A 72,089-nucleotide genomic window follows, 5' to 3' on the forward strand; every position below is an offset into this window, starting at 1 on the left:
AGAATACTGGAGTGGGTGGCCATGCCCTCCTCCAGGGGATCTTCCCAACCCAGGGACCGAACCCGGGTCTCCCACATTGCAGGCGGATTGTTTATCAAATGAGCTCCCAGGGAAGCCCCTGTGGTCTTCACATGACATTAAAAAAATCAAATATGTCCCTGTTATGTCTATTTTCTTCTACTCTTTGGGAAAAGAGTAGAAGTGGGAGCTTGAGTCTTCGCCACTGGAGACAACTGGTTTATATTCCCCAGGAGCCTAGTGACATGTCATGAGTGAGGGTGCTATTGCCTCCTAACCACAGAGCACAGTATGTATAAAATGCACGGACAAACTTCCTGTATATTTGTCCCCTCCATTCCAGGCATGCTTCTTATTACCACAGAATGTTATGCATATCCAGGAATTAATGAGTCTACAGAAGGGAATTCCCCCTCCCCCAATATAATATAAGCTTCAAACCTAATCAACCACAAGGCACGGTTAACATTTTTCTGCTCACAAACATGACGGAGCCACCAGGAAAAGGAGCACCACAGTGCTGGGCCCATCCTCAGCCCTGCCCTGGGAGAGGTCTTCCTTCCAGAACTGGTTCCTCCACTCATGGAGCTCAGAGCTATCCTTTCCTCCTTTCCCTGGGATTCTTGCCTTAAAACTCGCTGAGAAGTCTATGGAACTTAGGTAACAGCTCAGTATGAGGCCTGGAGATTTTAGGACCCAGCCTTTAAGGTCCTAAGTGGAGGGCCTGAACTTCTTTTTCCAGAATTGCCATTCCAAAAGTAGATGTCTCAGTTAATTATCTCTGTCTTAATTTTGGAAATACTATTGATCTTTTATTTTTAAACACATTTTTTTTTTTTTAATTTTATTTTATTTTTAAACTTTACATAACTGTATTAGATTTGCCAAATATCAAAATGAATCCGCCACAGGTATACATGTGTTCCCCATCCTGAACCCTCCTCCCTCCTCCCTCCCCATTCCATCCCTCTGGGTCATCCCAGTGCACCAGCCTCAAGCATCCAGTATCATGCATCGAACCTGGACTGGCAACTCATTTCATACATGATATTTTACATGTTTCAATGCCATTCTCCCCAATCTTCCCACCCTCTCCCTCTCCCACAGAGTCCATAAGACTGTTCTATACATCAGCGTCTCTTTTGCTTTCTCGTACACAGGGTTATTGTTACCATCTTTCTAAATTCCATATATATGCGTTAGTATACTGTATTGGTGTTTTTCTTTCTGGCTTACTTCACTCTGTATAATAGGCTCCAGTTTCATCCACCTCATTAGAACTGATTCAAATGTATTCTTTTTAATGGCTGAATAATACTCCATTGTGTATATGTACATTTTTGAAGTATACAACCTAAGAGTCAGATAATCAGTATCTGTGAAAGCCAGCATTAGGCAGGTGACTTTGATGTGGATACAGACTACGTAAGACTCTGCCGTGTACAATCGGACTGTGTTTACCTACTGCTAACTGCTACTGCTAAGTCGCTAAGTCGCTTCAGACGTGTCCGACTCTGTGGGACCCCATAGATGGCAGCCCACCAGGCTCCCCTGTCCCTGGGATTCTCCAGGCAAGAACACTGGAGTGGGTTGCCATTTCCTTCTCCAATGCATGAAAGTGAAAAGTGAAAGTGAAGTCACTCAGTCATGTCCAACTCCTAGCGACCCCATGGACTGCAGCCCACCAGGCTCCTCCATCCATGGGATTTTCCAGGCAAGAGTACTGGAGTGGGGTGCCATCGCCTTCTCCGTGTTTACCTAAACACACCCCAAATGATCACTTTTGAAATAACATAACTTCATTTCTTATTCTACTTGTCCTTTACATTCTTGTCATTAGTTTCACTGACAATAAATAGAATTTGCATGTCAAAATCAAGTTGAATGTGACCTTTGGCCTCAGACACCAAAGTTTCCCAGAGCTCCTAGGCTGAAGGGCAATCCCACTTTGGACATTCTTTAGTGCTGCAAAGATGGATCCACAAGACCAAAGCTGTAAACCAGAGGCAGCCAGGGCAGAACCCTGCAGAGGCCTGGCAAGTAATATAAACGTGGATGCCATGTGCACATCGGGAGCAGTGCTGACCAGGAGAGATACGAAGGTCTGTCAACAAGGGCTGATGTGTCGGTGCCACAAGCAGGACCAGCTACATGATATGAAGGGCCCAGGGGCTGATGGAAAGGCAGGGCCTTTGTCAAGAAAGCACCAATGGAGCACGGAACCAAGCACGGGGCCCTTCTGAGCGTGCAAAGGTGTATGGCCATATAGGTCAGGGGCCCATGAAACCAGCCCCGGGCAGGAGAGGATGTCAGGCCAAGCTGACAACAGCAGCACAGAGGCCTGAGCGCGCTCACTCTTGAGGCCTTTAAACGAGAGCAAGGCCCAGCAGGGATGTTGTGGGAGGTGGCCTGTCCTGATGAGGGGTTAAGGTTCAAGGACCCCACTTTCTACTTCCTTTCCTGGGGTCCACCCCTCTACCATCTCCACCTGCTTCCAGACTTACAGATTCAAACCTGTTCAGAGCTCCTGAGCTCAGCTGCACCTGAGTCCTTGATAACCTGGCCCAGAGCTTTTCCAAAAGCTGCAAGCTCATGGGTCGACTCAGGGTAGACACCTAACACATCTTCCTTTCTCGCCCTTGCATTCTTTTTTTTTTTTAATATAAATTTTTTTATTTTAATTGGAGGCTAATTACTTTACAAGAAACAGAATGGATATCTTCCTTCCAACTATATTATTAAATGTTGTCACCTTCTTACTAATTTTATTTAATTTTTTCTTTATGTTATAATTTGTTACTTATTTTTCATTTTTCATTTTTTGTACCCTGATTCTATTTTAAACATGCGAAGTAATTAATTACATTTCAAGTAGATTGCACAGACATCCAAGTATACCTAAGATTTAATGAATGTTAGCATTTAACATTGGCTTCCCCAGTGGCTCAGCAGTGAAGAATCCACCTGCAATGCAGGAGCCGCAGGAGACATGGTTTTGATTTCTGGGTGTAGAAGATCCCCTGGAGCAGGGCATGGCAACCCATTCCAGTATTCTTACCTGGAGAATCCCATGGACAGAGGAGCCTGGTGGGTTACGGTCCATAGGGTCAAAAAGAGTCAGACACGACTGAAGCAATTTAGCAAGCACACATGCAGTATTTAACATATTTCTTTCAGATCCATTTTTTCATTTACAGAAAGAAATCTGGCAGATATATTTGAAATGCTGCATATACTTCTTTCTCTTTTACGCAGAATTCACCAGTCTTAAAGTTTGTATAATTTCCTCATCCATTATTTTATGTTGTGACACTTAAGTAAATATGTAGTATTATTTGTTTTTTTTAATTTACCAAAATTATATAATACACTTGCAACTTGTTTTTTTATGCCCTCAACATAGATCTATGTTGATATCATTGACCAAGGAATATTCACTTTAACGCTGTTTAGTAAGCTACTATATTCAGTTTAGTTAGGAGCTTCCCCAGTGGTTCTGCCTGCAATGCAGGAGACGCAGGAGATACAGGTTTGATCTCTGGATCCCTGGAGGCAAAGGCAACCCACTCCAGTATTCTTGCCAGGAAAATCCCATGGACAGAAGAGCCCGGCCAGCTACAGTCCATGGGGTTACAAGAATCAGACAAGACTGAGCAACTAAACCGGCACGCACACAAGCCCCTATAAGAAGCATAATTTGTTCATGCCTCATGTATGAGCCTTTCTGTTTCTTTCTGATCTTTTGTTGTTGTAAACAGGGTGAAGTGAAGGTCTTGCTCTCTGGGTCCTGTGGAAGCAAGTACATTTCTCAAGAATCTGTACCTGGTTGTAGAGTCTGAGCTTGTGCAAGTTGGGATCAGCTTGGTGATATCCAACCCGGGGCTGTTTCAATTTACACCCCACAGTAGATCTGAGAGTCCCCAAACCCCACATCCTCATCTGCGCTTATTATGATGAGACTATTTTTGCCCAACTGGTGGGTGTGAAGAGACTTTTCATTGCTGACTGAATCTCCATTTCCCTGTCACTGTTGGGATCAATGTGTATTTCCATATGTTTATTGGTCACTAGGGTTTGCTCTTCTGTTCACCACTTATTTATATCCTTTGTCATTTTTTTTAAGTACATTGTTTTTTTCTTATATTACTGTGAGGAAGTTCTTTATGTATTCTGAATATGGATTCTTTGTTGGTTGCAAGTATAAGCAAATATCTTTTCCTGGTCTGTAGTTTGCTTTTTCACTTTGAATTGCCTTGTGTTATACAAAAGATTTTAATTTTAATGTCACTAAATTTATCGTTCTTTGTTTTTACCATTTGTGGTTTATGTGTCTTGTTTAAGGAATTCTTTTCTAATTCAAATTTATAAAGATAAAGAATATTTATAAAGAAATTAATGTATTCCTTTTTAAAATTTAACTTTATAATTTTATATGGATTATTAGGTCTTTATCTATAAGCATGTATTTTTTCAAAACTTGTGGTAAAGTTCACACAATAGAAAATTTAACATCTCTCCAATATATTCTTTGAAACATTTAAAAATTTTGCTCTCCATATTTATATCTTTAAAAATCCTTCTGGAATGTAATTTTCTGTATTGCAATTAGATAACATTTCTACTAGGTAAAATGTAATATTTCCGAGGTAGTATTTTTAACATTTATTTTTCAAAATGGAGTTATCTCAGGATTATCTGTTTAACAGCCATTCTGTCTTCACTTACTTGTAAGGCTACTTCTGTCATATATCAAGTGCACACATCTGTATGTTGTCTTTCATCGGTCAACTTGTGTTTCTTCAGTAACACCTTGTTGTTTTAATTGTCATAACTTGATCATAATTATTGATAGCAAATAAGGCAAGTTCATCTTTGTATTGTTAGGATGCTTTGGGCTGCACCGACACTGGCCAAAGAAATGGAGTTTCATAAAATACCATGTAATAATGGGGCTTCCCTGAGAGCTCAGTTAATAAAGAATCTGCCTGCAATGCAGGAGACCCCAGTTCAATTCCTGGGTCAGGAAGATCCGCTGGAGAAGGGATAGGCTACCCACCAATATTCTTGGGCTTCCCTTGTGGCTCAGCTGGTAAAGAATCCACCTGCAATGTGGGAAACCTGGATTCCATCCCTGGGCTGGGACGATCCCCTGGAGAAGGGAACGGCTACCCACTCCAGTATTCTGGCCTGGAGAATTCCATGGACTGTTTAGTCCATGGGGTCACAAAGAATCAGACACCACTGAGCAAGTTTCATTTGAGGAGGTTTCTCAGGTGGCTCAGTGGTAAAGAATCCACCTGCCAACAAGAAAACGCGGATCCAACCCCTGAATCAGGAAGATCCCCTGGAGAAGGAAATGGCAACTCACTCTAGTATTCTTGCCTGGGAAATCCCATGGACAGAGGAGCCTAGTGGACTAGAGTCCATGGGATCACAAAGAGTCAGAAACGACTTAGTGACTAAACAAGAGCAACAAATATAATTAATGAGCCTGAAGGCTAGTGCTACTTCCAACCATGACTTTCTCATGTAGTCCTGTTCAAAGACAGAATAGGGGGTGGAGGCTTAAAAGGCATCCCTTGATTTTCATTAGAAAAAAAATTATCCTTTCCCCAGAGCCCTAATAAGGATTGCTTTTTACATGCCATTGCTCAGTTCTAGGTGATGTTGGGAGCCATCCACCGTTGCCTGGCAAAGAGAAACAGGACTGCAAGAATTGGCATATTACTGTGGACTTATCCATCTCTCCTTATAATTCTGTTGCCCTTTTTGACTTCATATATCTTGAGGCTATGGCATTAGATGTTTAAAGATTCAGGATAGTTATCTTCCTGGCAGATTTTTCCTTTTATTCTGATACAACAATATATTTTATATTTTCTCTTTATTTATTTTCCCTTAATAATTCATTGTTGTCTTAAAGAATATTTTACCTAACATTAATATTAATATGCTGGTTTCTTTTGATTGATGTTTTCCTATATCTCTTTTCTCATCTCTCTACTTTCATCTCTTTTACTTTACATTTCATATATTTCTCTCATATATATCAGAGAGGATGAGCTATGTCATGCTGTGATAATAAATAGTTCTAACATTTCAATAGCTTAAAACAAGGAAGATTTCTCTCTCTCAAGCTGCAAGTCTCTCAAGGCAGCATGGGGAGCTCTGTTCCAGCTTGTCCCTACCCTGTGGTTTAGAGCAATCACTCTCTGCAGCAGAAGGGGGAAAGTTGATACATCTTGCCCTGAATGTGAAGGTTTCCAACCCTGTGTGGCACACATGACTCCAGCTTATGAGTTACCAGTCATAACCAACTGCTGCCTCTCATTCCTAGGTGACAGGCAGGTGAAATCCACTTTTAGATTTATATTATATCTGGAATTCTGGAATCAATCTCTCTATATTTACATATGTATGTACATAATGTATATGTTTCTATTGGGTTGGCCAAAAAGTTCATTTGGGTTTTTCCATAAGATGTTATGGAAAAATTAGAATGAATTTTATGTCCAATCCAATGTAAATCAATAAAAAATAAAAAAGAAATATTTAGTGAACAGCATTAATAACTATCATAACTAGTATTAGAATCATTAAAATAAAATTCAGTGTGAGAGGCTGTATGCATTGATAAGTTTATTTATATGGATACTATGAATGCTAGTATATGGGCTAATTTGTGTTTTCTATTTATTTCCCTTGCCTTTATCTTTTTCTTGTACATTTCCTTTCCTCTAATCTTTTGAAATAAAAAAAAAACTACATATTCTATTTCATTTTCACAAATTTATCTTAAAATTTTAGTAAGTATATTTAATGCAGCAAATTCATATTTTTACTTTTGTCCCAAACATTATAAGGAACTCAAAATACAGTAGTTGTATGGAGCATCTCCCATCCTCTATGGTGTCATTTTCTAGCATTTTAGTTCTATCTGGCTTTTAAATCTCTCTCAAAATAGTTTAAAAAATATTTTTAATAGTCAATACTCTTTTGATTTTCCTCTTGTATTAACAATCATTGCTCACCACAGCTTTTTGTATCTACTCCTCCCTCCAAGGTTAATTTCTTCTAATTTGACCACACACTTAGGTGGTTACCTCATCAAACACTTTAAAGAAATAACTCCCACTCATTATTCGTCTTAAAATGTCATTTTTGTTTATTAGGGTATAGCTGCCTTACAATACTGTTTTAGTTTCAAAGAAACCATAAACAAGACAAAAGACAACCCTCAGAATGGGAGAAAATATTTGGGAATGAAGCAATTGGCAAGGGATTAACTTCCAAAATATGTTAATAGCTCATGTAGTACAATATATAAAAAAAATTGAAACCTAATCAAAAAAAGAAAAAATGGGTGGAAGACCTAAACAGTCATTTCTCCAAGGAAGACATACAGATAGCCAAGAGGCATATTAAAAGATGCTCAACATCACTAGCTATTAGAAAAATAAAAATATCTTTGCTTTGCCTTTTCTCTTGAACAGAAGTTTAGTGACTTGTAGAATCCCACCCTAATAACTGTTTGCAACAAAAAGTGATCCAGCACTTTGAAGATATATTATCCCATGGTCTTCAGATCTTTATTTTTGGTAAGAAGAAGTTCATTTTCAGTCAAATTATCATTATTTTATTTAAAATATCTTTTTTTATTTCCTAGCTAATATTAATAATACCTTCTCCTTGTCTTTGGTGTCCCATAACTCCACTGTCTTATCTCTAAGTGAGGATTCTGTTTTAATCTATGGGCTTCCCTGTTAGCTCAGATGATAAAGAACCTGCCTGCAGTGAGGGAGACCTGGGTTCAATCCCTGGGTAGGCAAGATCCCCTGGAGAAGGGAATTGCAACCCATTCCACTATTCTTGCCTGGAGAATCCCATGCACAGAGGAGCCCAGCAGGCTACCATGTCCATGGGGTCTTACCATGCCCATGGTGTCTCAAAGAGTTGAACACGACTAAGTGACAAACATATACGTAGGCTCACTGGGATTCCTACATCTGAGAACTGACATGCATAACCAATTCTGGAAAATCCTCTGCCGTTATCCTTTTAATATTGCCTCTTTTCACTCTACTTTTCCTTTCTGAAATTTTACTTTGATGCATTTTAGACTGCCTAAATCTATCATGCTTCTTGATTAAATTCTCTTTTACCATTCAGGTAATTCCAAGTGCTACACTGCAGGTAATTCCCCAGCTGTTATATTTTTGTTTATTGATTCTCCCTTCTACCATGTTTTAGTTCAGTTCAGTTGCTCAGTTGTGTCTGACTCTTTGCGACCCCATGAATCGCAGCATGCCAGGCCTCCCTGTCCATCACCAACTCCCGGAGTTCACTCACACTCACATACATCGACTCGGTGATGCCATCCAGCCATCTCATCCTCTGTCGTCCCCTTCTCCTCCTGCCCTCAATCCCTCCCAGGATCGGAGTGTTTTCCAATGAGTCAACTCTTCACAAGAGTTGTCTAGTGTGATTTTATCCTTTGAATTTTTAATTACAATTTTTTCATTTGTAAAAAGAAACTAACTTTAGTTATTTTGTTTAATTAGATTATTCTATTACACAGCATCATGTCTTCCATCATGTTTTACATTTCTTTTAAATAAAATACCTAATAATCATGGATAATCTTGCTTTCTAGCATCTTTCAGATTGCTCTATCACTTCTAGTTCCTGGAGGGAGTGGAGACATTGAGGGTGCATTATTAACTGTTCCTGTTGACTTTCCTGTGGTGAATAATTATTTATCATATGTGCAATGCTTTTCTTGCAAGTACATCTTAACATTTTTCAGATAGGCTTTTTTTTTTTTCTTTTTTTTTTGCCAAATGGTGATTTCTCACATAGAAAGTTACTCATTGTTCGATTCTAGCTGTATGTAGACCAAAACTATCACAGATTCATCGTCAAATACAAACAAATGAATATGTTGGATAAACTATAACAACATCACAGTTTTAAAAACCTATCTGAAAGGAAAGAATAAAGGGTCTCTCTTTTATTCTCTGTAAGTCCCTTTAGCTCTGAATCCTTAATGGTTTTGTTTTTCCAAAATACCCAAGCATTTCACCTGTGTGAGAGCCGTGTTCGTCTTAATTTCTGAGCTGAGATTCTGTACCAGCTAGAAGTGTTAATTTGACAATTTGATTGTCACTGCCCATGTGGCAGGCTGGAAACTTGTTTCTTTTTCTGCTCTTCCCTGAGCCCTGGGCAGAGAAAGCGTGGTGCCGCTTTTCAACTTGGTCCTGGTGGCTTATCTATGAAGGTCTTTCACAGAGTGAGTAACCTTCTAGGGTTCAATGCTAGTCTCAATTCAAGCACCATGCCTCATGGGGTCAAAGTCCACATTTCCTCTCTACATGTGAGCATCAGTACTTCTTCCCAAGAATTGTAGGAAACCTTTCTAAATCTAATTACCACCTTCAGATCAGGCTGCCTCTATGGTAACTCTGGGATTTCTCTTTTCAGTTTTGGCAACTAGAGATTCCTTTTATTTATTTATTCCCTTTGGAAGGTTTTAGACAGAGAAGGCGATGGCACCCCACTCCAGTACTCTTGCTTGGAAAATCCCATGGACGGAGGAGCCTGGTAGGCTGCAGTCCATGGGGTCGCGAAGAGTTGGACATGACTGAGCAACTTCACTTTCACTTTTCACTTTCATGCATTGGAGAAGGAAATGGCAACCCACTCCAGTGTTCTTGCCTGGAGAATCCCAGGGACGGGGGAGCCTGGTTGGCTGCCGTCTATGGGGTCACACAGAGTCGGACACGACTGAAGTGACTTAGCAGCACTAGCAGCAGGTTTTAGAAACTGCTGTGTTGTTATAAACAGTAATAGTGTTAGTCGCTCAGTTGTGTCTGATTCTTTGCAACCCCATGGACTGTAGCCTACCAGGCTCCTCTATCCATGGAATTCTCCAGGCAAGAATACTGGAATGGGTTGCCATTCCCTTCTCCAGGGGATCTTTCTGACCCAGGGATCCAATCTGAGTCTCCTGCATTGCAGGCAGATTCTTTATCTTCTGAGCCACCAGGATTATCTGGAATTCTTATGTTGCGGCAAAACGTGCAATAGTTAAGTGCTCCACATTGCTAGAACCGCTTGGTGTTCTATTTTCTGTGTAAGATATCACCATTCAGGAAAAAAAAAATCATCCTATCATTACATATATAGAAGTTTATTAAAACATTAGATTTTTGTAATGAGTAAAACCTGGAAATACATATGTGAGTGTGTCAGATGGCGTCTACACCTCTAGGTAAGAGAAGTGTTCTCCATCACATCAATCACTATTTACTTTTTTGTGTGTCTTAGTCCATGGCCACATTGTTTTAAATCTGTGTTTCGATAACGAAACTCTTCAAAATTAACATATGGAACCACACTTTCACTAAACTATTTACTTCTCATTTCTTGTTTCCAGGTTTAGTTGAATATTATCCTCCACTTCAGCTACCATACTTTGTAGAAAACGCGTTCTCTTGCAGAGCCAAAGAAATGTAAAACAAAAATGACACACACACATGTCCCCAAAGTATCCATCTGTTCATTCACCCTTCTGGAATTTAGGAATTTTTTCATATACTAGTATGGAGACTTTTCCCCTTTAAGACTCATATCTTTGATATCTTGTGGGACCTGGTAAATCCATAACATAGCCTGAGATAAGTTCCAGGGAGTAAGATAACATTTGTTATTTACAATTCATTCAATCCCCTTGACAATTGAGTGTTATTTTCCCTCTACGAGAAACGTAAAATGAATGAGAATGAAAATTAAGTGCTGGGAGTTGGCAAAATAGGACCTTTATGTTGGTGAATATTGAACACAGGGAGAATGACAAGTGACAGCCAGCTAGGAATTATATTTCATGGGAAGGTACTTTATAGCCAAATATAGACAGAGGGGATTGCTGCTCATTGAAATCCTATTTTCAAATATTTCTTAAGATGGTTAAGAAATATGTTTGTTTTCCTATAGCCAAAGGCCCCCAAAACCCCATAGCACTTGTATTTCTTGCACAGTTCAAGACCAGAACATTTCCCAACCAATACCCCCTCAGCCGGAAGCTATATTTACTGAATCAACCCTAATTACAGCATTAGCTGAGGCTGTGAGGTCAAGAGAAGCAGTCACATCTTTCTCAGAAGAAAAATATGACAGAATAGCATTGAAAGGTGTACATTACCGTATGTAAAATAGATGACCAGTGCAAGTTTGATGCACGAAGCAGGGCATCCAAAGCCAGTGTTCTGGGACAAGGGAGGTGGGTTCAGGATGGGGGGACACATATATATTCCTGTGGCCAATTCATGTTGATGTATGGCAAAAACCAACACAATATTGTAAAGTAATTATCCTCCAATTAAAATAAATAAATTCACCTTTTAAAAATATAAAGAAAGTAAACTATGAGGCTAGAAATTTTGATCTGCTGAATTTGTTTCCCCACCCTAAGTATAGGTGATTTATCCAAGACATACAAATAACGGTGCATTTTTGGTTCTCTATTGTAATCCTAAGAACTACAAAAACAACATTAAGGCAGCTTCTAATATATGAACAGGTTGTATTTCTAAAATGCGTTCATAAATATAGAAGCGAGAATGAAGGAAAACACCAGCTCAAAAACTAAGCAACAATTTAGTCCTTTGACAGTCACATGATAAATCAACCCACAAGGGATCAGAGTCAGCAGAGCAAAGTCACCTTAAGATGGCAGAACTTAGAACTTCCCTGGTGGCCCAATAGCTAACACTCTGTGCTCCCAGTACACAGGGTCTAAGTTCAATCCCTGGTCAAGGAAATAGATCCCACATGCCACAACTAACAGATCCTGCGTTCTACAACTAACTAATAAATAAAATTTTTTTTAAAGATGGCAAAACTTGAAGGTTCTAATGTTCTGTGCCAAGTGTATGCATGAATGAAATGTAAATTGTTGTGATTTGACAATTTATTGACTGTTTTCATCATAATCTAAGCCGTGATCCAGCAACCTTACAAGTTGTTCTAAATAGATTCTTAACTTACACAAAGGGATCATATTATTGTTGCTGATAGAGAAAAGTAAGAAATAACCAATGTTTTGAGGGTTTTTTTGGGGGCGGGGGGCATGCAGCGAAGCATGTAGGATTTTAGTTCCTTGACCAGGCATTGAACCCACAACCCCTGCATTGGAAGCATTGCAAGGAAGAATCTTAACCACTGAATAACCAGGGAAGTTCCCCAAAACAACCAAAATTCTTCAGTTACAGAATTGTTAATACTTGCTTACAATTATTTGTAATTGTTAATAATTTCAAAATCATGTTATGATATAGTTCACACAATCCAGGGAAATTCATCAGTTAACATCTTTATTTTTCACCACTTCTTCCAACTTTATTAGGCAGGGTGAATTCTCCAGATGGAAACTTAGGGAGCCCCATGTTTTGCTTTGCTTTAACCATTTTAGCAGGCTTCCCAGGTGGCACTAAGGGTAAAGAACCCACCTGCAAATGCAGGAAGCATATAAGGGATGTGAGTTCAGCCCTGAGTTGAGCAAATCCCCCGGAGGAGGGTGTGGTAACCCTTTCCAGTATTCTTGCCTAGAGAATCTCATGGACAGAGGAGCTTGGCAGGCTACAGTCCATGGGGTTGCAAAGAGTCAGACATGACTGAAGCAACTTAGCACACACACAAACATTCATTTTAGCAGTTAATTCTCAAATTTTAGAACCTGGTTTTAAGATAAAACTTCTCTAACTCAGACCCTTTGCAGGCACAATGTCTGGAAGGGTTACTGATTCCTCCTCATTAATGCTCTACTCTGTTCCCTCACTGTTCCCCCATTGTCTTGCTTTGTGAACTGTGGTTTCTGACCTGATCAGGGTTCTTGCGGGTGAGGTAGAAGGGACGGGGGCAGGAAAAGTTTTGACTGGTTCTGTAATGAGAGGAGTCTTGATCTTGAAGTTTGTTTGGAGGCCGAAGCTCTCTTTCTCTGGTTAGCCCTCTGCTGACCTCTCCCAAGCCCCCTACTCCACTGGACTCATTTGAATGCATCTCCCAGGACTTTGTCATGTGTTCCTGCCACCCAGTCACCCTCCTCACAGCAGCCCATCGGACAGGAACTCTGTAAGTCCCTGGGCCCCCAGGAAATCCTCTCAGGCTGCATTTAAGATGGTCTGACCAGCTCTCCCTAACTGTGAGGCCACCTCTGGTCCATAAGAAATATGTACCTTCTTTTGCTCTGAGGGCAGGTAGTCTCAGCCTAGTGCATCTAGCCCAGCTCCACTTTGAAGTTTTATAAGCACAAGTCAGACATCAGCCTATTGTATCTCCCTGATGGAGGAGAACACATATCAGATCAATTCTGAGTGGTCCTTGAAGCTTTGCTCTTTTAACCAAGCCCTTGATGTGGAATGGAAAGCATCCAGTCCCCATGCTGAGATGGGAATTCTCACAGCTCACTAACTGCTCTATTCAGTAAAGTTTTTCTTTCTTTCTTTCTTTCTTTTTAATCTTTATTTATTTCTTTGGCTGCATCAGTCTTAGTTGTGGCACATGTGATCTTCATTGCAGCATGTGGGATCTTTCACTGTGGCACATGGGCTTCTCTAGCTGAGGCATGTGGACTCAGGATTCTAGTTGTGACTCTCAGGCTTAGTTGCCCTGCAGTGCGTGGCCTCTTAGTTCCCTGACCGGGGATCAAATCCTGGTCCCCTGCATTGGAAGGTGGATTCTTAACCACTGGACCCCCAGGGAAGTTCCAGTGAAGTTTTTCTCAGTCTTAACTCTTGTCTATTTATGATGTGAGGGAGGGGCCTCAGAACTATGAAACTCAGTTTTGTAGCATTTCCTTTAAAATCCCCACCATGTGGAATGCCTTAGTTTCCCTTCCCTTGACTTCACCACGCACTGCATCTCTGTATCTCAGTGGAAACTTCACGCCACACCTAGGGATGTGAACGGTCCTTATCCAATAACCCCAGCCCTCTTGATAATGTTGGTATAGAAGTTTTGGGGAAGACTTTTGTGTATAGAAAAGGAATTCCTGAAGTTAAGTTTGTGAACGAGGTCTTTAGACAACTGAATGCTTTGTCGGGGGGTGGGGTGGTGGTGGGGAGCGAAGAATATGATTTCTGCTTGCGAGAGCGAGAAAGCAGACACAGATTGGAAATAGGGGCGAAAGTGCATGGCTGACTAACATACTTAAAGACCAAGATCTCTAAGGAAAAATATGTCTAATATTCAAGTGTAATGGCCTTCACATCCTGAACTTGAAGTCGGCTATGCATCAAAAACTCCTTGTTTGGATGATTTGTTGTTACTATCCAATCAAGGAAAGAGCCTTATTTCCACATTTGGCTCTATGGCCAAAGCAAAATAAAGGAACAGCTGTAAGCTGAAGAGTAGCGAATGGAATTCAGAAGAAGCAGGAAGTTAGAGTCACAGGTGATCATTAGAATGTGAGATCCTGGGAAGTTGCCAAAATCCCAAGAAAAGCAATGAAATGAAGGACCAAGGCATCTTATCTAGATAATAAAGAGCAGAGAGACCCAGTTGACATCTGGCTTATGCATGCAAGTATACATATTAAAATGTCTGGAAGATGTTAACCGTGGTTATTGCAGAATGGTGGGATTATAAAAGATCATTATTTTCTTCTTCATTTTCCCCCACTAATATATGTTTTTTAGATTCTTCTACCATGTTTTTGTAATTAGAAAAAAAAAGCAAATTGGAGTTTAAAGGGCAAAGAAAAGAAAAGAAAAAATAAGAATCAGAACCAGGTGAGTCAAGGTGATAGGAATCCATGGGCTCTACATTGGCGAGTCCAACCTCAATGTAATGACCTGTAGGCCATTACACTTTTAAATGGAAAACAGTATATTTCTATTTTGTTTGATACATGCATTGCTCTCTGAGATTAGGTAACAAGCATCCACCCTGATCAAATAATAAAAAATGAAAATAATAATTTTCAAAAATGTATTTCCCTTAAGAGCCAAGAAAGCCAAGGAACAAACATCAAACTGTAGTGACTTCAATAAGGAAAATGTTCCCTTATGGGGCCCCTGGATAGCAAAACACCACCTTTCCTAAGACATATCTTGGTGGGTGTTGGGAATATTTTGGCCCCTAAGAACAATACTAGGCATCGTGGTGGGGCTTATCCTTAGGTTCCATCCTGTCAACTGTTCTTTGATTTTCACAGAATCTTCCTCAAGTGTCTAGCATTTCCTCAGTGGTAAGTGGCAGTAGGGGAGGGTGGTTGCTTAGAGGGCGGGTCTTCCAATGATCATGGCAGCTGAAAGCCAAGGCTGTAGGTGCTAATGGATGGAGTTGTTTGCAAAGCTAGTCTTGCTTGTCAACAAGAGTGATTACCAGGTAACCACACTTGGAGAGAAGAGGTACATCTTGCCCAGTGTGAGGAAAGGCCATACCCTCCACCTCTATCAGAAATATAGACTTTGGAGGGGACATACCAGTGCCCTGACTCCTTCCAGAAGAGGGTTGTGGGTCAGACAAGTAGGGCATACTAACATGGAGAGCAAAAGAAAGGGAAGAGAGCGAGTGCAGGAGGAGAATAGTGAAGAGCTGTCACCAGTTCAGTCTAATAATTAAAAAAAAAAAGTTGATAGAAGTGACACCAGATAACACAGTGGTACAAGCTTGGGCTCTACAGCCTGATTGTTTGAATCTGAGTCATGACCTCACAACTTACTGACCAAGAACATGTTTCTTCAGTTCAGTTCAGTCGCTCAGTCGTGTCCGACTCTTTGCGACCCCATGAATCGCAGCACGCCAGGCCTCCCTGTCCATCACCAACTCCTAGAGTTCACTCAGACTCACGTCCATCAAGTCAGTGATGCCATCCAGCCATCTCATCCTCTGTCGTCCCCTTCTCCTCCTGCCCCCAATCCCTCCCAGCATCAGAGTCTTTTCCAATGAGTCAACTCTTCGCATGAGGTGGCCAAAGCACTGGAGTTTCAGCTTTAGCATCATTCCTTCCAAAGAAATCCAACCATCCTTATATGTAAAGTAAGGATCATTGGGAGCCTGTCTCAGAGGTTATTGTGAACATTAAATAAGCTTTCTTGGGTAAAGTGCTTACCACACAATAAATGATTGATAGATGTCAGCTCTAAGGACATGTATTAAGGCTTGTGGCTGGGCTGTCAATGCCCCCTTTCCTTCCTAGGGCCCCCCTTGTTAACAACCAGGCACCAGTCTTCCTACTTCTTGTCTGAGATTGGAGTTCTTGATTTAATGAAAGTCATCAGATTTTGCCTGTTTCATCAACACTAAGCTGCCAGATCACCCATACACTTTGCACTGGTCTTCACCAGCCAAGAAGAAGGATAATTATGTAGGCTAAGTTTGTCCTTTAATCCACCCAATAAGCTCCCCAAACACGGTTTAGTATTAGCTTATGACTGGAAAAAGACAGCTTCTTTTCCCTTCTTTCTGAATGTGTGAAAGAAGTCAAAGATTATTTAACATCACTTTTGAATGTAACATTATCTAAATGCAGTTAAAGAATCACTAGTTCCATAAGAGGTTAGTGCATAATAGATAACACAGGGAAAAAGAAAAATGAAAACAAAACAAATTTCCAGGTCAAAACAGTTCGAGAAATGTTGGATTAAACCAAACGAGATAAATCTATTTATCGTGGGAGTTCTCAGACTTTTCTACATACCTGTGTAGATATCCAGGATTGTATTGTGGAATACTGTATTTTCCAAATTAATCTGGGAGAACTTTTAAATAGGAAATCTTTTTTTAATGAGAAATATTTCTGTATTAATATTATTCTGAAGTTCTACTCTACTAACTTTTGATAACATTTTAAAATATATTTGATAAACTCTGTACAAAACATTTTGAGATGACATGGAAAAGGGGCAAAATATGATGAAAACAAGTTTCTGTGTAAGTTATTACTAATAACAGAGTTTGTAATAGGAAAAGTCTAAAAGTAGTGATCCCAGTGAAAATCAGGTGAGAGGTTTCCTGAATCGTGTGTGTGTATGTGTGTGTGTACACGTGTGTCTAAGGACATATCTGTGTGTTTTAAAACAGAAATATAAGAGCTTTTAATTTTTTACATTATTTATTGTTTCGGTCCATGGTCTTAGAGGAGCATGAAGCATGGTATTAAGAATTGTTCTTGAGAAATGACCACGTGGAGGTAAGGAAAGGCAAAAGGAACAGGTATAAGTTAAATAAACGAGTTTAATGGGGAGACCAGAGTAATCATTTCTCAGTAGACACAGTGGTTTTTCATGGCTCTAGAAGGAAAACAGCTATAGTAGGGTTTCAGGGCACCTCACTTTAAAAAAATTTTAACCTTTCAAAAAGTTTGAAACAGTTTTAGTTTTATAGAAAAGTTGTGGAAGTGGTACAGAGAGTCCCCACGTGCCCCAAGCCCAGATTCCACTATTATTATCATCTTTCACTACTATGACACACTTTTCACAACTAATAAACAAGTATTGATACCTTGTTATTAATCAGAGTCCCTAGTGTACTCAAATTCCCTTCCTTTCTATTTAAAACCCTTTTTCCTTTCCCAGGACACCACATTATATTTACTTATAGGTTTCTTTGGGCTCTTCTTGGTCATGACACTTCCTCAGACTTTGTGTCTGATGACTGACTCTGGCAGCTTTAAGGAGTGTACTCAGGCATTCTGTAGACTATTCCTCAGTGGGGATTGGTGTGATGTTTTTCTCATGAGTAGCTGGGGGTTATGGGTGTGGGGGGGGGGAAGCCACACAGATAAATATATTATCACATCATATTTTCAAAGCTGTCAAAGAGATGGTGGCAAAGACTGTGTGTTCATCAAAGCCTGTTTCTAAGAATATAGCTGGCCTACATTTTGTAGTCTCCCTTGCATTTAGTGAGGCCATTAACCTGAGTTCTAGCTCCCAAAATCCCTATTCTCTAACCACAACAAACCTCCCTTGGATTTTCCATATTATTTCCTCATTCCTTGCATGCTGGCCTAATGCAAAGACTTGAGTGGAGTAGTCTGAGACCCTGGAAAGTGGCAAAACAAGAAGAAAGGATGCTGGGTCTCTGAGTAACCCTGTAGAACACAAACCCAAGTGGCTTCCAGTGCATTGAGATGGGAATAAAAATTTAACCTTGTCAAGCCATTCAGGTTTGGGGCTTATAAGGAATAGAAGTTAACCCTCCCTGAATGAGATGGAGACAATCAAGATAAAACTCTGCTGATCACAAGACTGAGAAGAATCCATTTTTGAGTAAAGCCCTTTTCCCTTTGTCAATCTGGCCAGACAGGCTGTTTTCATAAAGAACCAATTTTATGAGCACCCATTCCTTTTAAAAACAAGTGCTCACAGTCTGGAGGAATCCCTAAAATACCAGATCTTTGAAGCCAATCTAATTGAATGCAGACGTACGGCTGAGAAGGAGGTCTTTCCTGAGGGTGTCCCTCCTGGCACACCCCAACTCCTACTGCTACACAAAGCCTGGGGACCTTTTCTGTCAAGGGAGGAAGCAGGAAAGAGATTTAGGGGGATATGTGTAAGTGGATTCTTGGGTTAAAATAGACAAATCTGGTAATAAAGTCTCTGTAACTACGTTTCCCACACGGTGGAGAGTTCACACCGGGTCTGCTGTTGTCTCCGGGGTTGATTGTCTGGAAGGCTCCATCAGGATCTGCCCATGGACAGTCTTGTTAGCTTAGCGTGGTTGAATAGAAATGGCTAAATGCCAGTGTCACCTGAAGGATGGGAAACTGAAACATCCATTCATTCCTACCTAGTTCTCCAAAGCTGAGTGATATAAAGAATCACCTGGGGAGAACTTAAAAATCTAGAATTTAGGGCTCTGCTTTCAAAGATTCTGACTCATGAGGTCTGGAGTCAGGCCTGGGAATCTACACTTTAAAAACACTACAGGCTCTAATGATCAGCCAAATTTGAAAGTGTCTGGTCACAACCATTTCCAGCAATCTACACTAATTTATTTTACTGCATCAATTGCTTAAAATCAGCATGTACACCCCCACACACACACACCCATCCACACACACACACACACATCAACCCATGCAAACTAAAAAACCTCCATTCACGCCACTATCAATTAATCGGTCTTCTTTCTGAGACAAGAGCCTATTATTTGAGCTCAATCTCGAATTTATAGTCCATCTTTTCACTCCTGACTCCTTCAATGACCATCAGACTGTTGCGGATAAAGTCTTCTCAATGTTTAGGATCCACAGCAGTATCTCCTGCATGTAATTCTCTCTCCTTCATTTAAAAGGCTCTGCCTACAATGATACCTTTTTGGTTTTTTTGCAACAATTCTGGGAATTCCCTGACAGTCCAGTGGTTAGGACTCCATGCTTCTACTGCATCAGGCACTGGTTCAATCCCTGGTGGGGCAACAAAGATCCTGCAAACTGTGAGGCCAAAAATGAAAACAATTTTTTTTTAATTTTATAAAAGCACAATTCTTAGGTATGTTATTGGGAAATGAATAGATTTCCAGTACACTCCATACAGTGACTAATTGTATGTTTTACACTTTCATTTGGTCTTTCCCAATTTCTCCCACCTGCTCTACGGGTCCTGTGAATTCTGTGTTAGACCTCTAATACATTATGTCTGCCACCTTCCTCCAACTGCCAGTAAAATCAACCTAATAATTAAACCAGAAAGGGAATTCAGAAAGTTGAGGAACAATTTTCTTAGGGAGGCTGTGTAACTCTGCCTTATTTCCTTTTCCCTTGTTGAAAAAATCATCTCCTTAGTCATCCGTTCAAACTGATTCCTGGGATGAAGGCCAACTTCGGTAGCTTTTCTCTTCAGAGATTATCACCTCCAGCCTGGCAGTCACATCTCCAAGTCCTCTCAGTAGCCTGGAAGAACCTGGAACCCACCCAGAGAGGTGAGGATTCTTTTACAGTCTTCAGATACATTTTATTAATACATTTAATGGTTTTCCAGTGTGGACATCACGTGAGTTGACTGAAAAGTAAAAACCCTTTCTCACTTCTTAAATTTGACATGAGACTGAGGGGATGGTGATGAATGAATTAATAAAAATATCTAAATTTGATGTTTGTTTTTTGTTTTCAAGTAGCTACTATACATGATGATCAAACTTTTATTGAGTCACCAGAAGTTCCACCAGAATGTTTACCATTCCAAATCAATCCATTCACCACATCCTCCAGCCCACCCCAACACACACACACAAATGTACTCATATTTACCACTTACAATTTTTTAAAAAATAATTAGGTTCACATGTAGTTGGAAAAATTCACAGAGTGATCCCATGTACTCTTCATCCAGTTTGCCTCAATGTCTTCATTTTATGTAACTCTATTTCAGTATTAAAACCAGGAAACTGCATTAGCACAATGTTATTATGCACACTTTAAAAAAAAAATCTGCTTCTCTAGGCAAAGCCTCCTTCTCAGAAGCCACTGACTTTCACCAAATCAACATCAAGTCACAACAGCCCTCCTGTGTGAGCCCAGGTTAGTGGATTCAGTCAAATGTTTTGGTTTGTCTTTGAGTTGAATTATTTAAAATTTGGTTCCACAAATTTTACAGATCAGCGATTTGGATATGGTTTGAGGGGACAGTTTATTACTGCCCATCTGGATCACTCCATCTCAGCTGTGGGGGCTCAAACCTGGCTGTACTTGGCTCAGGCGAGGGCAGCATGAGGGTAGGGTGTGGGGTCTTCTGAAAGCTCCCTTGGCCCCACGCAAGTTCACTGCCTCAACCAAGAAGACTCAGAGAACCGGGAGTTGGACCCCTGAGCTTCTCAGGCACAACTCCCTCTGTGATGTGCTGTCTCCTCAGGTTGCCTCCATCATGGCTGCTTCAAGGAGCACATACTTCTTACCTATCAGTTCAGAGCTCCCTACACATGTGGGAGAGACTAAGGGAGAGAGAAAGAGACACTACAAGCTCTTTATGGCCCAGCCTCAGAAGGCACGTAGCCTCAAGTCCACAATATTTTATTTATCAGGGTAGTTACCAAAAGGCACAGTTTCAAAGACAGTGGATTTAAACCCCACCTTTTGTGGAAAAATTGCAAAGTTTGGGAAGAGTGTGTGAGACAAGAAATATTGCTGTGAGAGATTAGGAAGATAAACCAGTGGGAAAAAACTGAAGGAATGGTTCTCTTTTTTTTCAAAGCTGCTAAAATACATCATGATCAAAATTTTAGTAAGCAGCCCTTTGAAATTCTGTCAGAATATTTGCCCTCCTACATTAGCACACCACCACAGCCACACACACATACACTCGTGAAGTCACACATCTGCACATGTGTACAGACAGACAAAGTTCGATGATTTCAGAGCAGATGGAGACCAAGAAGCCACAGCGTTGAGTGTGCTCAGTCCAGACAAATGATATTTATATACACATCCAAATTTGAAGAGAAAATTCATTTCTTTAAGTTTCAAACACTGTGATAGATATACAGCAAAAATAAAAACTGTGATCACCTAGAGGGTTGAGATGGGGGAGATGGGAGGGAGGTTCAAGAGGGAGGAGGCATGTGTATACTCACAGCTGATTCATGCTGTTGTACAACAGAAACAAACACAATATTGTAAAGCAATTATACTACAATTAAAAATAAATTAAAAAAATAAAAACTTGTCTCAAAGTTCTAAAATAATACATGCATGTGTACACCTATGCACACATAGACATCACTTTTTTCTTTATAAATTACTGTTTTTTATCTCTGTCCTCAGCCAAAGCGTCCTCTCAGAAGTCAAAGTTGAGTAACTGACTGTCCGTGAATCCAGCATCGAGACACTATCATCCCCTGATGGAAGCCCAGACTGGTAGGTTCAGCCAAATTGTTTTTGGTTTGTCTATGAACGGGATTGTGGATCCCAAGAGGAGGAACTGAAATCATCAAACTAATTTCACATCATGTACTAAGAAGAACACAGTACCACATGAAGGAGCTGAGTGATTAGTTTACCAAGCCGTCCGGCCCTATGTAAATGACCTGTGATAAATGGCTGGTCAGCCAAAGGAGCAGAAATCATGCAATATTTCCGCAGTTTGAAGTGAAATGCCATTTGTGTTTATCATTGTTCTAAAACAGCACAGTCAATTGCGTGGGACAAAACTTTCTGCAATCACAGAAGTGACTTTTTAGTTAAAAAAAAAAAAAAAATCCCAGTATAAGATGTTATCAGACATTCTTTACTTGGACTACCAATGGTGGCTTGCAGATGGTCTTAGTGTGCTGGCAGCCACGTAATTCACACAGATACGTACACGCTTTCTGAATGTGGAAATACTTAAACAAGGTCACGTTCTTTTGCCTTTTATTTAGAATTTTTGTCATAGATCCTGAGAGTCCAAAAGTACACCTATAGCTTGATCAGGATACATTTCCTGATTTTGAATACTTTTGCCTTATTTCATTTTTATTTTAATTTCTCTGGGTATAAGATTAGTGTAATTGAATAGACAATCTTCTTACCTAAAACCTGCATAAATCTTAGCATAACCCTGCCTAGAGAGAATTGAAGTAATCACAATGTAAATGAGGCATTTGGATAGACTCATGCTTCTTACAAGTCATGATTATCTAATGAATTTATCATCAAAGTCCCTGGATTGATGTCATTTATCATTTTTTAAGTACTTGCTACGTGCAGGTGCCATGCTGAGAACATTAGGTTACACTGCCTCTTTGATAATGATAATTTTCAAATAATAATAGCAGCTGTGCATATATTATTATTCCCATTCTACAGGTAAGGAATTCGCAGATCCTGAAGACTGAAGAGCTTGACCAGGGCCACAGAGTCATGGAACGGGGTCAAACCGCTGCCCTAAGTCAGGCTAATGCCGTCCCCTTTACAGAGACTAAAAAACAACACAGAAAGGCAATAAGGAACTTTTGAGGTGATGGGAAGAAACACGGTGGAGTGTGAGCTCAGCAAGTCTGGACCCTCAAGAGGAGTGTAAGTAAACACTTACGAGTGAGGGAAAGTTCACTGGAGCTAATGCGGGAGGGTCCCTAGGCCCTGGAAAGAGGCTGGTTCCGGGAAATTTCCACACTTGAGAAGCTGGGGAATCATTATTTTTCCAGCTGAATGGCAAATAACTACGGTTCTAACTGTCTTGATTTGGCCTCGCCGGTTATTGGTTGACCTGGGGCTGCACTCAAGAAGGAGACCAGAGTGAAGTATGAAGGAAAACAGGGAAAGAACATAAAACATAATTGATGAAAGGAACTGGGTGTAATGCAGGGAAGAGACAGTAGCCCTGAAGTCACGTTGTAAAGAACAAAACTAGCTGATTTGAGGTTGGAAAGAGCAGAAATTCTCCCACCGATGCAATTCCCAGCGACTTGCATTTGTGTACACAAGTGTACGTCTGTGAGTCCGAGTCTCCGTGGTTGGATATATGTGGGTGGGTCTGGAGCAGTTCCCGTAACCTGTCCAAGTTTAATTGGGACCGGGGGGTGGGACCACTTACTCTGCTTCCTGTCCCACGGGGTTACAATTCATTTACTTTCCTCACCTCTCATTTTATCTTATCTAGTTTGCTCCAGATCCTCTAACACAGTGCTTTTCAAACTTTAACATGGTTATGAATCACATAGAGAAGATTGTGAAAGTGCAGATTCTTCTTTAGTAACCCCAGGGTGAGGTCTAAGTCTCCGTATTTCTCACAAGACTCTGGAGGTTGTGGGAGCCCCCACGGGGGAACCACACTTTGAGTCATGGGGTTCTAAACCATAAAGTTGTCTTAGCACAGGAAAATGAGGATGGTAACTGTCTCAAGAAAACAGCCTTCTCTCTGTCTTCCCACTCTTGCTGGGTCATTACACACTGTTTTCTGTAGGTTCTAATTTGTGGTGAAGGCAGAGGAAAGGATGGACAGTAGGTACCACAGTCCTAGGCTCTTCCCAAGGCTGCTTTCTCTCCATTCTTCTCTCTCTGTCTGAGCCCATCTGGATGGCTGGATTTCCTTAATCTCCAGAGGGAATTCCTCCCCAACAGCTGCTTCCTCCTCCTGCATCTCAACCAGTGCTCTTACAGAACAGTTAGACTCTAGAGCTTGGAATGGAGCATGAGAAATCAGCTGAGCCCAACCTTCCACCCTCAGCTGGGGGATGTCTAAACCATCCAAAGAGAGAGAGATGCCTATTTTTCACCCCAAACCACCATCTTTTTTTCTTTTTCCTCTTCTTCTTATCCATTCATATTTTCAAACATCAGCATGCACCTGGTTCAGTTGGAGACTCAGTCATCAAGATCACATTTGGATTAATTTGGTTCCAGGTCAAACACTCCAACTTCGCACTTTTGTCCCATGATTTCCTAATGCTCATGAATGACACATCGTTTTATTTTTCCCTTTGTTTTTCTCTTTCAACTAATTTATTTAATGGGTCCAAAATGGGTGATTAGACCATAAAAACATGTGGTATCCTAATTGGATTTTGAAAATGTGTAAACATGGGCCTCCAGTGGCCTTCTATTACCATCTGGACTAAATAGAAACTTCTGACCATTGATTCCAACTCCCCTCCACCTGCCCCACCTCAGTGCCCCTCTCACGTGTTCTTTCTCTCCAGGGTTTCTCTGCTCCAGTGAAGCTGGGCTTCTGATTTTTCAGAACCCATTTCTCAATTTCTGCCTCAAGGCCTCTACCTGAACACAGATGAGGAGATAGTTTCTACTTTCCATTCTTGACACTTTTCAGAAGTGTTTTCAGATTTCAGCTCAAGCTCTAGAAATATTCCCAAAATTAACTCCATCCACTCATTAGTCCTCTGTGATCTCCTAGTTCACTTCAGTGCATTCTGATTATTTTAGCAAAATTTGTGTTTTCAGTCAGTTCAGTCACTCAGTTGTGTCCGACTCTCTGCGACCACATAAACCGCAGCATGCCAGGCCTCCCTGTCCATCACCAAGTCCTGGAGTTCACCCAAACTCATGTCCATTGAGTTGGTGATACCATCCAACCATCTCATCCTCTGTCATCCCCTTCTCCTCCTGCCCTCAATCTTTCCCAGCATCAGGGTCTTTTCAAATGAGTCAGCCAAAGTATTGGAGTTTCAGCTTCAGCATCAGTCCTAACAATGAACACCCAGGACTGATCTCCTTTAGGATGGATTCGTTGGATCTCCATGCAGTTCAAGGGACTCTCAAGAGTCTTCTCCAACACCACAGTTCAAAAGCATCAATTCTTTGGTGCTCAGCTTTCTTTATAGTCCATCTCTCACATCCATACATGACTACTGGAAAAACCATAGCCTTGACTAGATAAACCTTTGTTGACAAAGCAATGTCTCTGTTTTTAATATGTTGTCTAGGTTGGTCATAACTTTCCTTCCAAGGAGTTAGAGTCTTTTAATTTCATGGGGGCAATCACCATCTGCAGTGATTTTGGAGCCCCCAAAAATAAAGTCATCCACTGTTTCCACTTTTACTCATGTATATTTACGTAGCTTGTTGAGTCAGTAACAAAAGCTAACTGCAGGCCTCTTATATGCTGGGTTCTCATCCAGGTACTGGGATCATAGTGAACAAACAGGCAAGATTCTTAATATCAAGGAATTTACTTTCAAATTTGCAAAGATGGAGAATGAACTGAAAACAAATAAGTAAACAATAATTTCAGAAGGTGAAAAGTCCTTGCTATTAGGCGCTATAAAGAGATCAGACAGGAAGTCAGCTTACTTTTGATTTGAACTCTCTGAATTAAAAAAAAAAAAAAAAGCCTTTCACATACTGAGCAAACACTTGCAGACAATTTGTATGTGAATAAAGCACGTTGGACTAGGTCTCAAGGGAAGGTTCTTCATGAGGTTATTCAGGCCTGGGGAATGTCGCTAAGAAGACTAACCACTGATTTCATTGGTGAGAATACCATAGTTTTCAGTGTAGCCCAGAGTTTCACAAACTTGAATTTCTCATTAGTTTCCCAAACTTTAATTGGATTTATCTGGGGTACTTGTTAATACTCCAGATGATTCTGCTGCAACTGGCTTTTTAGGACCACATAATTAAACACTGTGCTATAACAGTTTAATTGATAACTATCAAGACACGGTCTTGCCTGGAGAATCCCAGGGACGGGAGAACCTGGTGGGCTGCCATCTATGAGAGTTGGACACGACTGAAGCGACTTAGCAGCAGCAGCATCAAGACACTGAGATGGACCGATGGATGGGCAGAAGGATGGAGGAAGAATGGATACACAGATGGCCCAGAGGTCTTTAGGCTTTAAGTTAGTAGCTGAATTCACCGACTTCCCTGGTGGCTCAGACGGTAAAGCATCTGTCTACAATGCGGGAGACCTGGGTTTGATCCCTGGGTTGGGAAGATCCCCTGGAGAAGGAAATGGCAATCCAGTCTAGTACTATTGTGCTATAACAGTTTAATTGATAACTATCAAGACACTGTCTTGCCTGGAAAATCCCATGGACAGAGGAGCCTAGTAGGCTACAGTCTATGAGGTCGCAAAGAGTCAGACACAACTGAACGACTTCACTTACACTTTCACAAGAGAATTCTAAACAAGTGGTATGTGATACAATATATACTCCATGACTTGATCTTGATCTGTCCTGTGGCTCATTGCCTGTGATCTGGGAAACTGAGCTCAACTCGGTCTCCTTCCTCTAATTTTCATGAAGAAAAAGCTCATTCTTTAAGCCCTACATATAAAAGTTATTTCAAGACTGGTGAAAACAGGCTGTATGAAATATAATCTTGCATTCAATTGTCCCTCACTTACCACAGAACTTGCATTTTTTGGAACCGCATTTCCTCTCATAAAAGTCACTTGTAAGTCATGTCCAATTTTGCCAGTATAACAAGATATTTAATACTATTGGAATCAGAGGTATCTTTCTATTCTGACAAGACCCATAAGACGTCATCATACATGAGGACCAGACACTACCCTTTAGGGTGTCTGAGAAGCAGCAGGATGGTCCCACTGCCATCAAGCACTATCCTACCAGGCCCTCCCTCCCCTGCTAGAGAAGAGAGCTTAGTCAGGGCCATGTGGGAAATTCAGTACCCTGGTACCAGTCTACTCTCAAGGAGCCAAGAAGAGTGTGTTTCCTCTTCCAAAACACAGTGAGGGGGCTCCAGAAGAATCATTTGTAATGACTGGGATACTTGCATTAAAGGGAAGTTGGCATCTCATTCTTTAATTGGAGGTCTTCTGAACTCCCAAAGTTGTCAGACCCTCCCTAGGATGTTTCCCTAGAGGGGTGAATGCCAGAGTTCTTAGAAGAGCTTGATGCGTTAGCCCTGAGGTGTGGCAAAGCTTGTAGGAATATGCAGCCTGTGACCTTCATTCAGTCTAGAAATTTCTGAAGGTATGAGTATCAGAACTTGGAGGGACTATGATAGAAATATCTGGGAAGGGCAGGACGATCTCTAGCCTACCTAGTTTTCTTCCATGCTTGAATGATGTGAAAGAGGACTCCAGCCTTTCACTAGCTCCACCTATGGGAGCCAGATATTAGTGGAGGAGCTGGATGCTGGAGCCAGGGGATTACTTCAGGAGCCACCAAGTCAGGGTCTGGGATGTACACAGAGAACTAATGGCAGATGAGGCTGAATTGGGGAGGGTGGGGAAACTTAAAAATCCCCATAGAACACCTATGGGGAAACACCAAGTAGTAGGTGGAATCAGGAAAAATCAGAACAAAGTCCAAAGGTACTTCCCTTCCAGAAGCAAGTAGACAGTTAAGGAAGGCTTCTTAAGTCCCCTAGCTCTCCTCCAGGCTCCCAAGTAGTGAGGTCTAGAGGAGGAACAGGACAGCATTGATCCAGAGCCAGATCTTGGCCCCAATCCTCTTTCTAAACAGTCAGAGTCACAGCACTAGCTGTAAATTGGATATGCAATTAAGGGTTTAAATTAAGCCACACTAAGTTTTAATTACCAAATGTGACCAGGAAGTTATGGAATACACCCAAGATTTTGTTAAGGGAGGAGAAAATAGTGGCTTCTACATAGCACAATTGAACACAGAGATTTTAAAAAAAAAAAAAATACATACAGCTATTTCAGTTTTCTTTGGCTTTTCAGTTGTAGTTCCTTCAAGACCCCATTGTCATAGAGGTTTTTACTGAAAGCAATTTTCATGCTCTCTTGGTCAAATAATCCAAGAATGTTAATTTCCCTTTTCTTTTCCTTACTTTTTGCATAGTTCTGGGATTGCATAATGTAGTTTCACTCATTGATCACCCCATATTAAATCTTTCCCTAAAAGTTCAAAGTCAAGTATTTGGTCATTTGCAAGAGAATCTATCTGGCATTGAAGGCTAGGTCTCCAGAGTGAAGACTTTAGATGACATGCCAAAGCATTGCATCTGGTTCCCTGGGTGACAGCCTAAGGCGTGCACACAGCAGGAAGGATGCTTCAGCCAGACTTAAAGCAGCGCATGAGCCTCCATTCTGAGCACATGCTTGAGTTGACCTCTGTTTATATTTAGTCACTCTTGTATATACTCAGCTTTATTCTGGATTAAGGAGGCCTTCACTTGATGTAAAATACTTTTAGAAAACCCTTTTTCAATGAGGGCAATCTCTAGTGATCAGACCAGATTGCATAGACCAATCGGTAGAATAACAGTAAGTCTGGTTAGTGCACAACTCGAGACAGGAGCCTCCCCACCTTTATTTTTATGTGATGGCTCTTGCACCAAAATCTATTTTTTTGTCACTAAAGTTAAAATGGAAAAGTAAATACATTTGAAAATGAAATAGTATTTGTTTTTCTGCTCTTTAAGCCTAAATTATGAATCTCTAAGCCTAATATTTTTCCAGATCAGTAAAATAATTTTTTTTTCCAGGAGCCTTCCTAAGGCCCCTCTTCTTTAAATTTATGGCAACGGTCTAACAAATTAATAATGATTCATGTTAGAATGGATCCCTTCATTTCAGTGGATGACTATGTAACTTTCAGAAATCATTCCACAATCTTAAAATAGTCATTCTTCAAACAGCCAAGATAATCAATAAATGCCATTCCATGTGATCATTCCTATGACTGCCAAACTATTAAATCTTAAAATTTAGGGGAGAAAAAAAATTAAAGAGGAAGAAACGTAAATACCCAGGATAAGACCAGAAATTTGGAAGCAGGAGATTTTCAGTAGGCTGGTCAGATTCTACCTCAGTCAGTTCAGTTCAGTCTCTCAGTCGTGTCCGACTTTTTGCGATCCCATGAATCACAGCACGCCAGGCCTCCCTGTCCATCATCGACTCCCGGAGTTCACTCAAACTCATGTGCATCAAGTCGGTGATGCCATCCAGCCATCTCATCCTCTGTCATCCCCTTCTCCTCCTGCCCCCAATCCCTCCCAGGATCAGGGTCTTTTACAATGAGTCAACTCTTCACATGAGGTGGCCAAAGTATTGGAGTTTCAGCTTCAGCATCAGTCTAAGTCCATTCATATCTGGAAGTCTATTTCATTGACTTAAGCCTGGAATCAAAGACCCACCATCATCCCCTTGAGAATCTGAAACCTGAAACAGGTATATTTCTTTAAGTATGTTTGCAAAACTGCTTAATTTTCCATGAGAACTCACTGCCTTGACCTGGCTCCTGGAATTCAAGAAAACGGTGGAAAGTCCAGTCCAATAAGTGAATGACTTTTAGGAACTTCAAACTTTATTGTTTCTAATGGCAACCCAATGCATTTTCCATTGTAAAAAAAAAGTGGGCAAGGTGGAAAGAGTATTTTGCGCTCAAGTAGCTCTTTCTAAGCAGAGAATGAGAGCGTGCAGCCCTCTTTACCCTGGTGAGAGCCTCACATTCTGTATCTTGTTGGTTCAGAGTGTCTTTGTTTCGAGTCCAGCCCCTGGTTGAGGGTCAGCTAACGAAAGACAGAATGAGGTTCAAATTCTTTAATTAGTTTTGTCAGTGATTCTCTGTGGTTGGCAATAAAAGAAATACTTTCTGGGAGATCAAGTTCTCACACTGGAACTTTGGATAGAATAAAGCACTTTGAAAGGCCAAGATCATTTTCAGCCCATTGTTCTAGCCTGTCTCTGAACTGGGATTTTTGCTAAAGAGCTTTGCAGCCAAAATTTTTATGTCATCCCCACAATCATGATACCAATAAGAATCTCTCTTTCAGACATTAATGCACAGAGACCTGCCATCTTAGAAGGACTTCATGAAACATTGAGCCAGTTGAGAGAAAAACAATTTTTTGTTTGGGAATGTTGTGAATGAGCACAGTCTGGGATACAGATTCCCTAAAATGCTCAGAAGTCAAATCCTCCAAAGCAAGAGCGCTTACAGCAAGATGAGAGCGGCTCATTGAGGATGCTGATACTCATTTAGAAGTCAGTGTTGGAAGAGGAGGAAAAAAGAAAAAAAAAAAAACTTTCAAAGAAGCATCTTTGGAATGACCATGCCCTTTCATAGCAGAAATTTCTATTCTCTAAACTCCATGTAGGTCCTCTACAACTGACCACATACTTTGATACAAAGGCAATAAATAACCTTAAAACTATGTAACTTCATTGATATGGCCATGTCCTGAGATGGAAATTCTTCATATGGCATAGGATAAAAACAGGATTCCAGTTTTATCTCAAAAATGGGACATTGCAAATTCGGGCAAAACCCACAGAGGAGAAGTGACCATGTCTTTCCGGCTTATGGAGCAGCTGGAGCTTGTCTGGAAGGAACCACACCCGCTGCCTCCTCACTGAGTCATCGCCCGCCTCCCTCCTTAGGGAATACCCACTTCACTTCCTGACCGGGAGAAGGTTTCATACAGAGGCACCTCTTCTCTGCCCTCTGCTCTACCCTCTACGTGGAGGTATGGGGCAGGGAAAAGGTGTCCAATTTTAGGGTGATAATTAATTTCATTAATGTCTCTCTTGGGTAGTCTGACTTTCCTCTAGAGGCCTCTAGCTAACATTCACATTACACATTCACTTAAGGGGGAAGTGTTTACTTTCTAAAGGTTACCTCCTTTGAACTTGACTGTCCAGGGGGTAAAAGGTAATTCCTGGACTGAAAAAAAAAAAAAAAAAAAAGGGTACAAATGAACTTTGAAAAGAAGTAGAGTCAATAGAGTTACAGATGTAGAAATAAACTTACAGTTACCAGGGGATATAGAGTGGGAGGAATAAGTTGGGAGATAGGACTGACATATACACCCTTCAGTATATAAAATAAATAAAATGATAAAAAAAAAAACTACTGTATATCACAGGGAACTCTACTCAATATTCTGTAATGACCTATATGGGAAAAGAATCTAAAAAAAGAGTGGATATGTATACGTATAAGTGATTTACTTTGCTGTACAGCAGAAACTAACACAACATTGTAAATCAACTATACTCCAATAGAAAAAAAAAAATTCCTTAGGAATATCATTTCTCTGATTTGAGGTGCCAGATGACTCAAAACCATCTTGGGACCATATCATGCTCACCAAATGAGAAATTCAAACATCAAGACAGAAAACAAGATCAGAGAGAACACAGAGAACAAACGCATTTGTTTACCACTTTTGGAGAAAATGTTCATCAATTTCTGTTTCTCCCACTGGAGATATGTGTTTTATGGGACCATCAAGGCCAAGTCCGCTGATGTCACACACGTCTTGTCATGTGTAAGTTGTATTCCCAGCCTGCCATATCTTGGGAGCTTTCTTTCCAGTGGAAGATAGCTCAGCCTCTGTACACTGTTGCCAAATCGAATCTTGGAGACAGAGTTTTGGGTGAAGTAGAAAAGAATTATTATTCATTTTATTATTGAAGTGAAGTGAAAGTCACTCATTCGTGTCAGACTTTGCGGCTCCATGGACTATAGCACTCCAGGCTCCTCTGTCAGTAGAATTTTTCCAGGCAAGAATACTGGAGTGGGTTGCCATTTCCTCCTCCAGGGAATCTTCCAGACCCAGGGATTGAACCCGGGTCTCCTGAATTGCAGGCAGATTCTTTACCATCTGAGCCACCAGGGAACTCCAATAACATTAACTCTATTTTATTATTAGTTAATATTATTCTTTATAAAATAATAATTATTATTGCTTTGCCAGGCAAAGAGGGACACAGTGGTCTCCCACTCCCAAAAACTCTGTGTCCCAACCCAGTGGAGTCTGGGGAGGAGTTTTATGGCAAGGTTCAAGGTGGGGTTGCTGATAAGACAAGGCCTGCCCTCCTTTAATCTCACCTTCTGTAATCTTCCTAATGAGCTTCTCTAGTTCCTTTAGTCTGGCCTCAGGAGTTCTCTGGTGTGGAGAATGCTGACATCTTCCATTTATTCGATTTTTTTCCTTAGTTCCCTAACTAGGGATTGAACCTGTGTCCCCTGCACTGGAAGACAGATTCTTTTTTTTTTCTGGCTGAGTCTTCGTTGCTTTTTCAAGAGCTTTCTCTAGTTAAGGTGAGCAGGGGCTACGCTTTGTGGTGGTGCACAGGCTCTAGGCACCCGTACAGGCATCAGGAGTTGCAGCTCTCGGCCTTAGTTACTCCGCAGCATGTGGAATCTTCCTGGACCAGGAATTGAACCCATATCTCCTGCCTTGGCAGGCGGATTCTTAACCACTGTGCCACTGGGGAAGTCCCATTTGTTGGGTTTTTAATTCTATAAAAGGGCTTAAAGGTCTTGTTATGAGTAATCCTTGAGGTGGAACCAGGACCCTGCCCCAGGGCTGTACTATTGTTTCTTTGCTACTCCTCCCAGGACTCTGCATGATCTTCCCTTCCTGGATTAGCAACTGTTCTAATCCTCCTTTTGGAACTCGGGGAAGGTCATGGAGGCTGAGCAGAAATGTTCCCCAAGTCCAGGAGCCCCTACTGGGTCCTGCTCAGTTTCAAGATCAAGCACTTGATTTATACTCAGAAGCGCATTGAGATGCAAGTGATTTCTTTTCACAAGGGCCATGCACTACACATATAACTTGTGAAATACTCAACTGCGTGGTGACTTTCTATGTTATTATCCGGCTCTTAATTCAACACAATGGGCAAACATCCCCAGAGGGCAGGGAAGACTAACTTGCAGCTCACTGATGTGCTCTGACAGCTACCCTCTTCCACAGCCTGCCCACTGGGCATCTCGTTATATCCGCAATGGTTACTTTCTGAACCCAGCAGTATTTGTGACTTTGCCCATGATGCCACCCGTTACTGATGTCTGCACATCAGGCCAGCCTCTTGGCTGCAAGAATTACCTCCCTGTGCCCCAGTTCTGCAGCAGGGTTTGAAGTTTTCGTGCTGGGTCTTTTAAATTATTTCTTCTGCCCACCCTGCTTCAGATTGCTCAAAAAAAAAAGAAAAAAAAAATAGCAAAGAACAGTAAGCCTGTCTTAAATTTGCCAAAAGACATTGTCTGGGACTTTTCAGAAGCCACATTCAATTTATGAATAAATGAAATGGATCTTCTCGACCAACCATGACAATAAGCACTGGCCTACATATTCAGAGCCTGAAAGAAGTTGAGGCAATGGGCCTAATGAGAAGCAGTCAGCGAATCTAATGAGAATCAGACAGAAGGCCTAATGAGACATTTAACATGCTCTGCCTCTCCCTCCTCTTTTGTTCAGTTTTCATGGGAATCTGTGTTTGGGGAGTTCAGTTGCACTGGCTACAAGCAGATACATATGGCCCTAGTGGGGTGATCCAGGAAACAATAGAAAGGCATGAAGATGGCCAGGGCTGGGGGGAGGGTGAACTTGGAAAATGTACCCACAGACCATGATAATGTGGTAAGGTGGGAGTTTTGGGGTTTAAAAAAAATTTTTTTTTTTACTTATATTTTAATTGTATGTATACCTTTTCCAGAACATCATAGAGTCATTGAGCTATTGGTGATGATACAGTAAACAGGCAGAGATTTTAATCTCATTACATCACTGTTTGGAGGGAAATAGAGATAAGAAAAGCATGCAGGGCTGTTTCTGTAGCTGGCTGTCGCCATTCAGAGAGAAATGACTGGAATGCAGGTACTGCACAAAGGAAGATGCCCAGAATAATCTCCTGATGAGGCAACACTCCTTGGAACACTAGATGTTTTCATTTGTTGACCTTGGATGGAATTGGCAGCCCCAGAGATGGCTATCAAATGAGAGGCTGGGCGGGACTGAAGGTGGGGGCGGGAGTGCGGGACTTCCTGAGTTACAACTCTGCGGGTCAGTTACCTGTGCTGGCGGCACGTGAAGGAAATAAGGACGCATCCATGCCACTGTTTGAAATTTTGTCTGACCTGTGGATTAAACAGTTTTGGAGTGCAGCTTGGCTTTGAAAGAATAGGCAAGATTTCTGTCTCATTATTTAGCTTGCAAGCCCAAGAAATTTGCATTGGCCCTGTTGCCTGTCTATCCCATAACAGTCTCTGTGGATACACACTGTTTTATTTGCTGGCCCAAATATATGCAACTCCATCCCTCTCTCTATCTATTCCTTTACTTACAACAACACTTCTTTTGGTTATCAAGGTGCATCTGGGCCCACCTGCATCTGAAGGTAAGTCAAAGACTTGTTCTTCGGTGGCGCCACCTGGTGACCTCCCATGGAGACACAGTCTCAGCAATCAAATGACAGAATTTAGAGTCAGATTAGCCGGGGGGGGAGGGGGCAGAGCAGATGGACACCAGCATTTATATACTTCAGGTGCTAGGCTCAGAATTCACATATTTCAGCTTTTTTAAAACTACCAAAATTCTATGGAATAGATCATATTCTCTAAACGCTGTTTTTCCTATAGGCAGCAGACTGTGCTAGATGCTTTATACACCATACCTTGTTTTTCCTAGTAACAACTTCATGATATGTGAATTATGTGGTCTTTTGAGTCTAATTCCTTGGCTCTGTAATGGACTCCAGCCCCTACTTGCTGTGTGACTTTGAAGAATTTACTTAACCTCTCTGTGCCTATAGTAATAGTACATACATCATGAAGGAAGCACTTGTAAAGTGTTTTTAAAAGTGTCTGACACATATTAAGCACTCAATATATATTAACTAGTACTGTTATTAATAATAGCAGCCACAGCTACTGTTTCAGTGCAACGAAACATTGCTAGACAAAACTCCAGCATCATGACTAATCTCGTATATTTCACGTCGATAAATCAGATGGACACTCAATAGTGCCAGGCCACCCTACATGTATTTCTTTTTCATGTTCACTTTTAAATTTGCCGAAACAACTCCTTCCTACCCCTCATACATTGACATCATGATCATGCCCACCCTTGGTTGATGAGCTTGCCTCATTATTGAGAAAACAATTAGCCAGGAGCTTTTTCATCCCTTCCCAACTGTATCTGCTGACCTACCTATTCTCCACCCTCTGTCTCTGATAAGGGTGAAGTTCCCTTTCCCATTAAATGGTAATTGTTTGGATAACACATTTGAATCTCCTGCCCTCTAGTCTCTTCAAAGACTTGGTTCCAGTCTTGCTAAATCGTCACAATTTCCCTTTGTCCTGGATCACTGCCATCAGCATACAAACACCCCTCCAGTTAACACCCATTCTCTGCTCCCCATTGTTCTAGGTAGAATGAAGAAAGAAACAACTCATTCTAGTAAGATCTCTATTTCCACCATACTCTTCAGTCTGCCTTGGTCAAGGTCACCCAAATGAGGCTGTGGGCAGCCTTGCTCTCTCCTGGCTTTACTTCTCTGCAGGTTTGATGCATTTTCCCTGAGTTGCTGGGACACCAAGCCTGCTATCTTGTTTCAACTTTCCCTCTACCCTCCTCTCTTGAGGAAACTTTACATGTGAATGGGCTCACCTGAGAGTGCCTTCTTGGCCTACTACTATCTATATCTTTAACTTAGAAAATTCATTCAGATCCATCACCTTAAATATCATCTGCATAAAAGTTGAAAAGAGACCTCCCTGGACTTTTCCTGAAACTCCAGATTCAGATACCTCCTCTTGACTTGTCACTCCCATATGGGAATATACTGGTACCTCAAATTGCCACCACAATAATTTTGATACCATTCTCAAACATGGTTCTTGTCCAGTTGTTGTTGTTGTTTTAAACTGTTTTTTGGTCTTTTTTATTGGTAGGTAGCATAACTGTTGACCAGTTTGTCATGTCAAAAGCATAGGAACCTCTAGGAGGAATTTGGATACCTCTTTTCCTTTCTCAGTCTTGAAAATCTGCTCTGCCTCCATGCTTAGCTCTCTGCATGGACATTTCCCACTGATGATTGCACAACCCCATCATTCCTTATGTGGCCACCAAAATGTGTCTCCTAAACTTTCCTAATCTCACACCACACGTCTACAATCCACTGGCCGCACAGCAGCTGCAGGCGTGCATGCAAATGTAACTCAGAGCACTTTCACCACTTCCCTCCTCAAATCCATCCAATAGCTTCCTTTCACATTTTAACTTAGCCCAGTTTGCTCACCCTGGCTTTTGAAACACCACGTAGCATAACATCTTTAAGAAAAATGATATGAAGTTTTTCCTTAATTCTGAGAATTCTCCAGTAACTTTCCAATAAACTCGTTTTTTTTAAAGCCTAAGTTAAGCAGAGTTTAAGGTAGTTGCTTACAGTCAAAGGACCATAATTATATAGCATAGGGCTAGAATGGCATTTACTGTCTGGATCTTCATAGGAAAATGTTTGGGATGTGGATAAGTTAAGGACCTATCAACCAGATTGCAAACTCCTTCCATCAGAGACCAATTGTGTGTGTATATGTGAAGTATAATGAGAAATTCATAGGCACACACAGACATAATGATACTTAAGAATTTGAGCTGCTTTGAATTTGACTTATAATTTTTCCATGAAATCTGACTTCTTCCAAAATTCAAAAACAAAACACTCCCATATTGTCCTAGAGAGGAAAAGAACTGTCAAAGTAAAGGCCTTTACTATGAGACCAGAGGACAAGTTCAACTTATCTACAAGGTACAGTGCTTAGGGCTCTTGATACTTTTAGGAGCCACAAAAGTATTTTACATTTTTTTTTTAATCAGAAGAAAAACATAATATAATGATAATGAATACAACTTGTATTATATCCATCTTTATACAAAAGCTTCCCTGACGGCTTCCCTGGTGGCTCAGCTGGTAAAGAATCCACCTGCAATGTGGGAGACCTGAGTTCGATCCCTGGATTGAGAAGATCCCCTGGAGAAGGGAATGGCTACCCACTCCAGTATTCTGGCTTGGAAAACTCCATGGACTGTATAGTCGATGGGGTCACAAAGAGTCAGACACAACTGAGAAACTTTCACTTCACTTATATGAAAGCAGTCATAAGCTGTAATTTTTATCATTTTCTGTGGAGGAAGGGGTCACTGAGAACAAAAATGCTGAAAAGGCCCCCATAAAGGTCTTACTACAGCCCTGTTCCTGGAAGCCTTGCTCTCTGCAGGAAAGACTGGAGAAGGAGGCTTTGGGATTTCTGGTCCCACTTGAATTTCACTGATTGGGGAAGGAAGGCCAAATGAAACCCAAATGCAGTGACATAGGGAAGCAAAAATAGCAGCTTTCCACTACATTTATTCTGTTTCTGTTTAACAGACACTTACCTAAAGCTCACTGGATTCAAGGCAGTATTCTAATTGCTTTGCAATCAGTAAGTCATGTAATCTACTGTCTCCTAGGTGAATACCAAGTGAGTATCAAACACCTTCACTTAACCTCTGCTAGGCTACTTCCTTCTCAGGGTGGATGTTCTTCTAGGACCCAAAGGAATGCAGCACAGAATTCTGAACTTGTAACTGCAATTTAGCAGGCTTGAAATAGCTGAAAAACAACAAGGAAAAAGAATTTTTAAGTTTAAGTTATAGTGCCAGGGGTTGATACACATGATGTTCATCTTGCTTCACATAAATGAAAGAAAGAAAGGGAAAAAGAGAGAAAGAAGGAGAAAGAGAAAGAAAGATAGGAGAAAGGAGGGAGGGGCAGAGGGAGAAAGAAGGGTGAGCTGTTAGCAATGACAGAGTGTCCTGTGTCTTTCAGACAGCCCCCTCACCCTTGAAGATGTCTTCCAACCTAACTTAATGAAGGCCAGTCTCCAGGCTTTCCCCAAATATGCAATCAAGTTAAAGGGATGTTGCTTCAGCAAGTCACAGGCAAAAATGCCTATCACCCTGCATTCTGTGGAGGTATGCGCATACGTGTTATAGTTGCTTTGGGTCTATATTTACATGTGCCAGTGCCCATCAGTGCTTAAATTAACTGTTACAAAAACATAAATATGATCCTTTCGCAATGTTTTCCTCTCAATGAATTCCTCACATAGTGAAATCTCAAGTTGAAGCATCAGTTGAAGTTGTGCTAAAGAGAGATCACCTGAACTTTTGCGAAATCTGCAATAGACCAGTTTTGCTCTGGCCAAAGAACCTGATGGGAAGAAACTCTCTGTAAACCATCCCATCTCAACTCTGGATACTCAAAAACCCAGGGGGCTTTCTAGAAGATTCTACCCAGATGAACTAAATCAGAATCTTCGGAATTGTACCTGGGTATCTGTTTTTTTAAAAGTTCCATAGGTTATGCTGATACGCAGCCAGAATTTAGAAAAATACAACACTGATTCCTATTTTGTAAATAAGTTCATTTGTACTTTTTTTTTTTTGTATTCCATATATAAGTGATATCATATGATACTTTTCTTCCTCTGATTTGCTTCACTCAGTATGGTGATCTCTAAGTCCAACCATATTGCTGCAAATGGTATTATTTAATTTTTTGTGGCTAACTAATATTCCCTTGTGTATGTGTGTGTGTGTATGTATACCACATCTTCTTTGTCCATTCATCTGTCAGTGGGAATTTAGGTTGCTTCCATGTCCTGGCTTTTGTAAACAGTGTTGCAATGAATATTGGGGTGCATGTATATTTTTGAATTATGGCTTTTTCCAGGTATATGCCCCCAAACAGAAATAGAGTCATAGACATAGAAAACAAACCTATGGTTACCAAGGGGGAAAAGGGGGAAGAAATAAATTTGGAGGTTGCATTGACATACACTGCTATATACAAAACAGATAGCTAATAAGGACCTACTGTAGGGGCTTCCCTGGTGGCTCAGAGGATAAAGCATCTGCCTGCAATGCAGGAGACCCGGGTTCGATCCCTGGGTTGGGAAGATCCCCTGGAGAAGGAAATGGCAACCCACTCCAGTATTCTTGCCTAGAGAATCCCACGGACATAGGAGCCTGGCAGGCTACAGTCCATGGGGTCGCAAAGAGTCAGACACGACTGAGCGGTCAATGGTAATGGTAATGGTATAGCACAGGGGAAAAAAACAAGCAAGAATAAAAAACCCACTGGTTTCATACCAAGTGAGTACTAGGACTACTAACATTTCCAGATTAGAGTCCCAGCCCTTTGAATCTATGGAGCTGTGACCTCTTCCATGTAGCTCTACATTTCTCCATCTTTATTCTGATATGATTTTTTAATTTAAGGTGATTATATACTCAGCTCACTAGTCCTAGTTTCAAAGTCTTTTGGGAATTAATTCCTCAATGAAAATCTTTCTTAGAACTGCAGAAAGGCAACTGTGAGGTCAGGGCTGGATCTCAGGGCAACTAGAAGTCCCCTTGGAGTCAGAATTGAAGGGGTCACACACCAAACACCAGTGACAGAATCACCAGAAGACAGTCTGCACCCTTGTCAGGGCAGGAAATAAAACAAGTCGTGGGATCAGTGCCAAGAAAATGGGCCTGAGCAGAAAGTGAGGATGATCATTTCAGCCCAATAAAGAATTCTTGAGGACCTGCTGTATTTTAGATATTGGGCCAGGCGTTGTAGGTACCATCCTACTGTCTAGGAGCTGAGAGTGTAAGGAGGAGATGTCATCAAACAATTTCAAAATTACACGGGAAGTTATGAGCAGAGTGAGAAAGGATATTTGGCCCAAGGTGATGCCTGTGAGTAGACTTCTAGAACATGCAACCTTGTGTAATCATTGAGAAGTAAATGATGGTGAAGCAAGTTAGGGATGTTCAGGAAGTGGACAAAGCAAGGATCAAGGCAGATCATGATCCAGCAGAGTCAATAAACAGTATACTCTCTGGTGTGATCAAAAATTAGAAAGTTAGGCTGAAAAGGGCAAGGCCAGATGCACATGGTAGATCCACAGTGCAACGTGGAGAATGGGGTTGAGTGGGGCTGGGGTTGAGAACATGATCGTAAGCGGATGAGCACAAGACCATGCAATGGGCCAGGTAAGAGATGGTGAGAGCAGGACTGGACCAGGGCTTTAGCAGTGAAGGTTGGTGTGAATGAACAGTTAAGTCCAATCAGCAGGACTGGTCAGATGTGTGGGCTGAGGGGAAAAGTGGGAGAGAGTAAATAACAAGAGTCAGACACTGGGAGAACGTTGCCTTGAGGACATGGATTTTGAAATGGGTGGAGATGGGCAGTCTAAGATAAAGGCTCTGAACCACATGAGGGTTAGGGGTGCCAGATTTTAGTGGGGTACCAGCTTTGCCGCTCAGGCTGGTGCAGCCGTGAGTGGTTCCGCTGAATCGGGCATCTGCACTGAGCAAGGCGGAAAGATTGCGCTTGTCTCCTTCACTTTGGTTTGTAGTTTACTCATCGCCCTGACAGTTGGGATTAGTCTTTTCCTAATTCAATTGTTTTTGTAAATCCCCATTCATCTGATGATTGATTACAGGTGGCTGTAAACTAAGAAATGATGGAGCATCGCTTAGCCTCCCTTTGCTCCTTCCCTCAGCAAACCAGAGGCCTGGAAAATCTTGGGGTTGCCTCAGGAAACGTAACGCACTTTAAAAGAGGAGCTGGAGGAAGGTAGAACATTTAAATTAACCTCCAGTGGAAACCCCAACCCACTTGTTATGGTCATTCTTGGCACCAGAGGCCTCCCTTTTGGCTCAAATCCAGAAATACAAAAATGGTATAAAGTTGCAGGACAGAAAGTTGGCATGGACCCTGTGGTGATTTCCTTGTCCACTGACTCCCCTGCCTTGGAATTCTGTCTAGACTTGGCTTCAAGGCACATTCCTTCAGCTTTCAGTAGGCAGAGGTGTCTGACTCTTGCAATGTGTACATGATTTAAAAAGAACGAAGGACAGGCTCTCAACAAACCACTGCTTTCTAAAGGTCAAATCTCACTGCTCCAAGTGTGACCGGGAAACGCAAATATATTCCAGATCACACAGCTCACAGGTGCAGCCATGTAGCACTGCAAATTTCATGTGCAGACTGGCGGGGTCCTTTTTTGGAGTCTCCAGATGCACAAGGAATGCTTTATGTACAGGAAGACAGAGGCTATATGGGGACAGCTGGGCTTTGGAGAAAAAAAGTATGGACATGTAGTTAACTCTACCACAAATCCCCATGTTCAAGCCACCAACATAGGAGGGAAAAAAGAAGCAGGCAGGGGATTTCATCCACACATTCATTCCAAAAATGTGCAGTGTTTACTATATGTCAGACATTTTCCAAAGATACTTTCCTGCCTGTGACGAAACTGCTTATACTAGAGAAATTTGTTTCTTGCCACTTAGAAATCACTATGTAATTCAGGGAGTTAGAAGATCAGCATACCATTTGCTTCTGATTTATGCCATCACCAGGAAAGTGATTTTATGACTTTTACTTGTACCTAACTAACCTAGTCACTTCTCCTAAATGCCCTGGAGAGAAACATGCCCTGAAAAGTGGATGTCGCAAAGGAAGCAGCCTGCCTGAAGGAGGCTGGGAAATGTTCAACTTGAAGTGTAAGTTCAACTCCCTGTGCCCGATGAATAATTGCCAGGAGGCTTAGCCATGGAGAGCCACAGGTCTTCAAATTTTTCACAAACAGAAATACAATTTTAAGTGATGCTTACTGTGATGGTGATGATGATGATGATTGAACAGGCTAAAGAAAATATTGAAGGAGGCAAGAAGAATGAGGAAAAAGCACAAGACTAAAATGATAAAGTGAAGGCAGTCTTCATGGACATTGGTACCAGGGTATCATTCATTCAGGGATATTTATTGGGTATCTATTATTTTCAGGCCATGCTAGGTGGAGGGAATATAATAGGAAACAAAGAAAGCAGACTTTCATGAAACTTTCACTACGATGATGAAAAAGAGAAAACTGAAGAAAACAAAATAAAATGTAGAATGGCGAGTGCTGTGATGGAGGAGGAGGTAAGAGAAAGGCAATATGTGTACAAGGTGTTAATTTGCTTATTGGGTGTTGAAGAAAGAAACACCAAAAGATAACATTTTGGCAGATTCCAATGGCTAAAGGGAAGAGTCTTTCTTTGAGCAAACAGAGCTAATTCTTTGGCTTTCTCATCGTTTCTTTTCCCAGCTGATTGGGTGTACCCTTCACTTTCAGGATACTCAGTTTCATAGGAACATCTTCTGATGGAGGGACCTGGTGGACTGAAGCACGGGGAACATTTACAACCACTGCCTACTTCTGCGCCCTCCTCCGGGCACCTCCCTGATCTGCTCTGTATGGTCCACAGTTTCTGAGCTATTTCTGCTTCTTCCTAATACATCAAGAAACCTATACAGGGCTTGTGCACCAATCTCTTCTAAACAAGGGCATGGGGTTTGTTCATTCAAGTCAAGGAGCTGAAAAGAATAATGGTAGGAAGCTGGCAGGTTTCCAGAGTGGGTGTAACTCTTCAGGAGAATTGGGCCGTGAATACTTTCTTTGTTCTTTTCCCTCCTTACATCGGATTTGGGAGGAGGGGCTGTTTTTATTTTAGTATCAACGATGTGGAGGAAATAGGACTCCATTCTCTTATTCGAATGTGCCTTGTAGATGTCTTTACCTTTAAGCTAAATGCATACTCACACCATTTGGAGTCTGGCCTTAGCTGTCCCTGACTAGCAACCCAACCTTGGCAGCAGGAGTGACTACACCATGTGAAAGACTTAGGCACAGGACAGATTTCCTGAGCACTTATGCATCTTTCTCTCTGCTTTGTCCTTCCTTGGGTTTACTTAGGTCCCACCTAATAGGATTTTAGAGTCTAGGACATAATTCTATAGTCTGGCAATTGGGTAGCTAAGCTGCCTTAGAACCCTTGTCTCTATAATCCTTTATAATTTCATAATGTTTTGTTTTTCTAAGTTCTCCCTTATATTTTTTTCACTTCTTCTTCATAGTGAGGTTGTTAGAAAGCTTGTGCTATTTGATAATCTCTTTTTTATAGATGAAAACTCTGGTCTCAGGAAGGCTAGGTTGCTAGTTCAAGGACATGAACAGGTCATTTGGAAACTCTGTGTGACATTTAGCTCTTCTGACTCCAAATCTGTTGCTATTCAATTGCATCTCAAATGTGTGGAATCCTGCGATTGGATTCGGGCCACAGGTGAAATTCTTGCCAATGGGAAACAAGTCCCCTTCTTACCTGCCTTCTACAGAGGAGTGATTTGATCTCCCTGAACTCATGAGGGAAACTGCAGATGAAGCTGTTTCCCGTGCAGTGAGACGTGAACATCCAATAATGATGAGAAGTGGTGACACCAAGAGCCTTTCACTCCCCACCTCCCCTCGCCAGAAGCCCTCCACCCAGGCCTTGGCCCTGATTCCACCAGTGCTCTCTGATCCAGGAGCTCAGCTCCAGTGGCAAGGGAGTTTCCAATTAAGCTACAAAGGATAAGGAGAGGTGACGGGCCATCTCCTTGGCCTATCATGGATCAGCTTTGTTGTCTATGGTGTGAGCAAGCAGAGCACATAGAATACTGAACACATCCAGGATTGCCATGTCATGGGTGGTAAGGAGGGCTTCTAGGCAGTGAAAGTAAGGGTGATGAGATCCGGCTTCAATTGTGACCTAAAACCTGGCTATCCAAGTGGCCCACAAACCAGCAGATCAACATCACCAGGAGGTAGGGGCTAGGAAGGCCAAAACACAGGCCTCATCTGAGACCCCTGGAATTAGAATCTGCATTTTAACAATATCCCCAAACTCTGACTCCTCTTTCTGTCCCCTGTGTCCCTCACTTTCTCTCTGTCCCCCTGACTCCTCTTTATTCTTGCTGTCTGTTTGTCTCACAGCACCCGCATCTCACAACACTCTTGCTTTGGAATACACTTGTGGAATTCTTACAACTTGCAGGTACTGTCTTCCCCCTCTTATAGGTAGACAGCACTTTGCTAAGTAAAACTGCCAATAAGTGTGACTAAGCCTGTGCGGCTGGCTCCAGAGCCAAAGCCCTTCCCACGATAACCAGAACTCTTCCATACAAGGCCTCTCTGGTCCACTCTTTCCTGGGATGCCTCTTCAGAACAGACGAAAAGCCGCTGTTGCCCATCCCATCAGCGCATAGGAGGAAGCCTTTCTCCAGCAGGTCAGGGCTTTCCCACCATGGTCCAGAATGACTGAGGGAGCTTCACGCTTCACTTTACTCCCCATCCCCTTTTGATATCTGCTTGTCTTGGTATCCATTATTGCTTATCGGCCCAAATTGTTTCATTCCCATTATTATACTGATCATGTGGCTGAAGGTAGAAACATAGACAGATTTAAACCAATTAAGGGTAAGTGGCTCTTTCCACCCAATCTCAGGACTCAAGAAGTGGAAGGAAACCCTCCAACCTCAGTCCACACTCCAAACCAATCAGATACAGAAGGTGAAGTGAGAATGTATACTGAGGAGGAAACTTAAAATCTAAAAAAATTAAAACTGTGCTAAACAGTTTTATGGACGAGGCCACATATCAACTGGAAAAAAAATTCAGTTGTAAAACAGGATATTCACATTCTTCTGCTTTTTAAAACTATCTATAAAATAAGGGCATATAAAATAATGCTAAGAATGATAGACTTACAGGAGATTTTTATTTTATTCTTGAGAAATAGAGAAATTCTTTTATAGAGAAAATCTCAGTCTTTCACTTTTATCTATAAAAAGCATATGAAATACATATTTAAAGCATATTTTTAAATACATATTTATTTCTTTAGCATCATTATTATCCTCAATGTCAGTATCTATATTTTTGGACCTATCTAGTTATATCAGTTCAGTTCAGTTCAGTCACTCAGTCGTGTCTGACTCTGAAACCCCATGAACTGCAGCACACCAGGCCTCCCTGTCCATCACCAACTCCTGGAGTCCACTTAAACCCATGTCCATTGAGTCGGTGATGCCATCCAACCATCTCATCCTCTGTCGTCCCCTTCTCTTCCTGCCCTCAATCCTTCCCAGCATCAGGGTCTTTTCAAATGAATCAGGTCTTTGCATCAAGTGGCCAAAGTATTGGAGTTTCAGCTTCAACATCAGTCCTTTCAATAAACACCCAAGACTGATCTCCTTTAGGATGGACTGGTTGAATCTCCTTGTAGTCCAAGGGACTCTCAAGAGTCTTCTCCAACACCACGGTTCAAAAGCATCAATTCTTCAGGGCTCAGCTTTCTTTATAGTCCAACTCTCACATCCACACATGACTACTGGAAAAACCATAGGCTTGACTAGACAGACCTTTGTTGACAAAGTAATGTCTCTGCTTTTTAATATGCTGTCTAGGTTGGTCATAACTTTCCTTCCAAGGAGTAAGCGTTTTTTAATTTCATGGCTGCAGTCATCATCTGCAGTGATTTTGAAGCCCAGAAAAATAAAGTCAGCCACTATTTCCACTGTTTCCCTGTCTATTTCCCATGAAGTGATGGGACATGACTGAGCGACTGAACTGACTGACTGACTGATGGGACCACATGCCATGATCTTAGTTTTCTGAATGTTGAGCTTGAAGCCAACTTTTTCACTCTCTTCTTTCACTTTCATCAAGAGACTCTTCTTCTCTTTCTGCCATAAGGGTGGTGTCATATGCATATCTGAGGTTATTGATATTTCTTCCAGCAACCTTGATTCCAGCTTGTGCTTCTTCCAGCCCAGCGTTTCTCATGATGTACTCTGCATATAAGTTAAATAAGCAGGGGGACAATATACAGCCTTGACGTACTCCTTTACCTATTTGGAACCAGTCTGTTGTTCCATGTCCAATTCTAACTGTTGCTTCCTGACCTGCATACAAGTTTCTCAAGAGGCAGGTCATGTGGTCTGGCAGTTATATAGTATAGTATAAAATTAGTTTGGGGGGTTACATAATTTTATTTATTATTTTGAGTTTTTAAAAAAATATTTATTGGAATATAGTTGACTTACAAAGTTGCAGTTGTACAGTAAAGTGAATCAGTTATACATACACATACATGCACCCTTTTTTAGATTCTTTTCTGATATAGACCATTGCAGAGTAGAGTTCCCTGTGCTATACAGTAGGTCCTTAGTAGTTATCTACTTTGTATATAGCAGTGTGTATATGTCAATCCTAATCTCCCAATTTATCCCTCCCATGGTTACCATAAGTTTGTTTTCTACATCTGTGACTCTATGTCTGTTTTGAGACATACATTCAGAGAAAATCATAATTCAAACGGATACATGCACCGCAATGTTCATTGAAGCACAATTTACCATAGCCAGGACATGGACGCAACCTAAAGGTCCATCAACAGAGGAATGAATAAAGAAGATGCAGTACATATATATAATGGAATCTTACACAGTCATAAAAAAGAACAAAATTATTGCTGCTAGGTCCATTTGCAGCAATGTGGATGGACCTAGAGAGTCCATCTGAGTGAAGTATGTTAGACAAAGACAAATATCATATCACTTACACGTGGAATATGAAAAACAGGGTGCTGTACAAATAAAATCAGTTTTGTTGAAACACCTTTTTGTGATATTATTATCTCAGTAGCTTATTCCCTTCTACAAAAGATCCCCTCAAGGAAAGCACACTTCTTTTAGCAAAATGAACCCCTAAACCTGGTAACCCTAAAAGGAGAATCTCCTCAGGGGAAAGGATAATGAGGCAGTAAGTCTCCCTTCCCTTCCCTGGGACTTGCTCTCACTCTAAGCCCAACCATGTGATCCATGGTGCTCTTGGGCTTTTAATACTTCTGATCATGTTCAAACTAAACAACTTCATAAGGTTGCCTCTTTGCATAGCTGAAAACATGTTGGAAATTTTACAAATAAAATAATTTACCAATGAATGAGAAATTACAAAAAAATGAACAAACCCAAAGCACCGTGATTCTATTACACGTACCACGCTCTTCAGGGAGTAGAGATGGAGCTCACACAAATTAAACCATCTAGAAAAACAGGGCTACATCCTGCTCCCTGGATCCACCCCAGCTTTCACCAAGCTTTCTTTTCTGTTTTTTAAGTGTATGATTAAGCTTTCAGTTATAAGAATGGCTTCCACATAAGCCCAGGTGATCAACAAAAGTTTTCATTCTATTTTTATTGGCTTCTCTGTGGGGATAAGTAAATATCATTGTTCCTGCTCTAAGAAGCTTACCATTTCCGGTAGAATATCCAACAAATGCCTGGAATTCATATTGGAGTCCCAAGGAAAAGGTGCAGAGATGTTCTCCATTTGTCATTGGGGTCACAGTTGGATGGTCTGTCTCCTGGATCACTGCTTCCTCAAATCATACCTGACTCTTACAAACCAGCTGAAGCGGCCTTTCTTCCACGAAGCCTTCTCTGATCTCTTCCTCACAAATCATAGAGTTTCTTTTCTTCTGAATCCCACCAACTCCCCCACCCCTGTTTCATATACAGCATTTGTCTTGGGAGACATTTCATAATTTATTGCTGTGATTCCTCACTGGGTGAAGAATAAGGGAAACACACTCTCTGAGGAGCATAAAATTATAGCAATGAGGATAATAAATGCCCTTTATTGAGAACTTATAGCATGAGTAATATAATAAGTCTTTTCACAGTATCTTATTTAGTTATAACATCTTCTATGCTTCAAAGTGATTATGTAACTTATCAAAAACGTGCAGAGAGAACGTCCCCTCTGTTTTAACTATGTTTTAACTCATATCTGTTTGATTTATTCCAAAGGCCCTGCTTTGAATCACCAATGCCTCTGGCTAGTTTCCAAACCCCTCCCAAGCCTCCTCTGCTTCCACCCCACGAGCCTGGACTGTGGCCACCACACCGTGTTCACACAATCTTGTCAACCAGTGAGTACCAGGGCTTGGTGTCAGGGGGCTACCTCCTTCTTAGACACTGAGCTGAAACAACACTGAAGACTACTTTTTGATCCTATTCATCTGCCTCATCCCTCCTGCTGGGTCTGTACCCCTGCAGGAAAGAAACTTTTTCATCTGTCTGCCACCTCCCACATACACACCCCTGTGGCGTCTAGAATAATGTCTCATTCCTATTATTTCTGTATGAGTTTTTTGAATAACATTTTTGAGTTAGGGAAAGAACATAGAATAAACAGATTATGTAAGTGAAAATAATGTAAAGTACAAGTGATAACGTTTACCAAGGAAAGAAAGTCTTCCTGGAGGAGGTGATGTTTTTCATTTCTTTTGGCTGGGAGGACCTTGGCTTAGCATAGATGAAGGTGAAAGGCAGTCTAGTTGGGGAAGATTGCATAATGGTCTGATGTAAAACACTTCTCATTGTTGATGAGAAATGACGGTGCTGATAGATTTCCTGTGATCATAGAACAGATGAGCAAGAACGTTTAATTCTGGGAATTTCTGTTTTCCATCCCAAGGATTATTCCGTGGGCCATTATTGTTTCAGTGGATGAAGGTACTTGCTAAAAATAGGTTACTAATGTTTTCCTTAGAGTTACAGCACACGTCAGAAGAGACTAATGACCCAACGCTGTACTGTTTTCTTTTCATTTCAGTCAGCCTCAACAAATAAACTCGATAAATATTATCAGAGTCACATATGCTCATTAAGGGTTATAGTCAGTGGCTATGTTTGTTTTACTGTGTAATAGATGATGAAACCATGGTGATGAGTGGAGTAAGCTGGGATGGTTTTCATATTTTCCCATCTTAACACTGGAGACTAGCTCATTGTTTTTTTCACTGGCTTCTATTAGAAATAGAACAGCTTACTAAAACACTTATTCATTTTGACGTGTCTTAAAGCAGTCCACATCTTCCCATTTCATTCAATGATACATGATAGATGTTTCAAAGTGGTCCTTAAGTATAGCAATGAATGGGAAATAAGTACTTCCAGGGGGTGAACAGCTAGTGTAAAAGTTTCAATTAACAAATAGCATTCTTTCATATCTTATTAATTATCCATAACTGAGGATTCTGTTGCTAACCATTTTATGGATCAGAGGATAAAATTTGACACATGTTATATACAATTTATGTTCTAAAAAGTCAAGATATACTATACTGACCTACTGTCTTTTTTTTTTTTTTTAAGATTTCAGACCTGTAGAAGAAAATAAGCACACTTATTTCCTACTGAAAATGCTACACATTTTCTTATCAGATCCTTTTGGCTGTTATACTTTAAGAGAAACTATGAAAGACAATGAGTCTTCTCATTCTTCCATAAACCCTTACCAAATGGTAAAATCATACCTGTAATCTGGCTTGTAAAGTGTCCTAATCCCCATCTTGTTCTATTTCATTCTGTCAACAGAATGGTCTTTCTAAAATACAATCAGCAGTGGGGTGGGGGAGGAGGGAGGTCCAAGGGAGTAGATATATGTATAGTATACGTATAGTCATGAAATTAAAAGATGCTTGCTCCTTGGAAGAAAAGCTATGACAAACTTAGACAGCATATTAAAAAGCAGAGAGATTACTTTGCCAACAAAGGTCCATATGGTCAAAGCTATGGTTTTTCCAGTAGTCATGTATGGATGTGAGAGTTGGACCATAAAGAAAGCTGAGTGTCAAAGAATTGATGCTTTTGAACTGTGGTATTGGGAAAGACTCTTGAGAGTCCCTTGGACAGCAAAGAGATCAAACCAGTCAATCTTAAAGAAAATCAGTCCTGAATATTCATCGGAAGGACTGATGCTGAAGCTGAGGCTCCAATACTTTGGCCACCTGATGCTAAGAACAGACTCACTGGAAAAGACCCTGATGCTGGGAAAGATTGAAGACAGGAGGAGAAGGGACTGGCAGAGGACCAGATGGTTACTTGGCATCACCAACTCAATAGACATGAGTTTGAGCAAGCTCTGGAAGATGGTGAAGGACAGAGAAGCCTGGCATGCTGCAGTCCATGGAGTCGCAAAGAGTCAGACATGACTGAGTGACTGAACAATGACATAACTGATTCACTCCATTGTACAGTAAAAAATAATACAACATTGTAAAGCAATTACACTCCAAAAAACACAAATACAATCTAATCATATCCCTCTCTGGGTGAAAACATTCAATAGTTTCCTATTAACATAATTCAAGCCCCTTTGCAGGACATATATGACTATACGTGTCATGGCCTCTTTTAGCTCCTTTTAAAATTCTCCTTTCATTCTGTTATTACTCCCCTCGTATATAATTCACAGTCATCCTGTACTTTGTATGTTCTAAAACTTGCAGACTTTTGCCCTTCAGCCTACAAATAACCTCTCACTTAATATTCAGGGTTCAGTTCAGTTCAGTTCAGTCACTCAGTCTTGTCCGACTGTGACCCCATGAATCACAGCACACAAGGCCTCCCTGTCCATCGCCAACTCCCGGAGTTCACCAGACTCACGTCCATCAAGTCAGTGATGCCATCCAGCCATCTCATCCTCTGTCGTCCCTTTCTCCTCCCGCCCCCAATCCCTCCCAGCATCAGAGTCTTTTCCAATGAGTCAACTCTTCGCATGAGGTGGCCAAAGTACTGGAGTTTCAGCTTTAGCATCATTCCTTCCAAAGAAATCCCAGGACTGATCTCCTTCAGAATGGATGGGTTGGATCTCCTTGCAGTCCAAGGGACTCTCAAGAATCATCTCCAACACCACAGTTTAGAAGCATCAGTTCTTTGGCACTCAGCTTTCTTCACAGTCCAACTCTCGCATCCATACATGACCACTGGAAAAACCATAGCCTTGACTAAACGGACCTTTGTTGGCAAAGTAATGTCTCTGCTTTTCAATATGCTATCTAGGTTGGTCATAACTTTCCTTCCAAGGAGGAAGCGTCTTTTAATTTCATGTCTGCAATCACCATTTGCAGTGATTTTGGAGCCCAAAAAGATAAAGTCTGACACTGTTTCCCCATCTGTTTCCCATGAAGTGATGGGACCAGATGCCATGATCTTAGTTTTCTGGATGTTGAGCTTGAAGCCGACTTTTTCACTCTCTTCTTTCACTTTCATCAAGAAGATTTTCAGTTCCTCTTCACTTTCTGCCATAAGGGTGGTGTCATCTGCATATCTGAGGTTATTGGTATTTCTCCTGGCAATCTTGATTCCACCTTGTGTTTCTTCCAGCCCAGCATTTCTCATGATGTACTCTGCATATAAGTTCAGGGTTAAATTGTTTTAATTACAACCTCACTCAAATGCAACTTCTATGATTTTTTTTTTAAGATTTACCCCCAAACATCTAGTGACTCCCTTCTCTGTGTTCCTCTACTATACTCTCTAGGCATTCAAAACATGACATTTATATCAGCCTGGGCTTCCCTGGTGGCTCCAGTGGTAAAGAACCTGCCTGCCAATGCAGGAGACATAAGAGACATAGGTTCAATCCCTGGGTTAGGAAGATCCCCTGGAGGAGGGCATGGCAACCCACTCCAGTATTCTTGCCTGGAGAATCCCCATGGACAGAGGAGCCTGGTGGGCTATGGTCCATAGGGTTGCAAAGCATCAGACACGGCTGAAGCAACTTAGCAAGCAGGCATCTTCATTATGTTTTAATGTCTACCTGCTCTCACTCACACCTCCACACCCCTTGCTGAGGAGTTTTTCTGTTTTGTAAGTAAGGGCTCAATACAGATATAATTCCTATCCCCAAGCAGGTGCTTCATAAATGTCCTTTTACAGCACAATTGAATGAATCAGAAACAACCCCTCATAAAGGAGGAACACACCCAAAGTGGATGCCTTTTAATGCCCTGATGCTAGTTGTAATTTCAAATGGGAGTTCCAAATGAAATCAGGAATATGGCTCTGAACAGTATCCAAGGAGCTTTAGTGTCTAGATAAAACCACATATGCCTGAGATAGCTTCAGGAGTGGTTACTTAAATAAGAACCCCCCCTCACTTTGTCCACATTAAAGTTGTGTGAACAAATACACTTTCTCCTCTGAAAAAGTCCTTTTGCTTCTCTACTGAGACATATTCATTCAGAAGAATAAAAGGTGATTGGCATATCTCCAACCCTACGGCAGAGATTGTATGTTCCACAGCCACTTCCACAAGGATTCAGGCCTGTGGTTAATTTCCAGACAGATTCCAGGGATCTGATTTGGGAGGGGATGTACAATCATCCAGGGATGGCTACATAAGGCCAAAGAACATGGTGTCATACTTGATGCTGGTTTCGCCAACATCATCCTAATCTGTTCTTCAGTTAAACACTCTGTGCCATTTCAAAATGGCAGCCATCAGAATACAGTTATAGAAACATAGAAGGGCACGGATGGAAGGAACCTTGTTAATGCCCTTTATTAGCCAAATGAGGACGTACTAGCTCCTACAGAACAAGTTCTATTTGCATAACCAACTTGGGAAACAAAGAAAAATTTCAGGTGAAAATAGTACATAGAGGCAGCAGTGTGTTGAAGTGGACAGGCCACCAGTTCCATGGTCAGACCATTCTAGGTTCATCCCTTATCACCTGTCTGGCCATAAGAAAGTTACTTAGCCTCTTCAAGGCTTGGTTTTTTCAACTGTATAAAGTGCATGCATGCTCAGTCATGTCCAACTCTTTCTGAGCTCATGGACTGTAGCCTGCCAGGCTCCTCTGCCCAGTGGAATTTTCCAGGCAAGAATACTGAGTGGGTTGCCATTTCCTATTCCAGGGGATCTTCCGGAACCTAGGGATTGAACCCGCCTCTCTGGCGTCTCCTGCATTGGCAGGCAGAGTCTTTCCCACTGCACCACCTGGGAAAAAGTACATCTTGCTAGATACTTTAGAGGGTTGTGGTAAGGACTAGCGATTCTACAACTGAAGCCTCTAGCTCAGTGCCTGAAAAAAACAGATGTCCTCAATAACTGATGGACTGTTGCAGTGGAAATAGGGGAATGTGAATCATATTTGGAGTGGACTTTTGTCATAAAGCTACATAACATCCAAATCTTCTTAGTATTTTGGAGGAACCATGGAGGAGAGGAGGAAGGCTTACCTTCCAGTATGGAGGTTCTAAGGGAAGGTCCCTCCCTGCTGGGGGAAGGGAGGAGTGGACACGGGACACATGATAGAACTCAATCAATCAGAACCTCTGCCTGAGGCTCTGAATCTAGAAGTGACCAGCTACAGGGACACCACCCAGCACCCGACCAGGCTCCTGCCCTGCCCACTTTCTGCCGGAGGATCGGCTGCCCAGGCCCCTTTGGTTCCTGCATGTGCTCTGTGTTTGATGTTTCTGGGAGCTCTCTGACCTTTCCCAGCAAATCCTTCATTTGTTTAGGTTAAATCAACTTGATTTCTATTTCTAAATAGTAAGACTTTCATTATCCCTATAATTCCAATAACAGCAGACCAATTCTTTCCAATCTATTCACCATCCACCCTTAACTCGCTTTGTGTTACCTCGTTTCCTCAATTATAATCACAGTTTAATTTTCTGTGTTTGTGGAGAAAGCTTAGTCTACAAAAATGAGAGACTGGGATTGACATATACACACTACTATATATAAAATAGATAACTAATAAGGACCTACTGTATAGCACAGGGACAGCCAGTTACAGAAGAGATGGTCATCTAGCGCAGGCTTCACTTGGTGCTAAGTAACCAGTGATTTTCCAATGTTTTTAAGTTTGAGGGAAATATATGACAGATGTGTTGGCTCTAGAAACAATAAAAACAGCTCCTTAAATCGCCAAAAAGCAGGGGGGGTTGAGGTGGGGGAGGGTAAGAAGGTAACATAATACAGGATAAATCAGGAGGGAGTGGGCAGGACTGTCTGTTATGATTGAGGGTAGCGAGGGGATGATGTGGTCAGTAGCAGTAAACAAGCTAGAGGGGGCGAGGAAGTCTTGGACCACAAGCATCAGCCAAAGCAGAAAACTGCCCTGAACCCCACCCTGAAGGAAAAAGATATACAACTAGAGGAACTCAGGAGGGATAAAATGCTAACAGAAACTCAAATGGGTAATAACATTAAAGCGCATACAAATAAATTTAATGAAACAAAGGGAGGGAAATAATGACTCAGTATCCTGTGCTGAGTTCCCTGGTGGCAGTGATTCTCAGCATCCAGGGTATATCAGAATGAGCTGAAGCTCTAGTTAAAAATGCAGATCCCTGGGCCTCTTGCCCAATTGGAGCTGCTCTGGTGCTTTTTGCGGGGGCCTGGAATATGCATTTTTTTTCTTTAAAAAAAAGTTTATTGGGGTATAGTTGCTTTACAATGTTGTGTTACTTTCTACTGTACAGCAAAATGAATCAGCCACACGTATACATATATATACACGTGTGTGTGTGTGTGCGCGCGTGCTCAATCAAGATAGGCTTTGCAACCCAATGGACTATAGCCCTCCAGGCTCCTCTGCCCACCTGATTTTCCAGGCAAGAATACTGGAGTGGGTTGCCATTTCCTTCTCCAGGGGATCTTCCTGACCCAGGGATCAAACTTGTGTCTCCTATCTCCTCCACTGGCCAGTGGATTCTTTACCACTGAGCCACCTGGGAAGTCCACATATATAAAAATCCCCTCTTTTTTGGATTTCCTTTCCATTTAGGTCATCACAGAGCATTGCGTTGGGTTCCCTAAGCTATACAGTAGGTTCTCATTAGTTATGTCTTTTATACATAGTTTCAACAGTGTATGTATGTCAATCCCAATTCTTTATTTCTGTTTGCAAACGTGCTTCTAATGCAGGTAGCATTACTTGCTCCCTTGCAGATGAGCCCAATGAGGTTGCTTAATTTCAATAGGTACAATGTCACGCCATATTGTCCTGCGGGGGGGAAGGCTGGCTCTGTGTCAGTCTCAAAGATCAGGATGGCCACCCACCCATGCCCTCACAGACTGTCACGTGAATGGGGTTACCCTCCTGATCCACGTAGATGCTGCTTCTCCAGTGGGCTGGGGAGTGAAGTACCAAACCAAAGAGGTCTTGAGATTTAAGATCTGATGGATTGGCTTTGCTGGGTTTTGAACTTGTTTGGGACCTGTCACCCCTTTCTTCATTCTGATTTATTCCTTTTGAAATGGGAATGTCTAGCTTTTTCCTGTCCTACCCTGTGCTGTGGATGCACAGAATTTGTCTGGTTTCACAGGTTCACACGGCAGAATTTTGTGTCAATATGAATCGTGCCTGGCATCTCACCTGTATCTGGTTTAACTAACATTTAGATGAGACTTTGGATATAAGACTTTGAAGTTGACACTGGAACAAGTTAAGGGGGCTATTGAGGTGGAAACAATGTATTTTGGAGGTGAAAGGGGCTATTTTGAGGGGCTGGGACAGAATATCACAGACTGAAAGTTTGTGTCCCCCTAAAATTCACATGTTAAAGCCTTTACCCCAATGTGATGGTGTTTGGAGATAAGGTCTTTGGTAGGCAGTTAGGGTTGTATGAGGTCATGAGGATAAGGCCCTTATGATGGAATCAGTGCCCTTGTAAGAAGACATGTCACAGCACATGTTCTCTCACTCTCTCTCTTTCTCTTTCTTGTGAGCACACAAAGAGAAAGCAGCCACCTATAAGCCAGGAAGAAAACCTTCACCAAACCTGTCCACACTGACACCCTGATCTCAGAACTGTGAGAAACACACTGTTGCTGTTTACCATACATTACTATCCATTTTTTTCTTTTTATGCATTTTTTTCTTTTTTAAAAAATTTTTATTGGGGTATAGTTGCTTTACAATGTTGTGTTAGTTTCTACTGTACAGCAAAGTGAATCAGCTATTTTGATAAAGCTGCCCCAGCAGACTAAGACACGTACCTAGGAAATGATAAAGTTGGAATTTGAACCCAGAAGTCTGATTGGAGGATTTTTCCCTTGATCAACTACACTACACTTTCAATAGCCCTTTTTGCCACAAGATCTCCAGGAAGCAAGCCTGTTCCTTTCTTAAAGTATATTTCTGTCTCCAACTTTTCACTTATACCAAGGGATAGAGAAAAGTGTGACTTGATTAAAGGTTCCAGGTGCTGGAATTTATTCTTCCTTCTGTCTCTAAGTGGCTGGACAGAAATCCCCCACCTTTCCCTGCATGAGGCAGTGTAGACAAGACACCAAGGGAAGGAGCAACTGAATCTCTCACTACAGGACTCGACCATGTCACCAACACCTATGCTGAAATGAGGTTTCACCAGATGCAGCCTGGCCCCCGAGGGGACCACATGGCTGCTGCGAATCCAGAAGGGTCCACTGATGACGCACACTCCAAGCAGCTCATCAGACCACTGTACTCTGACCTTCTGTGGTCTGCTAAGTATGGAGCACTTGGAGAAAACACAAACACATATTTATGTGTAAGGTAAAGGATCTGCAACAGCATTCCTGGTCTTTAGATTAACAGGTACAATAGATCAGGTTCACAGGTATGTGGCAGCCAGATTTGAATCTTGGTAAGGAGTTGGCATATGGTTATAAGATGGTGTGACTGGAACCACACTTCTTACAACAGGAAAAAAGGGTCCCAAGGAAAAAAGGGTCCTACCTTACAATAGGAAAAAAGGGTCCCAAGGAAAAAAGGGTCCCAAGAATGAACATGGGAAGTGCTGAGGGGGAAACCAAGTCAAGAAGGTGCCCATGCAGATGTGGAGTTTATCATTTTGTGGAGACAGGGGTGAAGGACCATTATGGAAAATGTGTGGCAGGGCGAGGGGTAATGAAGGAGAGGTGTGCGCCACCAGTCAAGGGGCAGGTGTTTATCATGGGGTCAAATCAGGCAGGTAGCACGGCTTCCGGCAACAAGAGATGTCTGTCACACCATCTTCATGAATCCCAAACTGAGTCGCCTCAGTTTCCTGCTTAAAGCCTCTCAGTCCTTGTCTCTACATGAAGACTGTGACTGGAAAGCCTCTGCCTGCCAGCCACGCCTGTCTTGTGTGCGTTTTAAGACCCTCATCCCATGACTTCTCTCCTTCTCTAGCTTCGTTCCTTCCACACCCTCTCCTGTTGGTTCCTGGAGGGTGTCTACCCTGCCTCGCAGCCTTGACATATATATAATTTTCTTTTTTCCAGGCTGGACTGCTCCTCCTCTTGACCTTGGTTTAGTCATATCCTTCTGGTCTTAATACAAATACCCCAACCCAACTCTCACTTCTTGCTTCTCTCATCACTACAGCCATAAATTCCTCTGCATGGGTGCACGGTAAGATCACACTGCGTGTCACCCACCTAGACTCTGAGGTCCATGAGGACCACATTTTTCCTGGTGTCTCCCTGATGCCCGCAGCACCTTACATATGTCTGGCTCTTAGAAGATGTTCATTGAGTATTTGTTAAGTGAATAAATGAGATGAAAATCTCTGTGGCAAGAGCTGAGCTGTCCCTGTTCATGCCAGGATCCAGCAGTCCCCTGATGCCAGAGTCAAAGGAGCCTGGAGAGTGAGTGCAGCCTGGCTTGCCCCGTGGCCAACCCCTCTGTAACACTCTGGCTGGAGGCAAACAGAAAGGTGTTGCTGCCAATCAGAGTCACGGCATGCATCCATGTGCAGTGGAGGGATGCACCTGGGGCTGAGGACCAGTCTGCATGTCACGTGCCTGCCACGTGCCCTGGCTCAACTGCCTCAGTCTGAAGAGGGATGCTGTCTAGTTTGTCTGCCAAGAGCTGGGAGCCTTTGGTAATTCATACAAAGACACAGTAGGGGCCATCCAGGACCTTGTCAATAATGCAAAGGAGTGCAGACCAGCAAGCCAAGGGATGAGGAAAGGACATGAAAGAAATTGAGGACATGGATGGCTGAGGTTTAAAGGTTAAGTGGCCAGCTCATTAGGCCACAGAGGGAGCCTCTGTATCACAGAAGTGCATCAGCCAACCCTGAAGCCTCCCACAAACGCAGGAGTCAGTGGCACTTTGTCGAGATGCACCGGTCACTTTAACGTGATCTGGCCCTATGTAACTTGGAGGGAAAAGCATACCCCAAGGGAACCAGAGAGACAAGACAAAGGAGAATAACCTTTTCCTAGCTGTTGATCAAAAACAGCATCCCCATTGGGAGGAGTGGCCTCTATGTCTGGTCAGAGTAGCACTTTCATAAATTTGGGTCCTCCTCTGCCCTCCCCTTCAACCCTGAGCATCTTGGCACCACAGCATCCCTTGAGAAACACTGATGCCCTCCTTCCCTCGTATTCCTTTTCCTGTGGGCACAGATAGACCTGGGAGAAATGAACACATTCACCTTGTGTTATGAATTTGCAAAGACTGAGAACAATTTTTAAATCATCTACCCCCAGGGAAAACTAAGAGGATGGAAGCCTTAGCAGGGACATTGCCAGTCTTTCTGATAGTAGAGCTCAGCCTGGTCCCTCCAACCTCAGAGCTTCATCCCCTGGAAGTCAGATCCATGGCTCCCTTCTGCAGATGGTTCTTGCAATTGCTGTTACCAGTGATGTTGTAACCTGTTCTCTCTTCTCTCACTCCCAGCAGCAGCCAGAGTATCAACCAGTCAGCCCTTGAAAGAGGAAAGCTGTTCCAGGCATGAGTCTGCGGCGGGTTGTGTGTGTGTCCAGGCCCCCATCTCGCACTCACTCCATCCTAACAGGGGCAGGAGGTGGAAACATTGCTAGACGGTCTGTTTCTGAGAGGGATCAACCTGCTGCTGAAAGATTTATCGTTGGAGAATGGTGAGGCAGGAGAAGGCCTTTACTTGAGCCAAAATTGGTCATTCAGAGTTCATTCTGTAACCTGATCATTTATTTATATTTTATATACCTTCTCCCAAGGAGAAGAGGATGCACGTGGGACCATGACCTCATTGAATGTAGTGTGCTCGACTGACTATCTTACTGGACAGCCTCTTAGAGACTTTTGTGTGTAGCTCCTTGGAAAGTTGCTTTAACCCTTTGGGTTCTGTGTGAGCTCCAGTGAGCCAGGAGACATGAGGTTTTACCTTCTCTATTCACATATGTTACAAACAATGAGACCTGGCTCTTGGTTCCAGCAGACGCCTGCTCTGTACACACACTTATCTCTCCCCAACCATTCCTGAAAGAGGACATGGCTGGTGAGGAGTGTACTGTTCTAGAAATCAGAACACCTTCTCTGTCCACAAAGCTTTAGGCTTGTCAGAGTGTGATTATGCCATTCCTATCCATCGTTATTTCTAGGATATAACTTACTTCACAGGGGAGGTAACAGAGATCTAAGGAATAATTTGCCCAAAGTCATTGGCCAGAGCTAGGATGTGCACTTGTTTTGGGGTTCTAAGACCAGAGCTCTGTTCTTCAAGGTCCCTAAAACCACCTCAGGAGGATAATGAGGGCTGACAGGAGGAAATCTTAGAAGAGTCTGCTTGCCATTCCCATTCAGCCCCTCAAGGTTAGGTAGACCTCCTGGCTTCCTGATTCAACATGACCTTCCTTCTCTGAAAATAGCCATCAATTCATTGCATAACTCCTCACCCACACCAATGAACTGTTCCAACCTGACCCTCAGCCAATTGGCCTACATTGGGAAGGAGGCTTCATCCTGGATTGGCTATTTAGACTGGAACAAGGTGACACAGACTTGGGCCTCCATGGAGTTTATTTAAGGCTGAGAAGGGAATGCCCAGAATCTTTGGTTGATGACTCTCAGAAGCCACTCCTATCTCCCTATCTCTCAGTCTTGTCTGGGATTCTCTGAAAGCTCCCTCTTCTTCCTCGAGATGGTGTAGAATACAGGGGAGGTTGGTTCAGTCAACACACTTCCTCCACCAAGTCCTTCCTTGCCTGCCTCTCAGCCTGGTGTCTAAGGGGAGCTGTACACTGGAGTTCTGGCCAAGGAGGTGAAAGCACCACTCCCTGGGCTGGATTACGGGATCCAAAATAAAGAGGCAAAGATGTGCTCTTCCAATTCCTCGCTGACTGGAAAGCAGATGTTATGCCTGGAGGGGCTAAAACCATCTGGAAAACATTTTTTAAAAAAGCTACAGAGCTAAAAGATCACTGAATTAGGATATCAGCCCTGGACATCCCAGCTTAGACTTTGTAACATATAGAGAAAGGAAAATACAACTATTGGTTCACTACCCTGTGAGTTGGGCATTCTGATATTGGCTGACAGAAGAAGCAGCTTCTTGAGCTTAGAACTAATGGGAACTTGATTTCTTTTAAGCCTGTGAAACAGACTTAAATGATCTGAACATCTCAACTTTGGCATGGAGCCCAAGGAAGCCATCTACATACTTTATATTTAAGAAGGAACATACTTTATATTTAAGAAGGAACATACTTTATATTTAAGAAGGATGGTCCTTGAGTTGCTACTTCTAAATTTTCATCCCCTTACAGACTGGAACTCAATAAAAGTATCCCAATCAGCTTCTTTAGGTTATTTGAAAAGAAACATATAGAAAACCTTGGGTGAAGAAGGTTACTGGAGGCATAGAAGAAACATGGAATGATCTGGAAAACTGACCAGATGTTATAGTCAAGAGTCATTGGAAAAGATCCTGATGCTGGAAAAGATTGAGGGCAAGAGGAGAAAGGAGTGGCAGGATGAAATGGCAAGATGACATCACTGACTCAACAGATGTGGGTTTGAGCAAACTCTGGGAAATAGTGAAGGAAAGGTAAGCCTGGTGTGGTACCATCCATGGGGTCACAAAGAGTCAGACATGACTGAGCAACTGAACAGCAACATTCCATTTACTACTCATTCATTCATTTGCGGATTTATTCATCTTGCAGCTAATCTTTTTACTGGCCACAGATAGTCATGCCAGGTGCATGGATTCATGGTAAATATGATTTATCTGCTTTCAGAAAACTTTGATGTAGAGATCTCAAGGCAGATGATTCAGCAAGTGCTGCCTATAAAATGTGATGAGCATTTGGATTGTTGGGATCTGCACACATTTCATAGAAAGATGGAAAAATACCTCAGCACAGCTAAGAATAAAAAATCCAAGCCCACATCCTCAGCATTTTTTTTTTTTTTTTTTTTTTGGTTCTCCTAGCATTTGTGTTCTCCCAAAAAGCAATCTGAAAAGACGGGTTTTAAATCAGTCAGAGTGAAATGCCAGTCTTGGAAAGTGACTGGATTCCCTCCTGCCCAGTCATGGAGGCTGCTTCTGGAGTGCTTACACAGCTTTGTCTATCTGCTTCAGTTGCCATAACAAAATACCACAGCCTGTGTGGCTTCAACAACGGAAATGTCTTTTCTCACAGTTCTGAATGCTGGAAGTCCAAGATCAAGGTCCGGCAGGTTAGAGTACTGCTGAGAACTTTGTGACAGATGCTTTTCTGCTGTGGTCTCACATGGCAGAGAGAGAAAAGACTGGTATATCCTCTTCTTCTTATGAAGGAACCAACCTTGTCAGATTAGGGCCCTGCTGTTTGAACTCATTTAACCTTTGTCACCTCTTCTCAGGCCCTGTTTCCAAATCCAGTCACACTGGGAGTTGGGGCTTTCATGTATGAATACTGGGGGGCTGGGAGACATGAACATTGAGACCATAACAATGACTGAATCTTCCTGCCTGCAGGACACTCCTTACGGACATCACAAAATCAGAAGAAAATTAGGGCCAGTCTTCTTCAAACATGGCTCTTTAGGTACTATGGACTTTTCCTTCAAACATCCTAGTAGAAAAGGATGTGCTTCCCTGATAGGCGGCAAAATTAAACCACCTGGAGGGCACAGCACTCAGGGTCTCCCCATGCAGAGCACCCAGCTTATCCACATCAAGCAGATCCCACATCTGGCCAATGGGTATTTCAAAGGATGTGCTCCCAACACCAGGATGCATGTGGAAAAAATGGAGAGCCACTGGTTGGGGTAAGGGGTGTGAATAAAGGAGAGAGGCTCCTGTGGGATAGAAAATGTACCTGGGGATCTACTTGGGTCTTACACATGTAAGTAAAATCCAGGGCTTTCCAGGTGGTTCTCTAACTGAGGTCAGCATCAGAGATTTGCATTCTCATTTAACAGAAGGGTGTGAGTGCTCAGTCGTGTCCGACTCTTTGCGACACCATCAAATGTAGCCCACCAGACTCCTCTGTCCATGGGATTTTCCAGGCAAGAATGCTGGAGGGGTTTGCCATTTCCTCCTCCAGGGGATCTTCCTGACCTAGGCATGGAACCCGTGTCTCCTGCACTGCAGGTGGATTCTTTACTGCTGAGCCATCGGGGCATTGTTTAACAGAAGAGGAAACCCAAAAGAAGTGAATACACCAAAAAGTCTGTGATAAAAGCAGAGTTTCAGGGACTTCTCTGGTGGTCCAGTGGTTAAGTTTTGGACTGCCAATGCAGGGGACACAGTTTCAATCCTTGGCCTGGGAACTAGGATCCCACATGCTGCAGGGCAACTAAGCCCGTGTCCCACAATCACGGAGTCCATGGGCCACAGGTACTGAGGCCCACATGCCCTAGCACCCGTGCTCCAGAACAAGGGAAACCACTGCAGTAAGAAGCCTCTGCGCCTCAACCAAAAGCAGCCCCTACTTGCTACAACTTGAGAAAGCCCTCACATAGCAATGAAGACTCAGCACAGCCATGAATAAATGAATAAATCTATTAAAAAAATAAAAAAGAGCTTCCCAAGCCCCAAACCACTGACTCCTGCCACTACCAGGATGCCTGCCCAAGTCCTAGTCCAGGAGAGGACTTGATCCAAGAACCAATCTCCCCTCCTGATTTAAATCTCTGATGGTTCAGTCTTGCTTTTAACAGTGTTAGCTACTGCTCAAGGGTCCTCTCCCAGAGTTTTCCAATATATGAAAGACAACACACCTGGAAAAAAAAGAGGGCCCTGAGGCTTTCAACATCAAAATTCAGATTGGCATAAGCCAAGAGCCCCAGGGAAGGATAGTAAAAAAGTAAGAATTGCATATTTCCACATCTGGTTTCAATGAGACTTATGTCAAATAATTTTATTATTTGACAAAAGCAATCCAAAGAAGTATTTTGTTTTTTCAGGATACCTTGAAATGTCATTAAAATTCACCTACAAGCACACAGACACAAAGTACCACCTGTCTGTAGCATGAGATCAAATGAGAAAACAAGGACCTGGGCCTCCAGAAAAGGAAGAGACATGACCTGCTGTAGGTTGGGAGGGTGGGTGGGGAGGCCAGCAGGAAGCGGAGGCCAGGCTGTTGCTTATCTTAGCATTCCTGTTCCCACCAACCTGAGGCAAGCGATCTGTTTTCAGCTTGACACCAATCAGGAGATGGCTCCGCTAAAATACCCTATTGGCTCCGCTAAAATACCCTATTGGCTCAAATGAGACATATACCCAGAAAAGCAGAGAACAACACCATGGGCCTGCAAGCTCACATGAGAAATGTCATTCCTGAACCAGCAAAGGAACAACAATAGTCATTTTCTAGAACATAACTGAGAAAGCAAACCTGCAAGAGGAAGTTTCTAGAAAGTCATCTAGTAACAGGTACAGAATGTCTACAGCAGTATAAACTCTTTGGTTCAGTAACTCCAGTCCTTTCCATTTATCCTAAAGATATTTTTGCATTCTTTTTTTTTTTTTTTTTTTTTTTCTTTTTGGCCATATGGTTTGTGGGATTTTAGTTCTCCATCGAAGGATTGAGCCCGGGGCCTTCAGCAGTGAAAGCAATGAGTTAAAAACACTTTGCTCCAGGGAATTCCCTCCTAAAGATATTTTCAAATGTATAGGAAAGGATGGTTATTGTTCAGAGATAGTCCTACATGGTTCTCTTGTATTCCTACACACCTTGCTGGATATGCCAAGAATGCAGCATCCTATTTCTTTACTCAGGCCATGTCTCAGAATGGTGCTTAAAGCAAGTGACCTTGAAGGATGAAGTAATGTCTCCTCCTGGAACAGAGAGGGCTTGCCTACTGCTTACACAGCAGAAGTAGATTCCCAAAGCCCGATATTCGTCAGCTGCAATGCCAACCTACTGCATTCACAGCATCCATCTGGGTCCATGGAATTACTTCTTTTCTTAGCATTCCTGGGGGCCAGTGGAACCAGTGGCATGCTGATGCTTCTGCTGTCTCTGGTGATATAGGTAATAAAGTCCCTTGTCTCTCATCCAGGTGTCTTGTGTCTTCTGCCAGCATCCACAACACAGCAACGGGTTTACTTCTGAGCCGGTAAGTGAGTAAAATCAAGTTCCAAACCTGACACTTAAGACAGCATTGTTTAGTAAAAGCTATGAAGCTAAATGATATCCAAGTAGAAAATGATTAGATTAATTATGGTATACATGTACCCAAAGAATGGTGCGGGCATTTTAAATGACTTCAGGGTGCATACTGATTGACATGAAAATAATATAACAGTATATTTTTGAGTGAAAAGAGCACTTGAGAGCATTTGTTGTTGTTGTTCAGTCACTAAGTCGTGTCCATCTCTTTGTGACCCCATGGACTGCAGCACGCCAGGTTCCCTGTCCTTCACTGTCTCCCAGGGTTTGCTCAGATTCATATCCATTGAATAAGTGATGCCATCCAACCATCTTATCCTCTGCTGCCCCCTTCTCCTTTTGCCTTCAATCTTTCCCAGCACTGGCTTCTTTTCCAATAAGTCAGCTCTTTGCATTAAGTGGCCAAAGTATTGGAGCTTCAGCTTCAGCATCAGTCCTTCCAATGAGCATTTAGGGTTGATTTCCTTTAGGATTGACAGGTTTGATCTCCTTGCAGTCCTAGGGACTCTCAAGAGTCTTCTCCAGCACCACAATTGAAAGCATCAATTCCTCAGCACATTATGCTAAGTGAAATAATCCAGACAGGGAAAAGCAAATGCTGCATGATATCACCTGTATGTGGGTTTTTAAAAAAGTCAAACTCATAGAAACAGACAGTAGAAAAGTGGTTGCAGGGGCTAGGAGTTTGCAAGAAATAGAGAGAGGCTGGTAAGACTTGAGCTATAATAGATGAATAAGGTCTGAGGATATCTGGTGGATATCACTGTATCATGTTCTCACACAAAGAAGGAAGTGATGGGTGTGTGCATTAACTAGATGAGGGGAGCCCTTGCACAATGTACACATGATTCAAATTACAATGTACACATTAAATATCTTATAATTTTATATGTCAATTATACCTCAATAAAGCTGAAATTTAAAAAGATGATCTGCCACTACTATGAGTCGTACCATAATTCATCCACAAAGTCTGAGAGTTAGCCTTCAGTCTCGCCAACTCATGTCTACATGAATCCTTTTTAAATCTCTCGGATGCCCCCCTTCCAGCTTGTCTCCCTGCTTTGGCCTGATCTTGGTCCTCCCTAGCATCTTTCTGGAGATTGCACTCATCTTTAAACTGGTCTCTGTCTCCCTTCCACATCTCTGAACCCATATATAACTCTGCTGCCACATTATTTTTTCTTAAAAAAAAAAAATCCCACAAATCAGAGCATGTCACTCTTCTGCTGCAAGTACTTTAGAGCTTCTCAAATACCGACAAAAGGAAGCACCATCAGCTCCTGCAGTGTCACTAAGCTTCTTTGATGTTGTCCCCCTCAACCAGCCCTCCTGATTTGTTCCTTTTGATTCCTTGCCCTTCTTTATGGAATCCACTACCCTAAACCCATCAGGCAAATGCTTATTTCAAGACTCAGCTCCTCCAGGAAGTGTGTCAGAACTGCTTCCTCAGAGTCCAATGCCATCATAGGCAAATTCATCAAAATACTCACCATCCTGTGCTTTTATCTGAGACTTTCTCCCCTAGTAGCTTGTGAGTTCTCTGAGGGCAGAAACCACATTTTATATTTGTATCATCCACATCTATTCTACACTGGGCACAAAAAGAGTACCTACACAAAAAGGAAAAAAAAATACAGTTAAAACTTCAGTGCCTGAGTTCACTCATACTGTCAAATCTTTTTTAAAAAATAAATTGTTAAATTTTAATTATTTGGGGCTATGCTGGATTGTCATTGCTGAGTGGGCTTTTCTCTAGTCACAGTGTTATGCCTTCTCACTGAGGTGACTTCTCTTGTGGCAGAGCATGGGCTCTAGGGCACAGGATCTTCAGTAATTGCAACACCCAGGCTCTGGAACACAGGCTCAATCGTTGTGGCCCACGGGCTTAGTTGCTCAGCAGCATGGGGGATCTTCCCGGATCAGGGATTGAACCTGTGTCTCCTGCATTGGCAAGTGGATTCTTTACCACTGAGCCACCAGGGAAGATCCCACTATCAAATCTTAATTCTGAAAAGTTCTAAATTAAGAACCCACCTGACAGACTCAGTGTGTTGCCATCAATATTTTGTTGCCCAGAAAGGAATGAATCAGTTGATTCTTACCTACAGAAGATCATGCTCCAGAAATACTTGTTTCTGTCTGACACAGAGCAGCACCCCTCTGCCACCATTGGAGGGAGAAAGCCTTTAAGTCCATATCCCTGGGACAAAAGCCACCGGGAATAACTAACCCTGAAACAGCATAACTATGCTTTATAATATTATCTTAGGAACTGGGCATACTAAAGTGCTTTAAGCCTTTTCAGTAATTTATTAATGAAAACAATCAAAGACAAAAATCAGTGTTAACTCAGGCAAATTAAAGCAGATGCAGAAAATAAAGCAAACAAAAATCTTTAGACAGAATGACTGATCCAATAAGATGTGGACCTGAAACTGGGCAACAGGTTTAGATTCTACTGAAGATTTATTACTTGGGATTGGATTCTAAAGGGGCTTCCCTGGTGGCTCAGGTGGTAAAGAATCTGTCTGCAATGCAGGAGACCCAGGTTCGATTCCTAAGTAGGGAAGATCCCCTGGAGAATGGAATCTTCTAATGGCAACCTACTCCTGTATTTTTGCATGGAAAATTCTATGGACAGAGGAGCCTGGTGGGCTACTGTCCATGGAGTCCCAAAGAGTTGGACATGACTGAGTGACTAACACTTTGCACTTTTATTTATTTCTTTGGGATGATCCCTTATCTGAAGCAGGGCATTGCATTACAGTGTTTCCCAATAGGTTGTTTTCTGCATTTTAAGTTTTTTTGTTGCTATGTATTTTTTAAATTTTTTAATTGAAGAATAATTGCTTTATAGAATTTTGTTATTTTCTGCCAAATATCTACATGAATCAGCCATAGGTATACATATGTTAAAACACTGAGACAGATCCTGTGATAAGACTTGATGAACCATTTCTAGCACAAGGGTTTTTGCCAAGAAAGGCTCTGCAACAGCCCAGTACCAGTGGTATTTACAGGGCTTTCTCTTAAGTCAGGAGCAGAACAAGCCATCTGGACATTGGCATTGCCCTTAGCTGGCCTCTCAGCTGGTTAGAGCAGGAAGGAAGACATAATGGGGTGCTGCTGTAAGGGGCTGGGTCTCTAGGGGTCACTCAGGACCCACAGGACCAAAAGCAGGCCATTGGAGAGGCTCATGAGGAGGGCTTTAAACTCCCTTAGGCTTTTCAGGTATTGGCGGCTCTCAAAGTGGGAATCTTCCCATGTACTGCAGCGGGTCTATGGCAGACAGCCCTCCAAGATGGAACAGCAGCAGCCTTCTTGTTACTTGAGGTTTTGCTTCTGAGAACACTTTTGCTCACCTTGCTTTGTATTCCTTCATCCTGATTTATCAAACAGTGAATCATGCATCCTCTTGCTACATTTAGCCAGCCCAGCCTTTTGTCTTATGATCAGCACTACTTTTCTTCTTCACAAGCCCTGGAGGACTTTGTTCTGTTACTTGATGTCTCTTTTGGCCTCAGGATCTGCCCGTCACCTCTGAGGTGGTCTCGTCAAGGTTGGAAACTAAAAAGTCTTGACTCCACACTGGGTCAGTTCCTCAGCTACCCTGAGCCAGAACCACCAGCCGGATCACACATATGGAAGTAGCATGGTTAACTGATGGTAACTAACTGCCATCCTGGTTTGAGCTCAGCCATGGCAACAGCAGGAGACTGATCTTGAAGCACTTCTAACCACTGACTCGGCCAACTCAGTTTCATTGTTTGATCCAAAGTTATGAGCAGATAAAGAGGATGGATCAGTTTGTGACCTAGTCTATGAGTATTATAAATGGTTTGTTGTAGAAGGATTTATTTCATAAATGTCAGAGATATCTATCTTATCCTATTTCATTCATTCTAGTTGCACAGAAATAGTTAAATAAGACTCAAAGATATGGACAGAAAGAAGAATTTGTTCCAGCCCTTATCATGTCCATTGTTCACAGAATAGTGTGTGTTTGGAAATTTCATTAGTCATGAAAGAGGGGGGAAAAAAAGGGTAGGCTATATAGAAATCTACTGAAATTATTAAAACTGCACCCCACAAATTAGAAATAAGCATCATATTTATTTTTCTTCATTTGATTTCAGTCTTAGCCTCTATATTAGGGAAGAAATAGTTGGCGAGTGACATTTTATAGTTACTTAGTGTATTTTTAGTTGAGAAATCACTGTTATTTCCAGCAATTCTCATCATTTGGGAAAGGATAGTCAAAGCTGCAAAGCCAGAATTTATACATGTATATCATTGACTTCATTTTGATTGAGGGTGGGATTGTATTAATATGAGATTGGGAAGTGGGGAAAAGGTGATTTTATTTTAATTACATGGGTGTGGGCAGATCTGGTTATCAGTTTCTTATGAGATGCACTCTGCACTCAGGGATTCTGTGCTTGTCTTAGTCATTCAGAGGAGATTCTGCAATTCTCTCATTTCTTACCCATGAACTTGGTGGCTTACAATAACACTTTGTAATCCAAGCTCAACTTGCTCTTTTCCAGCTGTGACAAGGATAACATCCCCACCCCTGGGAGGCCTGGCAACACATTTTCCCTGCCAGTGAGACTGTGCTCTGACCTGTGCAGAAGCAGTGGTTACAGGAAAAAAGAGCACAGGACTTGGCAGTAACAGGAGAGATTGCCCAAGGCATGTCCGTTCTTACCCCAACTGGGCAACACGTAGATTGTGCTCTATAGACACTGAGCTTGGAGAAGCAAGTTTTTGGTCATGTCCAGGATCATGGGATGGTAAACATCAAACTTTCCAAAAGATGGCAGAGGGAAGAACTACCAGATCTGCTGGATGCACAAGCTCCTCTTTCTGGATTATAGATAAGCGGCTACGTTAAACATCTCTAGACTGACTGAAACAGTTTCTAGAATGGTTTCATATGTTTTCTCTCCATTGTTTCTTTCAGAAACTCTTTCATCAAACCATGGATCTCTTTCCAACATCAGTTCTTTTTAAAGGAGAAGGAAATGGCAACCCACTCCAGTGTTCTTGCCTGGAGAATCCCAGGGACGGGGGAGCCTGGTGGGCTGTCGTCTCTGGGGTTGCACAGAGTCGGACACGACTGAAGTGACTTAGCAGCAGCAGCAGCAGCAATCTATCTTTAAGAAGTAGAATTGACAAATTCCTGAAACAAATTAAATCACAAAAGCTTTTTTGAATTTGTTTTCTGTGTTTTAATGTGTATATATATATATATATATATATATATACTTTAAGAGATACACCATATACAACTCAATTCATAATTAATTCAATAACCAATAAATATGATTTACAGTGTTGTCATTAGGAATTGGCCAATAGTCATGCTGAGGTGAAACAATCTTTACTTTGAAAATTGCTGAACACTGTTCTACTTTTTAATCATTATTGAGGTACCTCCATCTCTTTCTCAGAGTAATTGATGACAGTAGGACTAAAATTCATGAAGGAAAAAGAGAAAGACAAGAAGGAAAGGTGACAAAAGAATGTAAATACACAGGCTTTATGTACTCATACAGCTACACACATAAAAATCAGGCTTTAAGTCCCAAGGCTGCCAAAGCAAAAAATGGGAGGTACAGCTTTATTATTCCATAAGAAGAAAGGCTGGATGAATCACAAGCTGGAATCAAGATTGCCAGGATAAATATCAATAACCTTAGATATGCAGATAATCAACTTATGCTTTACTGATTACACCAAAGCCTTTGACTGTGTAGATCACAACAAAGTGTGGAAAATTCTTAAAAGAGATGGAAATACCAGACCACCTTACCTGCCTCCTGAAAAATCTGTATGCAGGTCAAGAAGCAACAGTTAGAACCGGACATGGAACAACCGACTGGTTCCAAGTTGGGAAAGTAGTACATTAAGGCTGTATATTGTCACCCTGCTTATTTAACTTATATGCAGAGTACATCATGTGAAATGCCGGGCTGGATGAAGCACAAGCTGGATCAAGATTGCCAGTTGAAATATCAATAACCTCAGATATGCAGATGACACCACCCTTATGGCAGAAAGTAAAGAGGAACTAAAGAGCCTCTTGATGAAAGTGAAAGAGGAGAGTGAAAAAGATGGCTTAAAACTCAACATTCAGAAAGCTAAGATCATGGCATCCAGTCCCATCAGTTCATGGTAAATATATGGGGAAACAAAGGAAACAGTAAGAGACTTTATTTTCTTGGGCTCCAAAATCACTGCAGATGGTGACTGCAGCCATGAAATTAAAAGACACTTGCTCCTTGGAAGAAAAGCTATGACCAACCTAGACAGCTTATTAAAAAGCAGAGACAGTACTTTGCCGACAAAGGTCTGTCTAGTCAAAGCTATGATTTTTCCAGTAGTCATGCATGGATGTGAGAGTTGGACTATTAAGAAGGCTGAGTGCCAAAGACTTAATGCTTTTGAACTGTGGCGTTGGAGATTCTTGAGAGTCCCTTGGACTGCAATGAGATCAAACCAGTCAATCCTAAAGAAAATCAGTCCTGAATATTCATTGGAAGGACTGATGCTGAAGCTGAAACTCCCATACTATGGCCACCTGATGCAAAGAACTGACTCATTAGAAAAGACCCTGATGCTGGGAAAGATTGAAGACAGGAGGAGAAGGGGACGACAGAGGACAAGATGGTTGGATGGCATCACTGACTCAATGAGCATGAGTTTAAGCAAGGTCTAGAAGATGGTGAAGGACAGTGAAGCCTGGCATGCTGCAGTCCATGGGGTTGCAAAAGGTTGAACATGACTGAGAGGCTGAACAACAAAAAAAAAAGGTACTAGTTCTACAGGGAAGCAAATGTATTTTTCTTGTATTAGTTTCTCAAGGCAATCCCACTGGTAGGGTCTTTCTGGGGAACACTGAGTGATGGGAGCTACAGGGAAAGATGCCACACAGAGTCCCCTTAAAAATCAAGGGCACAGCATTAAAACACAATCCAGTTTAGGACATTTTTAAAACTCAAGTGTGAAGCTTTCGGTCTTCCCAACTTTAGTGGAAGCACAAATGGAATGCTTACCCTTTAGACACTCTTGCTGAGACTAGATCACAGGTAGTTTACTGGAGCCTTTTCAGTGGGGGCCGTGGAGGACCAGGAGTGTGATGAAGTAGTTGAAAGCAGAATCCTGTTCTAGGCCACAAAAATTTAACCACCTCAGCCAAGCTGCAGGTGAGCAGCTGTTCTACTCCCCAGCCATGGACTCTCCCATTCCCTGTGGAGTTAGGGGTAAATATGTACACAACTTCTCATTGGAAGTTATTCCCAGTATATAAAGGATTAAGTATGCACCTTCTGCAATCACAGAAGAGTATATTCTTGGGGCCTATGATTTGGGATCATCTCTGTGGATTTGCAGAGACTGAGATTGGGATATCTCTGGGGGACAAAGCATGCTCCCCCAGTGCTGCTCATTGTTGATGATGTTTTACAATGTGAGCTTTGTCATGTGGGGTGGCTGGGTCCCAAGCAGAGGAAGACTAGTGCCTATGATAAAGGGTGACTTTCTCAACCCCTCTCCAGAATCTGTGTCTCGGAGCCTGCCCTCTCACTGGTCAGCACAGTCAACCTAGAAGTCCCTACAAAGATTGGCTATATATCTGATTTTAGGATATAATACAATGTTTAAAATTAAGTTTAAATTTTAGCAAGTTTCTTTCTGTTTCCCTTAATTCACTATTCTTTTGACCTAAATGGAACTTTCTTTTCACCCTCAAAGACCTCCCCAACCAAGAATAATCCATATTCATTCAAACATAGTGAGTCAAATCTTTTTCAATTTCTCAATGGTTCACGGATAGGAAGCAAATAGGA

At 41.9% G+C, this 72,089-nt stretch overlaps 2 long non-coding RNA genes across 2 annotated transcripts in view; both read left to right on the forward strand.

The window, feature by feature from the left end:
• The window catches only part of LOC129658601 (uncharacterized), an 8,448-nt gene extending 4,149 nt beyond the window's left edge, over positions 1–4,299 (forward strand). The window contains exon 3 of the long non-coding RNA XR_008717437.1: positions 3,777–4,299. This is a non-coding gene — a long non-coding RNA (uncharacterized LOC129658601). The remainder of the gene's footprint in view (positions 1–3,776) is intronic.
• Positions 4,300–32,314: 28,015 nt separating this feature from the next.
• LOC129658602 (uncharacterized) lies at positions 32,315–38,434 on the forward strand. Its single transcript, XR_008717438.1, has 3 exons — positions 32,315–32,442; positions 37,998–38,143; positions 38,281–38,434. It is a non-coding gene; the product is annotated as an uncharacterized LOC129658602 (long non-coding RNA).
• Positions 38,435–72,089: the final 33,655 nt, after the last annotated feature.

This window comes from Bubalus kerabau, chromosome 8, assembly GCF_029407905.1.
Source record: "Bubalus kerabau isolate K-KA32 ecotype Philippines breed swamp buffalo chromosome 8, PCC_UOA_SB_1v2, whole genome shotgun sequence".
Taxonomy (NCBI): Eukaryota; Metazoa; Chordata; class Mammalia; order Artiodactyla; family Bovidae; genus Bubalus; species Bubalus kerabau.